This window comes from Episyrphus balteatus, chromosome X (genome assembly GCF_945859705.1).
Source record: "Episyrphus balteatus chromosome X, idEpiBalt1.1, whole genome shotgun sequence".
Lineage (NCBI taxonomy): Eukaryota > Metazoa > Arthropoda > Insecta > Diptera > Syrphidae > Episyrphus > Episyrphus balteatus.
The window spans coordinates 5,682,951-5,755,039 of record NC_079138.1 but is presented as its reverse complement, the minus strand read 5'-3'; the positions used below and the strand labels follow the sequence as shown (position 1 = coordinate 5,755,039).

At 31.8% G+C, this 72,089-nt stretch overlaps 2 protein-coding genes across 2 annotated transcripts; one reads left to right on the top strand and one right to left on the bottom strand.

Moving 5' to 3' along the window:
- Positions 1-33,517: 33,517 nt before the first annotated feature.
- Positions 33,518-41,907, top strand: LOC129920625 (CTTNBP2 N-terminal-like protein). Its single transcript, XM_056002037.1, has 7 exons — positions 33,518-33,937; positions 34,005-34,174; positions 34,240-35,057; positions 39,307-39,449; positions 39,531-39,623; positions 39,692-39,801; positions 40,758-41,907. Exons 1-7 carry the CDS (start codon positions 33,847-33,849, stop codon positions 41,205-41,207), a joined length of 1,875 nt encoding a protein of 624 aa, XP_055858012.1. The 5' UTR covers positions 33,518-33,846; the 3' UTR covers positions 41,208-41,907.
- A 7,083-nt stretch (positions 41,908-48,990) lies between these two features.
- LOC129920607 (5'-nucleotidase domain-containing protein 3) lies at positions 48,991-63,706 on the bottom strand. Its single transcript, XM_056002014.1, has 8 exons — positions 63,213-63,706; positions 52,627-52,802; positions 52,325-52,552; positions 51,931-52,226; positions 50,803-50,989; positions 50,603-50,743; positions 50,391-50,542; positions 48,991-50,331 (listed from the first exon to the last, which is right to left on the bottom strand). The coding sequence occupies exons 1-8, from the start codon at positions 63,457-63,459 to the stop codon at positions 50,127-50,129; spliced, it is 1,632 nt and encodes a 543-aa protein (XP_055857989.1). The 5' UTR covers positions 63,460-63,706; the 3' UTR covers positions 48,991-50,126.
- Between the last annotated feature and the right edge of the window lie 8,383 nt (positions 63,707-72,089).

Genomic DNA, 72,089 nt, shown 5'->3' with positions numbered 1-72,089 from the left:
CAACAAAAGTGTTTGTTTATGAATCTTTCGGATCGCTTTAATTTGTTTTTTTTTTTTCCAAACTGAGATAAGAGTTTAGTTTTAGTATACGCGAAAAAAAAACATATGATGTTTTTATTGTTTATATGTATAATTTATAGCCAATCAATTTATGTTTTGCTAGAAAGAAATTGTGAAGATGCGGATCTTTGAGGTTGAGATGTTACAGTGTGGTCACATAAAATTTTAGAGCATAAGATTTCTCTGGTTTGTGATATTATTGTTTCAACTAACCACAATTTAAAAGTAGAAACATTGTCGTTTAAATGATCAAATGAAAATGAAATGTGAAACGGAAGTGAGTTAAGTTGATTGAAATGCTTATTGTCATAGTCATAAACAAGATATTGTGTTTAATTTAATTCATATTACGGCAGATTTTGGAAAAAAAAAAAACCAGAAACATCAAATCGATACCCATCACCTATCCATCGATTTCAAGGCCGCGTATGACTTTTGGCATCTAGTTTTGGCATTCCTGCTATAAACTCGTCGTCCGCCGGTGCAGGATGATGATATGAATGCACGCTGCTCCATCAGGGTCGGCAAAGACCTCACCGATGTCATTGATGTAAAAAAAAAGTTTGAGGCAACGCGCTGTCATGCGACTTCTTTAACGACTTCATCCTAGAAAAAACTAATACAGAACTCTAAAGTCAATACAAAAGGCACCAAATTTCAAAAGTTCGTCAAACATACTTAAATATGCTAACGATACCTGTTGACCTCTTGGTACTTTTGTGAATATCGAAGCGGAAGCGGCAAAATGGGAGTCGGATGAAAACACCTTAGATTGTTTCGAGAAAAAATTTCGTGCTTGGGTTTTGGGACGCGTTCAAATTTAAAATAGTCAAGTTCTAATTTATGTTTCCATTTTGTTTTTTATCAAGTGATAATTAGAGCTAAGACTACTATTGCAATAGCTGCTTCTCATCACTTTGCTCTTCCACTGAGCATCAGTGAACAGTCACGATTGCTCTTCAATAAAGCTGCTCACTGCTCTGTTCAGTCCTCAGCCTTACAAAAATCGAATCGAACCGATGCACAGTGGGTCACCTATATAATATAATGACCTTTTTTTTTAATGAAACACCTGTATTATCATTTTATATGATTTATTATTGCAAAAAAGTTCATCAAGTGAGTTTTTTAAAATTTTGGTTATTTTCAAGAAAAATAAAAAAAGGTAAAAAAATTTTTTTTGAAAATATAAAAAAAAAAATTTTAATGCCGGAAATGGACCTGCCTGTCAGTCGAGCACTTTACCCTTACCCTCTAGTTCAGTCTTTTATAAAAATAATAGTGCCAAAAAGGAATTTTTTTAGTTTTACGTTGTAATTTTTTTTTCTCCGTGTATCGTCATTTAAACTCGTATTACTCGAAAAGGGGAAAAAAGGGGAAAAAACGGCGCTATTATTTCGAAAGGTAGGACGGTATTCTTCATTTGAGAACTTAAATTGTAGAGGGCACTCGAAGGCAAACCAACTAAATCTCTAATTTAATGAAAATTGAGCTAAATAAAAATGGTTAAAATTGCTTCGCTAACGAGCCCCATTACAATTAGCCTTAATGTTATTTAACAATATAATTTATGTTTTTAGAAAGTATTAACCTTCTCGTTTAATATCCATAACAATTTAATACTGTTCACAATTTTGAACACCCGCTATCACTATCGCAAGTTCACAACTTATAACTGCAGCGATTAAAAAACTGTACCTTTTTTTTGTACCGACTTTGAATGGCTATTAAGAAATGAAAAAAGGGTAACCGTCAAATTTTTTTTTGGTTTTGGTTCGATGGGAGATTGTAGAACGTTGTTTAATCATTGGATTTTAAAAAATTGACATTTACTTTTTTTATTTTTGACCTATGGCGGGACCCACAGTGCGATGGTATTTGGTGCGTTCTTTTTTTTTTTCTTACATTAACAATGATAAACAATCAAGTGAACAGGGAAAACAGTTAAAATGTTCTATGCTCTTAGATTTGGCTGCTTTTATAATTTTTCTATTTTTTCTAACTTTACTGCTCATTTTTAGAAAATGTTCTTGGCTTCCAAAAATTTCACTGCCTTTTTGGTTACCATTCTTTTCTTCATATCTTCCCATGATTTGATTAACGATGAGAAAAGCAAAGTCAGACAAAAATTTCAAGAGTAATTTACGGCCTTATCTGCTTTTTTTATAGCAGTTATCAATCGCTGTTTTTTTATATACTGGCTTACTGCTATTACTGCTCTCCTAATCATAATAGCCTGATTTTAGAACTCGATAGCTGTTAAATAAATACTAGGTGCGTATAATTAACTACACATTACAAACAGAGATAGGTACTTATTTCATTTAAATATATTTAAAGCCTGTTTATTCGGTATGCCCTCGTGCTAACACTTTTTTACGAATAAAAACGTTGGCAATGGTAGGTACATTGTTCAAAAATTGCTCGTAGTGTAACAAATACCTATAGACATTAAATACATTTCAGTGTTGTGCTATCCCCATACCTATGCACCGTTTTATTGAGACGTCTTCATGATCAAATTTACTATCAGAAAATATGTACCTATATTGAAACCACGACAGGTTTCTAGCTTGAAGCACGTCGTCGTTGATCGTCGTGGACTTGCGTCGACTTTTCATACATCGTCATCCGATCGATTAGTCGGTTTACTTGAGATTGCAGCGACACCTTGTCTCATTGTCTTTGGGACTCTTCTTCATTCAAGAGTTATATCTTCAATTTGTTAATGAAAAAAAGATCCACTCAGTTATTATTGTCTTAGATTAAAACTTCAGCTTTTAACAATAATAGTTCCAGAACTTCGAAATTAGCAAAAACAAATTGTAGGTAAATCAGAAAGGGTAATTATACAAAAAAAAAAAAACATGCAAAACAAATTTACACAAAATATCTAAATGTCATATAAAGTGGGAACAAAGCGAACGCAAATATGAACTAAAAGGAAATATTTATGTTTGTGGTGCAGGGAAATAAGTTCCCGTGAATTAAGTCCACTTTCACACTAAGTTGTTAATTTTTGATTCCATTTTCGAATCTTCTGTTTCGCTATGTAACTACGTTTCTCCGCTAAGGATATTTTAAGTCGCCAGGAAAACGCCAATGTCAACAGTTTTTTTTACCAAGTTATGCCTCTAGACCTGCTTTGTCCAGAACTTAACGTACATATGTTAACTCCCAAGACAGGCGCCAATGTCCATATTCTTAATTAAAAAAGAATTATCATCCCAGGGGTTTGATTCCATTTTTTTTTTAATTGGGGTTCATTTCCCGAATTTTGAAACCTGAATTCCGAAAGGACCGGTTTTTTTGCAGATTTTGGAATGATTGTGAATAGATAATAATTATTATTATAAAGCGATTATATAATCGCTTGCTTTGGTGGTTTTAACCGTTCCGTGATGTTTTTTACTTGCGATATATGTAGGTACTATAGGGCAAGTTTAGGATTCATAAAAAAAATCGTACTCGAGATAACAATTTTACATGACATTACGATGATGGAGAATGCCTGTCTGTCTGTATATACCTCGAGCTACAGCCTAAACGAGTGAAGTGATTTTCTTCAAAATTGATAGTTAGCAGTTTTTGGTGATTCCCTAGAGGGGAAATTGAAATTTTTTTTTATGACCAAAACTAACGGTACCTGCCATATAAAGGAAATAGAAAAGTTAATTTTTTTCAAAAACGGCTCTAACGATTTTGATTAAAATTTTTGTGTGTAGTATTACACATAGGTAAGAGCCAACTTTTTAAATAAAAAAAATATTTTTTGTACCGTTATTAACGGTACCTGTCATAGAACGGTTTTTTTTGGTTTCTGAATATCTAGTACAAAACTAACCCGATTTCAACGAAAATTTTTATGCAAAAGCGTTTAGATAAAGGTAATATTAAAATTTTAGAAAATTTTCAAAAAGTGCATTTTTGGATTTTTAAAAAATATTTCAAAATTTTTTTTTTGAAAAATCAATTTTTTGAAAACGGGTTGTTGAAAAATTTTGAAATTTCGTTTTTATGTGTAAATTAATTATTTCTTCAAAATAGCATACCAACTTTTTTTTTGAAAAATGTTAGAAATTTTTTATATAAAAAAAATTATTTTTTTTAAAAAACGGCTCTAACGATTTTAGAAATTTTTTTCTAAAAATACCTTTTTTTGCAAGTAATAAAATGGCATACTTGGTTTTTTGTAAATCATAATTTAAAACGGTGTTTCTTGAATAAAAAGCTTTAAAATTAGAGTTACTTTTAACATAAGAGCAAGTACGTGCGAACCCAGTCGTGCATTTTATTTTTTTTGGTTACGAATTAATACTCACAAGTTTCAAGGTATTAAAATACTTTGTAGAGCGTTTGAAATCGCCATTAATTGAATCCGAATTTTTATTGCTTTGGAGAGAGATTAAATCTTTCCACGGTTTATTATAAGACCCGAAACTTTTTTAAATTTATGTCAATGTTCTCAAGTTAATTGTCCCACAGTGCCACACAATAAAGAAATCAATTTAGATACGTACGAGTATGTACTTCTTGGTTTTTTTTTCTGTTTTTGTTTTCTTTCATTTAAAAATTGTAATGGGCAAAAATTACAAACAAACTGAGAAATTGTGCAATAAAAATGCCTCAGCGGATACAAGACTCTTTGCATTTTAATTACTTTAGGTTTGTGCTTCACACAAATTTATCATTTTGTGTGACAAACATAAAGGAGTGTTATTTTTTAAACATTTTGTTGTTAAAAAAAAAGCAAAAATAAGGAATGATTGAACTCAATGAGAAAACAAAAATATAAAATTTCGATCTGAAAAATTCCTTCCTCCCTACCTACATAGTAAATACACATAAATTCTTCCAAAATACGAAACAAATACGAAAAAGAATCAATTTTGTGATCGAATGTCGAAAGTATTAAAAAAAAAAATATCTAAGATTTTTATTTTGTCAGCAATGATGATGATGATGATGAGAAATTGGAATTTTTGTTTTCTTGAGTTTTATTTTGCCAAAAGACGTGGGATAATTTTGTTATTTTTTCTTTATTTTTTTTTTTTGATTCAATAATTTTTTACCATTTTTTGAAGAGAATGTTACAACAAAAAAAACAGGAATTTAGATGAAATATGACGGCGATTGGATGTTAAGTTTCATTATGTTTTTAACCATTTGACAAACCGTAATTTTCTCGTCTCGCAATTTTGTTCAACTTTAACGCTTTTGAGCTTCATTTTTCATCTAAATTGTTCAAATTGGAAAAGGTATTTATACAAAAAATTATTCTTAACAAAATGACGACAAAAACTAAAAATGAGGCTTTGTTCCTGAAGGCCTCAGCAATAATAATCCGTTTTTACCAAAATCGAAAAAAATTCATATCAACGCAAGGCTCGAGTACGATAACTTAGGCGCCGAGAATTGAAAACGGTTTTTTGTAGAGGTATTCAATACATTCATTTTTTGTTATGGGAGGGAGGGTCTATGCCCCCCTTTTAGGAGGGAGGGGCAATTTTATAAAAAAACTACTACAAAAATTATGAAAAAACAACGGCAACACTTACAGTTATCAGTGATACCTTTTTCAAAAGCTAGAATTGTACACTTAATTTGAGTTTTTAAATCAAGATATTTTAATCAGTAGTTTTCGAAATAATCGATTTCAAAGTCAACATTTGTGAAAAATAAGTATGAAAAAATACATTGAATACTATTTTTGTCAAGACTATGGATTTCAATACGGGATAAATCGATAAAATAAATTACCTCAATGAATTCCTTATCAAATACTGAAAACCACATCTTTCTATGCCTTCTAGTTTTTGAGAAAATTGAAAAATAGGAAAACTTCTTTCTTTATCGGGCTCACTAATGGTACCACACTGGTACCAGAAATTTTATTTTTAAGATCCAATTTTAAATGGAAATAAAGCCCAATCATGGAGTCGAAGTAGATTAAGCACAATACTTTTTAATTTTTGATTTTTGATAAATTGCCCCTCCCTCCTAAAAAGGGGGGGGGCATAGACCCTCCCTCCCATAACAAAAAATGAATGTATTGAATACCTCTACAAAAAACCGTTTTCAATTCTCGGCGCCTAAGTTATCGCACACGAGCCTTGCGTTGATATGAATTTTGTTCGAAAAAAAATCGTTTACGGGGGGTACCTCGAAAAAGGAAGCTAATCCGATTTTGGTAAAAATGGATTATTATTGCTGAGGCCTTCAGGAACAAAGCCTCATTTTTAGTTTTTGTCGTCATTTTAGGTCAACCTTAAACTTGTTCAGGCTCACTGTGGGAAGTGGGAGTACTCAAGTACTCGAAATGACAACTATTGTTAATTAAGTGTCTTTACTAAATAAGAACAAGACTTTCAATGCGTTATTTGAACTCAAAAATAAACTTACAATAAATTCATAAGCTCTATGCAAAATATTAATGTTCAATCAGTAGTTTTAATTTGAATTTAGTGAAATCGTTAAATTTAAATACATTGAATTTTCTTTAAATTTTTGTATCAAAAAATATTGAAACTAAAAAACCTTTTCATTTTGTGTATAACCTTATAAAGCATGGTACTAGACAATAATAAAACCAACAAAATATTTAATTGACAGATAACAGAAGCCTAATTATAGGGAAAGAATCAAGACAAATATAACAACTAAGCCACTTAATACTCCAATAGTTACATCAAATTTCAAAACCAAATTTTAAACATTAAGTTTACCTAACTATTTTACCATTCCAACTAAAATTTTTTATTTTCGTAAAAAATGAACAAACATCATATTTATGATGTAAGAAATATCACTGGCATAGATTTAATCTGAATACTATTTAAAAAAAAAAAGTCTAAAAACAACACATATATGAAAAAAAAATTAAAATCAGTCGAAAGGTAGGTAGGGGGAAGTGGTCACCCTTCGTACAGTTTTTACTTATTTATTTTTAGTTATTTATTTACTCACTCCAGCTTCGAGAAAATGGACTTTATTTGTAATATGTATATTATTACACTTAACAAAAAAATTTGACACTTCTAAGTCAAAGGCTTAAATAGTTATAGCCATTTTACTGGGATTACATTTTTGTACGAATCCTCCCCACCCGTGGGGTACCTTCGTACAGCACATGGGGTACATTCGTACAGGATATTTAAAACGTTAATTTGACTAACTTTTGATTTGTCAAATGCCAAATTTGAGTTTTAAAACATTTAATTACTTATTAATTTATTAATTAATTGAACTTGACTCAGAAAAAAACAAAAACAAATAAAAAACTCAATTTTTCACGATTCGACGATTCTGAAACAAATTATTATTTACATATATAAAAATACCAACCTTAATTTACTATAGAATGCGAAAAACTTATTATAGAGGTTTAAATTTCATTTCAATAAAACTGTAACTCCGTGTTTTGATTGTTATCTGCTCAAGAAAACTTACTGGCGGGCATACGTATGCGTACGAATGTGCCCCATGTTTGACTGTACGAATGCTCCCCAAGCTGTACATAATGCAGAAAAATCGATTTTTGAAAAAATGTACTGAGATTTTGCAATATTTATAATTAAAACACAAATTTAACACTTTAAACAACAATTCTTCATTACTGTTTAGCCAAAAACATACTTAACTTAAACACAACATGATATCAAATGTACATAAAAAAATTACTCAGAGCACTAAAAAACACTAAAAGTCTTGTGGCGACCGAATCCGTTGCACTTAGGATTCAAAATTTATCTAGCAGCTCGGCGCCTACTATGTCTATGCACACTAGTAAGCACGTGTTTGAATACCGTTTAGTTTTTGTTTTAAGCTCACTGTACGAAGGGTGACCGTGTACGAAGGGTGACCATTTCCCCCTACTGTTTTGATCTATTTGATACTAAAATTTTGTTCTAGTTGCTATACTTCGGATGCTATGAACATTTGTTCACTAACTCCAATTCAAAATCTAAATTTTGAGCCAAATTTCGAAATTTCATCGAAATCAACATGAATTTATAGGTGCCTATAATATACGTTTTCAGTTTGTATCGCCTAGTTGATAGTTATTATAAGAAAGATTAAACTAATCTTTTACAATTAAATAATTCAAAATTTTTCATAATTCAATGCTTTTACTTTATGACAAAGCTTCTCAATTCTATTCATTTGTGTTGTTTTAGCGGAGACACATTTTTAACACGAAATTCTGTTTTGTATAACAGTAAATAAAAAAGCCCCAGAGCTTTCACGTATTACAATCAGGCAAAAGATTCTAATTCTGTGAACAAGTAAAACAAAAAGCTTTTCGCTCCTAAATGCAATTGAAAAAAAAGAAAGAAAGCTATCTCACTGTTGGAAATGAGTATGATAAACTTCAAGTAAAGCTAAAGTGTGACTATAATTTTAAAATTTTTATTTTTGGTCGGTTTTTTTAAGATGAACATTCTCATTCAATGTTAACTGAGTTTAAGTAGAATCACCTTATTTTAAGCGGATATCACCTTGGTGGTGGATGGTGGTGAAATTTAATGTGCGCATCAGCATCATCTTATTTTAAGGTGACGCACTTTTTTCTCCGTGTTCTAACACTAAAAATTAAAAAAAAATATAAATAGATAGATAAGATATGCATTTGGGAAGCAATATGTATTATAATTAAGCAAACTAAAAAAATATAAGTTTCCCACTACAAGTTTCCCACAATTTTTTAAATTGAGCAAAAATTTTTCACTCGTTGAATAGAACTAATGTTAATTACCATTGAATAATAATTACAAATACCGTTGTTTGCATTATCTAACAGTAATACTTCAAAAACGGATAGGTACTAGTAAAAGTGTAGTAACCTTTGTTTAATATTTCTTTTTAAATTTATTAAACACTTACACAAACTACGATTTGGTTTTTATTCAATATTCAAAATGTTGAAAACGAGTACAACTTATAGTAATAAAAGATGCTCTCGTTTGACTTCAAATGATACACAAACAAGGCGTCTTCTACTACCACAATTTGACTATTCTGCAATTTTCAAAATCTTCCGGAATGCACGAATTATTTCGCTTAAACAAAAAAAACACTAACATTCTTGAAGAAAAAAACAAATATCTTTCAAAGTCCATATTGACTAGAGATTTTCAAATACCAACTCTAATCAAATATGGACCTCAAAAAAACATTGCTTGAATTATATTGGTAAATCTCGTCTTTTTTTGAAATATTTTATAGCTTAGTGATTTTGTAAATATAATGAGCAAACACTTACTTTCCAGTACCCATCTGCCATCTCAGAAATATTTTTGAATTTTTAATTTACAAAAAGCATACTGATGAATTTATAGTAAAATTATCTTGCGAATTCGGCGATAATTATGATTTCAAAGCTTCATTAATTCAACCACAATTTTCCCAGTCCAGTGGCGTAGATAGCTTTTTGCTAAGGGGGGGGATAGATCTAGTTCGCAAATTTTTGTTTATGTTTTAATAATGCTTCTTTGTATTGTTTTTATTCTCTTTAAATTGGAGAAAGTTCTTTCGGTAGTTGACGTAGAAACCAGCAGTGTAGCTAATATCTTTAATAAAATATAAATACCATAACAACTTTTTTCGGTGCAGCTTTCGAGCGCTTTCAATGAGTTCATAGAGGAAGTATTTTTCTTTCAAAATTTTTTTGTAAAAATTTCATATTTTTTCCAACTTGGCACTAGAACAAAAATTGTGACTAATATTTCTATAGTAAGTTGGAATAGGTGATCCCGTACATGATCGTATTTTTTTTATTAAAAAAACAAAACCGACTTCCATGGATCAAAACTGGGTTTTATGGTTTTTCTAATAGTACTGAACAGGCACCAGCTTTTCAATACCTACAAAAAGAATTATCAAAACTGGTTCACTCGGTCCAAAGTTATGAGGTGACAAACACAAAAAAAAGTACAGACGAATTGAATAACTCCTCCTTTTTGGAAGTCGGTAAAACAGTTAGGAAATCCCGATTGTTTAAATAATATTTCCTTCTTGGATGAAAACTATAAGGAAATCTTATTGTTTTTGTTCAATTTTATGTGGTCTAGTTTTTGGTAAAACTCAACAGTTTCATTAAATTTTTTAGCTGCTTTGTCTATTTCAGACGAAGAATCCTTAGAAGGAACCGAAAACCCTTCTAGTGTGTTTTCATGGTTTGTACATTTTTCTCCAAGGCCCATTACATAGAAATCGAGAAAAAGATTGAAAACAGTAACACGAAAATATTCTTTACTGTACTTTGAACCGAAGGGTTCGAACGATTCTTTTGTCGCTTCACTATTCTCTTATGTTTAACGCCTATGTCAAGGATTTCAGCTAATTTTTCCCATATACAAAAAACTTTCGAAAATGAGTCTGCCCGTTTAATTTTTAGTTGATCCCTTAAATCTTTAGCGAGCTCCATTGCTTGGACCAAGTCTAAATTCACTCTTTGAAACACCGACTTAATGGCAACGAAAGTTGGTAAACCATATTTATAACCTTTAAGCTAATCAAGAACTCGAAATCCATAGCGTTTTTTTTTTCAAAGTGCACTTCTTCAACTTATTTATTCATGACTGTTTATATCGATCCCAATGGGGGGGGATATATCCCCCTGATCCCCCCCCTATCTACGCCACTGTCCCAGTCAAACCACTTTTCGAAGTAACCAAACTTTGTTGAATACAAGTTATTATCTCACAAATACTCCGGATAAATGTATTTCAAATCTACTTTATAAATCCGAAGAATTTGTGAGATAATTTACTAATAATAAGTAATGTAAAAAAAGAGTTAAAACTCGCTTTTAGAATTACAAATATGATTTTGACATCAAATCGAAGTACATACATTAATTTCCCCGAATGCACTGAACTATTCATTAAACCGAGCAAATTTCCATTGTTAACACACCAAGTCCTTTTACAGAACCTTATCGATTAGCTATGTTTTCAAATGCCAACACTAATCGAAAAAGAATCCGATCAAAGACTTACTTAGTAAACTATATCGTAAATTGTCACTTTTTTAAATTTCATAACTTAAAAAATTTTTAATTTAATATAATTTATTCAACACTTACAAAAAATAGGATTTGGTTTCCATTCAATATTCAAAATGTTGAAAACGAGTACAACTTATAGTGATAGAAGATGCTCTCGTTTGACTTCAAATGATACACAAACTGAGAGTGTCGTCTAAAACTACAATTTGACTATTCTGCAATTTTCAAAATCTTCCCGAATGCACGAAATATTTCATTTAAACGAGCAATCACTTTCATTAAAACTATCACTTAAACGAGCAAACACTTGCTTTGTTAAAGCAGCAAATCCCTCAATAGCTCTTTATTGAATATGTTAGTTAAATATCCACATTTTTCTAATAAAGGGCCAATTAAAAGAAATGCTTCTTAAATTGTATCGTTAATAGTCTGCTTTTTTTAAATGTTTCGTAGCTTATTTAAGCATTTAAGAAAACTAGGATTCAAAATGTTGAAAACGAGTTCAAATTATAGTTATAGAAGATGTTCAACTATGAATTCAAGGGACGCATAAACTGACAACCTGAAAACACTAACATTCTTGAAAAGAAAAAAACAAATCTCTTTACAAGTCCATATTGATTAGAGATTTTCAAATACCAACTCTAATCAAAAATGTACTTGTAAAAAGCCATTGCTTAAATTTTATTGGTAAATCTCGTTTTTTTTTTTTTGAAATATTTTATAGCTTAGTGATTTTGTAAATATAATGAGCAAACACTTACTTTCCAGTACCCATCTGCCATCTCAGAAATATTTTTGAATTTTTAATTTACAAAAAGCATACTGATGAATTTATAGTAAAATTATCTTGCGAATTCGGCGATAATTATGATTTCAAAGCTTCTTTAATTCAACCACAATTTTCCCAGTCAAACCACTTTTCGAAGTAACCAAACTTTGTTGAATACAAGTTATTATCTCACAAATACTCCGGATAAATGTATTTCAAATCTACTTTATAAATCCGAAGAATTTGTGAGATAATTAACTAATAATAAGTAATGTAAAAAAGAGTTAAAAACTTGCTTTTAGAATTACAAATATGATTTTGACATCAAAATGAAGTATGTAATTAATTTCCCCGAATGCACTGAACTATTCATTAAACCGAGCAAATTTCCATTGTTAACACAGCAAGTCCTTTTACAGAACCTTATCGATTAGCTATGTTTTCAAATGCCAACACTAATCGAAAAAGAATCCGATCAAAGACTTACTTAGTAAACTATATCGTAAATTGTCACTTTTTTTTATTGTTTCATAACTTAAAAAATTTTAAATTTAATATAATTTATTCAAAACTTACAAAAACTGGGATTTGATTTTCATTCAATATTCACAATGTTGAAAACGAGTACAACTTATAGTGATAGAAGATGCTCTCGTTTGACTTCAAATGATACTCAAACTAAGAGTCTTCTAAAACCACAATTTGACTATTCTGCAATTTTCAAAATCTTCCCGAATGCACGAAATATTTCAGAAAACATTAACATTCTTGAAAAGAAAAAAACAAATCTCTTTACAAGTCCATATTGATTAGAGATTTTCAAATACCAACTCCAACCAAATATGGACTAATAAAAAGCAATTGCTTAAAGTATATTGTTAATTTCGTCCTGTTTTTGAAAAATTTTATAGCTTAGGGATTTTGTAAATATAATGTAACGTAAAATCTAGATTTTACGTAATGTAAAATCTAGATTTGTTCTTAAAATTACATAATTTATCGTTAATAGTGTCATTATTATTAATTCAATAATTTCTTATATTAAAGATAAAGAGCAAACACTTACTTAGCAGTTCCCATCTCAGAAATATTTTTGAATTTTTAATTTGCAAAAACAACACTGATGAATTGATAGCAAAATTATCTTGCGAGTTCGGTGATAATTATGATTTCAAAGCTTCATTAATTCAATTTTCCCAGTCAAACCACTTTTCGAAGTAACCAAACTTTGTTGAATACAAGTTATTATCTCACAAATACTCCGGATGTAAGTATTTCAAATCTACTTAATACATCCAAAGCATTTGGAAAGAGAGGGTAGTTAACTATTTAAAGATTATCAATTTTTTTAGTTCAGTGCAATTTGGATTTCAAAAAGGAAAGTCCACAGAAGATGCTCTTTTAGAATTTTGCTCTCGGATTTTTTCTAATCTTGATGAAAAAAAGTATACATGTGGTTTATTTATAGACATTACAAAAGCCTTTGACAAGATCAACCACAAGATATTATTGAGAAAACTTGAAAATGCTGGGTTTCGCAGCTTTATGTTGGAATGGTTCGGATCATATCTTCTTAATAGATCACAGAGAGTTAAAATAGACAATATAAGAAGTAGTATAGCCTCATTTAACATAGGAGTGCCACAGGGCTCGGTTTTGGGACCGATTCTATTCTTAGTTTATATAAACTCATTGTTTAGATTGGACTTTAAAAGCACACTTACTGCGTTTGCAGATGACATTGGCTGTACTTATGGCTCTAAAAGTGCATTGAATCTTGTTGCTGATATAAACTGGGATCTAGATTTATTGAGAACTTGGTTCAATGAACATAAGTTAATTATAAGCCGTAAAACTAAAATTATGTTTTTCAATCTGTCTTCGGTAAATGTTTTTGAAACTGATGTTATGTACCATGCGAACGATTGCCAAAGGTTTATGATAAATAGGTGCAAATCATGCACTAATGAATTTTCATTTTATAACAATGTAAGTTGCAGCGCTAATTGTTTTGTGGTAGAAAAGTTGATAGCTTTAAATACTTGGGCCTTCATATAGACTCGAGAATGAACTTCTCATGTCATACGGAGTATCTAAGGAAGTATTTTAACTGGACAATAAGAAATCAAGGGGCACGGTAGTGCCCAGCCAAGTTCTCTAGCAACTTTGGCACTACACCCTTATTTACAGGAAACAACTCAGGCCATTTTCGACCCCCCTCTAACTTCCACACCAAAGATGCTAGAAATTTCAAACTCACTACATTTGTTGAGCTCGTCAAAACCAAACACCTCACAAAATTTCAGCCTCCTACGATGAGTAGTTTCTGAGATATAAGGCTTCAAAAATCGTAAAAACCGTAACTGACTTACTGACAGATCATCAAAATTATGGAGAACTTCCCGATATCGTAGAAACTTGAAATTTTACACGGTGATAGGACTTGTGGTGTATACAAAGGAAAAAATCGAAAATTTGAGATTTTCAATTCAGGGGGCGTGGCATCCGCCCATTTTCGCTGAATTTTCATCATATATTATAGAGCACTTCTGATTATCGTAGAATCTTGAAATTTGGTAGAAAAGTAGAGCTGGTAGTTTATACAAAGAAAAAAATTTAAAACTTGAGAATTTCAGCCAAGGGGCGTGGCAACCGCCCATTCCCGCTGAATTTTCATCAAATATTATAGAGCACTTCTGTATGTCGTAGAATCTTGAAATTTGGTAGAAAAGTAGAGCTGGTAGTTTATACAAAGAAAAAAATTTAAAACTTGAGAATTTCAGCCAGGGGGCGTGGCAACCGCCCATTCCCGCTGAATTTTCATCAAATATTATAGAGCACTTCTGTATGTCGTAGAATCTTGAAATTTGGTAGAATGGTGGAGCTGGTATTTTACACAAAGCAAAAAATTTAAAATTTGAGAATTTCAGGCAGGGGGCGTGGCAACCACCCATTTTCACTGAATTTTCATCAAATAAAGAGATTTTATATTCTACAGCCATACCTTGCAAAAAGTAGTGAAATCACAACAAAAACATTACTGTTAAAAAAAGAGCCAAGTTATCCTATGTTGAAATTATGCTGGCACAAAAAGTACTGAGATGTAAAAGTGTACCAAGTTCTAAAGTTTGGGTTCAAATTCGTAGCAATAAAATTTTGATTGTTTACTTGGCAATTTTTGAAATAACTTTAAAAATCGATAGTTAAGAAAAATTGCCAAGTAAACAATCAAAATTTTATTGATACGAATTTGAACCCAAACTTTAGAACTTGGTACACTTTTACATCTCAGTACTTTTTGTGCCAGCATAATTTCAACATAGGATAACTTGGCTCTTTTTTTAACAGTAATGGTTTTGTTGTGATTTTTTTATCTTAGTAATGTTTGTTCTTTAAAGCTCCTCACAACAATTTATTATGGCATCTTCCATTCTAAGTTACAGTACGCAATTTCTTGTTGGGGAGGAGCTTATCAGAATAAAATTCAACCGCTTCTTATACTCCAGAAAGCTGTTATTAGAAAAATTTGTAGAAAACGCCGTCGACATCCAAGTATTGAACTTTTTGCTACTCTTAAGATACTTCCTGTTAGACATTTGTACTGTTTTAAGGTATTGAAAACATTTTTTAGGAGGTCAGGTCATCTTAATTTCAGGCTAATTTCCAACTATAATCTTCGAGGTAATTTTTTGAATGTTGTTACTGTACCAGATTTTCGCACCACGGCTTTCCGTAACTTTTGTTCTGTGTTTTCATTTCGTCTTTTTAATAAACTTCCCCAGTCTATAAGATCCATAACAATTTCTGCAATATTTTTAAAACGCATAAAACAATGGCTTTTTAATTTTGATTACCTAAATATTGAATCACTTTTCACCGATATTTTGGTTTGATAGAGAGTTTATCACTATTTCTTTTCGTTTAGCTTTTATTAAATTTTATTTGGAGAATATACAAATTTCTAAAACACTACTTTTTTTCTAGTTCTGTTAAATTAATTATAGAAATGTTAATTTTGTATGTATTTTTATAGATTTTTATTAATTGAATGTATCTTAGGGATTTTGTAAATATATTGTTATGTTCAACACTCAAGGAATCTAGGATTTAGTGTTTATTCAATATTCAAAACGTTGACGCTTTGTAGGTACATATCATTGAATTCATAGCCGGGCATCTATTATTACTATATGATGCTCGAATATGAACTCTAATGAATCTACTACAATTTAACACAATATCTTGCGGTTTCAAAATGTTCCCGAATGCACGAAACTATTCATTAAACCAAGCAAACTTGCATTGTTAACACAACAAGTAATTTTACAGAACCTTAAAAAATTTTTAATTTAATATAATTTATTCAACACTTACAAAAAATAGGATTTGGTTTCCGTTCAATATTCAAAATGCTGAAAATAAGTTCAAATTATAGTTATAGTAGATACGCGACTATGAATTCAAATGATGCATAAATCACGAATCTACATAAACCACAATTTGATTGACAATTCCGCGGTTCCAAATCTTCCGATTTCATTTAAACGAGCAAACACTTTCATTAAAACTATCACTTAAACGAGCAAACACTTGCTTTGTTAAAGCAGCAAATTCCTCAATAGCTCTTTACTGAATATATTAGTAAGATATCCACACTATTACAATAAAGGGCTATTAAGAGAAATGCTTCTTAAATTTTATCGTTAATAGTCTTCTTTTTTTTAAATGTTTCGTAGCTTATTTAAGCATTTAAGAAAACTAGGATTCAAAATGTTGAAAACGAGTTCAAATTATAGTTATAGAAGATGTTCAACTATGAATTCAAGGGACGCATAAACTGAGAACCTTCCGGAATGCACGAACTATTTCACTCAAACGAAGAAAACACTAACATTCTTGAAAAGAAAAAAACAAATCTATTTACAAGTCCATATTGACTAGAGATTTTCAAATACCAACTCTAATCAAAAATGTACTTGTAAAAAGCCATTGCTTAAATTTTATTGGTAAATCTCGTCTTTTTTTTGAAATATTTTATAGCTTAGGGATGTTGTAAATATAATGTAACGTTCAAGATTTAGGAAATCTAGATTTGTTCCTAAAATTACATCATTTCGTTAATAGTGTCATTCATCCAATAATTTCTTTTATTAAAGATAACGAGCAAACACTTACTTTCCAGTATTTATCTCAGAAAAATATTTCTTAATTTTTAATTTAGAAAAAGTATACTGATAAATTTATAGCGAGTTCGGCGATAATTATGATTTCAAAGTTTAAATAATTCAACCACAATTTTGCCAGTCAAAACACTTTTTGAAATAACCAAAATTTGTTGAATACAAATTAAATTATCTTACAACTTCTCCGGACAGAAGTATTTCAAAACTACTTAACAATCCGAAGAATTTGTAAGATAAATAACAATCAAAAAAAAGTATGTAATTAATTTTCCCGAATGCACGAAATATTTCACTTAAACGAGCAACCAGGAGGTGAAGCGAGGGTCCAGCCATGGGGGGTGAGATTCAGTGAAATGCATGAGTGTCAACTTAGCGAAACACCCATCACTGATCCAAACGGGACTAGGTGCATAATTTGCCGTTATTTAGTCGTTAATTAGTTGTGGTAATTTTGATTTTGTCGTTCATTGTTTTCATATATATTTTTGATGTTTCGCTAACTTGATATCAACTTAGCGAAACAACAACTCTTAAAAAAGGTCTTTTTGAAAACTTGAGTATGCCGGAATTTGCCGTTAATTAGTCGTTAATTAGTTGTGATAATTTCGATTTTGTCGCTCATTGATTTCATAGGAAAATATGTTGTTTCGCTAACTTGATATCAACCTAGCGAAACACCATCTCTAAAAAAAATTTTTTTTTGGAAAACTAAGTATGAGGGAATTTGCCGTTAATTAGTTGTTAATTACTTGTGCCAATTTCAATTTTGTCGTTCACTGTTTTCATTCAAATGTTTGACATTTTCCCAATTTGACATGAATTTACCAATTTTTACTTCAAAAAGTGATTAAACTTGACGCACCAAAGCGTGGCTTATACCTGAATTTGCCGTTCGGGACCCTCGAATTAGTTGTGCCATTTTCAATTTTGTCACTAACTGTTTTCATTCAAATGTTTGACATTTTCCAAATTTGAAAAAAATTTACCAATTTTCGCTTAAAAAGTGGCTTAAACTTAACGCATCAAAGCGTGGCTTATACCAAAATTTGCCGTTTGAGACCCTCGAATTAGTTGTGCCATTTTCAAAATTTTTTTTAATAATATTGTTAATCACAATTTTAGATAAAAAAAAAAAAAAAAAAGAAATAAAACTATTATTATTATTATTTATTTATTTATTAAGTAGCAATAACAGAGTTTCTTTTTACATTTGGTAGTTACAAGTTAGAGATTTAGGATAAATATTTTCCTTTTCAACTATAATTTAAACAAACATATAATGACAATAAGTTGTATAATGAAATTGATATTAATAAATAAAACTATAATTTTCACGATTAAGCATTTAATTATGTATTTAAATAATAATCTTTAAAAACAGAACAAAATAATAAACATTATGCATTCTTTAATACATAATAAAAAATATTTTTGCAAAAAGAAAATAAATTAGGTACATTTGTAGTCTTTAAAATTTGAGTCTTTGATTGGAGTCTTTAAAATTAAAGTTATTAATTTCAAAACAATTAATATAAAACATTTATACATAAAATAAAAAGTTTAGCCCTGCGATGTTTTAACAATGTCCATTATTTGACAACCTCGCTTAGTTGAATTTTATCAACTATGTATATCTTTAAAGGAATATTAGCAGCAAATAATTGAGAACTATTTTAAGTTTACTAAATGACCGCTCACAAGAAGCTGACGTCACAGGAGCGGTTAACAGGTAGCAAACTTACTTGGAAAAAGCTAACGGAATTACATGTCTTAGTTTAAATACGTAATGTCGGCAAAATTTGAGCATTCGTTGCAAGAAAAAAGAAGAATTTAAAAAAATATAGGATCCAATTCCACGACTAATTCTATTATGTGGCATTGGCTCTAGAAGCGGGTATTTTAAAAATTTTAAAAAAACGTCCTAAAATGGTGAAAATGAAATGTCATTCCTCCCCCATCAATCAACTGTGCCAGTGGCGTATTGAGGGGGGGGCTCAGGGGGCTCAAGCCCCCCCCCAAGCCTTCAAGATCATGTTTTTATTTAGCTGATTTCATCATAATTTACATGATTAACTGAAACTTGTTCGTAAATCTTAGAGATTTAGAGGCAGCATAGATGCTCGAGCCCCCTCCAAATTCTGAAACAGCTGTTTGGGTTTGTTTGAGTAAGAGCCTAAGCTGACGATGAGGGTTGGGATAATTTTTGTTTTTCGGATTTTAGTCCAATTCAGAATTCTTTAGATCATTTTTTTAGTATTTTGACTTCCAATTACATCACTGTTAAATTATTAGGGGTATTCACAATTCGATGCAAATGGTCTTGTATCGTTGTAAAAGTGCAAAAGTGTAACATTTTCTTAAAATAAAACAACCAAATATACAGACTAAAATTTTTTTTACACATTTACACTTTTGCTATACACCCCAACCCTATTGCAAAATTTGTCTATTGTAGTTGTGGTAGTAGAAAACAAAATTTTGCATTTTTACACCTTTTTGTTAAACCGGGTCGTGAATACCCCTATTGCAAAACTTCTTATTCAATCTCAAAACGCCGTATTTGATCGTCTTAAGTATATTTACATTTTTTTTTTAATAATATTTTTCTCAAAGAAATTGGAAATAGAAATTTTTGATATCTCAAAATCTAAGTGGCCAGCAGGTTTCTTTAAGTAAATTGCAGTTTGCGCTTCCGATTTGGATTGAAACAGCAACATATTACGAAAAAACATACATATATATTTAGGATTAAACATCAAAAAGAATTTCATTCAAAATTAGTTTTTGAGACTTTCACGTTCTGCATTCCACTTTTTGCGTATTCACTTGCCGAAAGTGAAATAGGCGTTCTGCATTTTTTTACTCATTTAGATTTTCTGATCGAATTCAATTCACTATGTTACTGTTCGTGAATTTGGGGGCCTTTTTCAATGAATCTGCAATTGCAGTAATTTCACTTTAGAAACAAAACAAAAATGGAAGATCCTTCAGTTTTGACAGTTAGAAGCAATTTCGAAGTTTTCGAAACCGATCGAAATGAAGAATATTGATATTTCATTTCACGTGAAATTGAAAAGTGATTTGAATTCACTGTCGATCGAATTGTGGAACATGGGCGTATATAACGAAAATATTGAAGAGTATAGCTCAAAAACTCTTGACGTGATAGGGATAAATCTGTAAACAGTTTTGGATTCAGCACATGACAAAGTTCGAACGAAATAAAGTATTTTTTTTTTAAGGATGACTCAACTCCTTGCTGTTTGTGTAAAATTTTTGGGACACGAGAGCTTTGAAAAAACACTAGGTACTCTGAATGTGAAAGGAGGAGACAGTAGTACGAATCTGTCGAGAGCAGTATAATGCTACTATACCACTTTCAGTACCGCAGCACAGCGTTTAACTCTCGATCAAAGATTAATAAAAAGAAATGAAATTTTTTTTCGCAAATTTACCCTCTAAAAAATTTTAGTAAAATTTTCCAGCCCCCTCCAAAATTTTTTCTGGATACGCCACTGAACTGTGCCCATAATTATGAAAGTGGACTAAGTCACTTTTTGCATTGTTTGAAGAAAAACTTACATAATAATTTTCTAATAACTATTTAATCATATTTCTTTTATGAAATCACTAGAGGGCAATAAAGAAGTTTATTTACTGCAATTTCGCTTTCAAATAAACTTTACCTCTTAAATAATAATTATTTTTAGGCTAGATTTGATGCCATTTTTAGCAGTGACTTAGTCCACTTTCATAAATTAAGGGCACAAAACTGTCTATCGTCAACTATATAATATACACCTAATGAGAAGCTCATTCTTTTATGGCAGCTTGTTATTATTTCAATAAAATTAGACGAAAAATAAAATGGCAAAAATCTTACTAAAATAATGGGGAAGTTCTAAGCACCATTTCAGTTTTTTCTACTAAATTTGGCGGATTTTTTTTAGCTTTGGTAGATTGGTAGGTCTAAAGTCGATCTGGCAGGTTTTTGGTCAGCTTGGGCCTGAAGCAACCAATTTTTTTAAACTGAAATTGCATTTCCCAAATTAATTTAATTTTATTAATTCATTTTCCCTCTAAATTAGGGATGGCAAACTGTTTTAAAACGAATTTAATTCATTGCATTCAAGTTTTTCTTTGGTTTTTTTTTTCATTTATATTGTAACGATGAATTACTGAACTACTTTTAAGATAAAAGTCTGAACACACTACCTACTACTGCAAAGGTAGAAATGTGAACGGACCTTTAGTAATTAAGAAAAATATCTCACTGAACACATCTAAAAATATCCCACTGAACACATCTCAAAATATCCCACACTGAACACATCTCAAAATATCCCACTAGACTGGAAGCCTTCCTGGAAAGGAAGTTTCGAGAGACAGGGACGAGAGCCTTCGAGGACGTTCTCGAGTCTCGAGATTCCGGTATAAAACGCAGCGTAGACACCGACCGGACACAGTTTAATCTTGAAAGTGAAAGAGTACAGTACAAAGTGAAATAAAGTGTTGCGAATTGTTAGTAGTAAATAAAGTGATTTAAAAGTGTGTTTGTTTGAGCGAATAATAAAAGTAAATTGAGTTGAAATAAAGTGTGTTCTTATTTGAACGGAAATATAAGTGGAAATTAAATAAGTTTTATTGTGAACCCGGAATAAAACATTACATTGGTGTCAGAAAAGTGGAATAAAACTTATTTATTTGTGCGAATCAGATAATTTCGCGAATAAAGTAAAAAGTGCGCGTGTGTTTTAAAAATAAACAAAGTTTAAAACATTTTGAAATAAGTAAAAGTGCTCGCGTTTTAAAAAGTTAAAATGGGTAAGACATTAAATCAGTTAAGTTTGACTGAGCTGAAGGCGGAATTAACTAAGCGAGGTCTTCCTACTGCTGGATCGAAAAATGACCTCATTATTCGTCTGCAGGATCACTTAACCCAGATAAACGAAAATTTGGACACATTTCAATTCGAAATTGAAATGCCAGAAGAACAAGTAAGTACTGGTTCCGCTTCCGATATGTCGTCCGTGATGTCTGCTCTCCTTGCTAAGTTCGAGAAAAATCTTCTTGAACAAATTGAAGCACAACGTAATGAACAGAAGGATGAACAGAAAAATCTTCTTGAACAAATTGAGACACAACGCAAGGAACAGAGAGAACAATTAGAAAAACAACAGAGTAGTGTTCTCGAAAAAATTGAGGCACAACGTACCGAGCAAAAGAGTGAACAACAGAATCTTCTCGAAAAATTGGAAACCCAGAAGAACCTTCTAGATGAACAGAAAAACCTCATCGAAGGTAAGCTTGATGCTATCGAGAACAAGTTCGTTGCTCTTGATGCTTCCATCAAAGGTGTTGAAAAACAATCTCAAGAAAAGTTCGAGAAAGTTGAAGAAAAACTCGAAAAAGTAGAAATAAAATTCGATGACAAATTGAAAGGAATGGAAGTGAAAATGCAAAGTTTTACCGAAGAACTTGACAAGGTTCGAAAAATTAAGGTGCGAGAAAGTTCTGGTGAGTATTTAAAGAAGAAGGAAATGCATCCACCAACCTTTGATGGACAAAGTTCTTGGTCGATCTACAAGAAACAGTTTGAGGCAGCTGCAACAACAAATGGCTGGGATGACGAAGACAAATGTATAGCGCTGACTCTTGCTCTTAGAGGTCCTGCTGCTGAGTTGTTACAAACGTTACCACCAGAAAAGAATGGTAACTTTGACGCTCTTGTCCAGGTCATTGAAAAACGCTTTGGAGATGGCCATATGCAGGAAGTCTTCCGCGTCCAACTCAATACAAGAGTCCAGAAAAGAGGAGAAACTCTGCAACAACTTCAAGCAGATATTGAAAGGTTGGCTCATCTGGCATATCCGACAGCAGGAGACGACATTATCAATCAGTTTGCGACAGAAGCCTTTGTACGTGCTGTATCTGATATAAATCTTCAGCGAGCAATTCGAACAGCTGGAAAACGTTCCCTTCCTGAAGCATTAGCGTTTGCACTGACTATGGAAGCAGCAGAACAGGCTTCTCAAGGCGTTCATCGGGTAAGAGAAGTTGCAGTGGAGGAATGCTCTTGTCAAAAACTCGCGTTCCAAAGAAACCAGCGAGACGGAGCTGCTCGATGCTGGAACTGTAACAAGACAGGACATCTCCAGCGGCAGTGCAGATTGCCACCAAGAAGAACTGCTTGCGAACACTGTGGAAACAGGAATATTGCCCAACAACAGGTAAGCGATACAACTAACACTCATGCTCATCTTGTTTCCCATTCGGGAAACGAGTAAGGACCAACTTCGAGGGGCAGAAGCTGGTTTCTGGTATCGATGGCCCCAGAACCACAATTCAAGTCTCACAGACTAAACGAGACAACAAAAGTCTGACAGTGGAGGCGACCATAAACAACAAACAACACGTGGCTACAATTGACACCGGTGCCACCGCCTCTATTGTACGAAGAGACTTGGTGAAGATGACATGGCTACATAACACCAACAGCTACCGTCTGAAGACAGCCACAGGAGAAGCAGCAAGGGTGTACGGTGAAGTTCGTCTTACGATCCGTATGGCAGAACTAGAGTTTTCACATGTGTTTTTGGTGGCAGATATATGTGACGAGTGCATCATTGGAATCGACTTCATGAAGGAGCATGGAATCATTTTGGATATAGGTAATCAAGTCCTGAAATACAGAAATGTAGAGATTCCAATGGTCTATGGCAACGAAAACTCGACAACAATTAGAACTGTCATCAAAGAAGACATGTGCCTGCCTCCTTCTTCAGAAGTTTTTGTGTGGACCAAGTTAAAGGGGAACTTTGGAAGCCATCGATACCTCATGGTTGAACCAGAAGTTGAGCAAAGTTCCCAAAACATCATCATCGGGAAGACTCTTGTGGCACCAAAGAACAACATGGTACCTGTACGGATACTTAACATCAAACCGTACCCAATCAAGCTTAAGAAAGGAGAAGTTGTTGGGCAATGTGAATCTGTGGCCGCAATAACTAAGATCAACGAGGTGGATACACAGATGACTATGAACTCGGAGAAACTAAAGAAACAAATTCTCAATTCAGACAACCTGAGTCAACATCAGCTTAATGTTGCGGGAAGGCTTCTTCATGAATATGCTGATATCTTCTCTTCACCCAGCGGGCAATACGGCCGAACACAACTGGTGCAGCATCGAATCGATACAGGAGATGCTAGGCCGATTCGTCAACCAGCAAGACGTCTCCCCTTGGCCAAACAAGGTGAAGTTGAAGAAATGATAACAACAATGAAGAAAGACGGGCTAATCGAAAATTCCAAAAGCCCTTGGGCATCACCGGTAGTTCTCGTCAAAAAGAAGGATGGAAGCACTCGATTTTGTGTCGACTATCGCAGGCTGAATGATGTGACGAAGAAAGACAGCTACCCACTGCCAAGAATCAGTGATACTCTAGATGCAATGGAAGGAGCACAATGGTTTTCGACTTTGGATTTGAAGAGTGGCTACTGGCAGGTGGAAATTCATCCAGAAGATCGGGAGAAGACGGCTTTCTCCACAGGAAATGGTCTGTGGCAGTTTAATGTCATGCCGTTTGGGCTATGCAATGCCCCAGCTACTTTTGAGCGCTTAATGGAGTGCGTTTTAAATGGATTAACCTGGAAATCTTGCCTAGTCTATTTGGATGATGTCATCGTTTACGGGAAAACATTTGATGACCATTGTGAAAACCTAAAGGCTGTATTCCAAAGGCTACGAGAAGCACATCTTAAGTTGAATCCAAAGAAATGTGCACTTTTCAAGACCGAGGTTAAATATTTGGGGCATATCATCTCATCCCAAGGAGTGAAGACTGATCCTGAAAAGGTTGACACTGTGAAGAACTGGCCAACCCCTCAGGACAAGCATCAACTTCGGAGTTTCCTCGGTCTGGCAACGTACTATCGACGATTTGTGAAGGATTTTGCGAGAATCGCCAAAAGCTTGCACCAACTTACGGAGAAGGGTAAACCCTTTAAATGGTCAGGTGAGTGTGAGAAAAGCTTTCAGGAACTGAAGCTGCGGTTATGTGAAGCTCCTGTGCTGGCCTATCCGACTCCAGGCAAACAATTCATCATTGACGCAGATGCAAGTAATGTTGGAGTTGGTGCTGTTTTATCGCAAGTTCATGACGGAGAAGAAAAGGTCGTTGCCTATTTCAGCAAGGTACTCTCGAAACAAGAAAGAAACTATTGCGTGACCAGAAGGGAACTTCTAGCTCTAGTATTGGCAACAAAGCACTTCCATAAGTACATCTATGGACAGAAGTTCCTTCTTCGCACAGATCATGGTGCACTAAATTGGCTTTTGAACTTCAAAAATCCAGAGGGTCAAGTAGCAAGATGGATCGAGATACTTCAGACGTATCAATGTCAGATTCAACATCGAAGAGGAAAACTGCATTCAAATGCAGACGCATTATCTCGACGCCCGTGCAAGCAAGACTGCAAACATTGCACACGACTAGAAGAAAAGGAAGTTGTCGCTGTTAGAAGAACGAGAGCTGATCCCATTTGCGGCTGGAGTAATGAAGAACTCAGAATGGCCCAACAGGAAGATTCGGACATCGAACCCATCCTTGCATGGAAGGAACATCAAGAGAAACCAGAATGGGCCGACATCTCCGACCGAAGCCCCACTCTAAAAGCATATTGGGCACAATGGGACTCACTTCATGTGCAAGAAGGGCTACTCAGGCGTAAGTGGGAATCCGCAGATGGTAAATCCTATGTAATGCAGCTAGTCGTACCTCAGTCAAAGGTAAATGATGTTCTCCGAGAGATGCACGGTGGAACTTCTGGAGGCCATTTAGGCATCAACAAGACGCTGGAAAAGCTACGACAGCAATTCTACTGGTTACGTATGAGAGAAGACGTTGAAAAGTGGTGCCGAAAATGTGATACTTGTGCCGCTAGCAAAGGACCAGCTAGAAAAATCCAAAGCAAGATGCAGCAGTACAATGTGGGTGCACCTTTTGAGAGAATTGCAATAGACGTAGCAGGTCCTTTTCCCGAAACCAACAACGGAAATCGATACATCCTTGTAGTGATGGACTACTTCAGCAAATGGCCTGAGGCATTTGCCATTCCAAACCAGGAAACCAAAACAGTTGTGGATAAGATTGTCTTTCATTGGGTGAGCAGGTTCGGAGTACCCATGGAACTTCATTCCGACCAAGGAAGGAACTTCGAATCTAAGATTTTTCAAGAGGTTTGCTCACTCCTTGGCATCAAGAAGACGCGAACAACACCGCTTCATCCACAATCTGATGGGATGGTTGAGCGATTTAACAGGACACTTAAGGAACACCTGTCAAAAGTAGTCAATGATAATCAACGAGACTGGGACCGACATATTCCATTATTCTTGATGGCTTATAGAAGTGCAACACATAGTTCTACTGGACATACACCATCGGAAGTCCTATTTGGCTCAACAATACGTCTGCCAAGTGAGATAAAATTTGGAAGTGTTCCAAACGAGCCACATGAAATGGATGAGTACGTAGATAAACTGAAAGGAACACTGGCTGACATTCACCAACGGACAAGGACAAATATAAAAGCGTCTAGTGACAGGATGAAAACAAGATATGACGCACGAGCGACAGCAACAGGGTTTCAAGAAGGAGAACTTGTGTGGTTTTACAATCCCCACCGACAAAAGGGACTATCACCGAAGCTACAACAAAACTGGGAAGGCCCTTACACAGTAATAACCAGAATTAACGACGTGGTTTACCGTATACAAAGAGGGGTAAGAGGCAAACTAAAGGTAGTTCATTGTGACCGTTTACATCGTTATAATGGTGATAGAAGCAATGGAGTTGTTCGGGACGAACAATCCTAAGAGGGGGGCAATGTAACGATGAATTACTGAACTACTTTTAAGATAAAAGTCTGAACACACTACCTACTACTGCAAAGGTAGAAATGTGAACGGACCTTTAGTAATTAAGAAAAATATCTCACTGAACACATCTAAAAATATCCCACTGAACATATCTCACTGAACACATCTCAAAATATCCCACACTGAACACATCTCAAAATATCCCACTAGACTGGAAGCCTTCCTGGAAAGGAAGTTTCGAGAGACAGGGACGAGAGCCTTCGAGGACGTTCTCGAGTCTCGAGATTCCGGTATAAAACGCAGCGTAGACACCGACCGGACACAGTTTAATCTTGAAAGTGAAAGAGTACAGTACAAAGTGAAATAAAGTGTTGCGAATTGTTAGTAGTAAATAAAGTGATTTAAAAGTGTGTTTGTTTGAGCGAATAATAAAAGTAAATTGAGTTGAAATAAAGTGTGTTCTTATTTGAACGGAAATATAAGTGGAAATTAAATAAGTTTTATTGTGAACCCGGAATAAAACATTACAATATTTTGAGCGATAAATAATGCAAATAAAAAAATAAAAATTATAGTTGAAAACAAAAATGGAAACCGAAATCTACATCCTTTTTGTAGATTTTACTTAAAACATTTTTAAAATTTCTTTTTATAATGTAAATTGTAAATGTTGTTACAGCTTTCCAATTTCAAAATTCAATAGATAACATAAAAATTAGTTGCGATGAAAAAAAAAATTATTTTTTATAAAAACTGATTGCTAAATCCTGACTAAACCCCTGGTCCTAGAAAAATGGTTTATACCTTTTTGAAAACGTTGTTTAATGTAGACAAGAACCCCATCAAAACATTTTGATTGAAGTCTATATCTTAAAAAATGGCCTCATAAGTCAACACATACCTATTTCAAATGGTTAAAAAACTTTAACCCTCTAATGGAGTGCCATCTAGTGTCAAAATAAATTTCTGACAAAATTAGAGGATTTTTTTTCTATTTTTTAGAAACAATTTTTCTACTTAGCAACTTCATTCAAAAATAACGAACGCCCCTAGAGTACACGTAACATACACGTGATTGAAGTTATACTTCTCAATCACAGAAATTCGCTTGGTAGGTTCATACCATAATAAAACTATTTTACAATTATATACAATTAAAAGCACTAGATGGTGCAACTTGACATTTCTTTTCAAAAAGTAAATTTTCATACTTCAACGCCTCATGAAGTGTATAACTTAAAAAATGTTCGAATGTAGCATACTTCTAGGAAAAATGCCAGCATCCCTGTAGAATATTGCTCATGTAAGCCCACTGTAATGGATGATTTTAGTTTTTTACTTTGCCAATTAAGGGTATTCACGCAACGATGCATGTAAGCTTTGGGTAAACCTGGTACTTTGTATATAAAATTTTATATACAAAGACCTGGTAAAATGGTAAATTTGGTAAGCAAACTGTCAAACACATACAAAATGTTGACACAAGGGGTATTCATGAAACAGACATAAATCTGGTAATGTGTCAAAATTTTATATAGGGTAGACCTGTTTGTTTACCATATTTACCATTTTACCAGTTTTACCTAGAGTTTTTACCGTTTCATCAATTTGCTAACTATATGCATGCAGCATGATAATGTCAAAATTCTTTTAGAACAGGTTTTTCTGTTCTTGCTTTTGAGTAGAACGGATTCGTGAGAACAACTGTCAAAAGCAGGGCTGTAATTTTTTTGTTTAAGCCTGGTACGCAGTTCGACATAAATTTTAGCTCCCATTCAAATATCGATAATTTTAAGCCGAGCTAAAATGTATCCCATACAAATGATCGATAACTTGTATGGGAATTTTATCTCGACTAAAATTTAGCTCGATCTGGGTACCAGGCTTTATGCTTTGATTTGGTTGTGCGAATATTTTTCTTGTTTCGTGGATTTACACCTTATAATTAAAAAAAAAAATTATTTTTTAAGAATATTTTTTACAGTAAAAACACAAACAAAAAGAAACCAAAAATTCACACAATTTACAATTTTTTTTTTTTTTTTAATTATATCTTGACAACTGAATTTTAACTTGTTCTGACGTTTCTCACGAAACTTTGCTGTCCTGTTCTGATCTAGAAGAATCCTCGTTGAACACAACTATATTACTATCATATAGGTCGCGAGCGGGTGCTAAGGTCGATTTTCAATACATGGTATAAGAAAAGAAGGTTTTGATCACTCTAAGAAAGTCTGTATCGAGAACTGTCAGATGAAAGAAAAAAAAAGATGGCTTCCTAAGTTTTTGGCAGCTGTCCTATTGAAATTGTTGTTGTTGTTAACAAATTTGTCTTGGAAATTGTTGTTGCGTTTGACTTTGCCAAACTAAAACTTGACAGATTTTTTAGTTCGTTTGTTAGATTACTATGTATTTTGGGGGGCGCTATTTTGTCGTCATGAGAGTTATGCAAGGACCCATACCATAAGTATAAATTGAAATTCCATACTTCATACTTAAGGCAAGGGCTATTATTTTTTACTGTTTTTTAAGCTTGACGCACACATTCTTATTAATCGCAAGCCAAAAAGAATAGTTTTCAATATGCAATACTTAAATTTTATTTCAATTTTCTCCCCATTTCGTAAAATATTCCAAACTTTTCCCATTAAATAAATTAAATAGTTTACACAGCTGAAAAATACAACTACAATGAACAAAAAGAAAATAAGTTGCACGTACTTGCTCTTATGTCAAACGTATTTAAAGCTTTTTATTGAACAAAATTAGGTTTTCTTTTACATAAAACCAAATATGCCATTTTATTTCTTGTATATAAGAGAATTTTTAGAAAAAAAAATTTCAAAAATCGTTAAAGGCGCTTTTTAAAAAAATTATTTTTTATATATAAAAATTGTCCAACATTTTTCAAAATAAAAGTTGGAATACCATTTTTAAGAATATATTATTCCACACATAAAAACGAAGTTTCAATAAAATTCATCGACCCGTGTTCAAAAATTTGATTTTTCACAAAAAAAATTTGAAATATTTTTTTAAAAATCCAAAAATGTGTTTTTTTGAATAAAATAATATTAATAAAAATTTTGGTTGAAATCTGCTTTGTCGTTTACGAGAAATTCATAACTCAAAAAAACCGTTCTATGCAGGTACGTTGAGGACGGTAAAAAAAATATTTTTCTTATTTCAAAAGGAGGCTCTTAGTGTAACAAACAGAAAAAATTTGACCTCTAGGCAATTATCCAAACTTTTGTTTAAGTTTGAAACAAATCGCTCCAGTAGTTTAAGCCTGGTACGCTGTTCGCGCTAAATTTTAGCCGAGATAAAATTCCCATACAAGTTATCGATAATTTGTATGGGATCCATTTTAGCTCAGATAAAATTTTTCGATAATTTGTATGGGAGCTAAAATTTAGCGCGAGCTGCGTACCATAGAGGAAGGAATACCTAGAGACGCGACTTCGGTTGGTTTTTCTCTTCCACCCTACAACCTGCAATGAGAGGAAAAACTCCACAGTGCTTATATGTGGTAGTTTTCCCGTGCATTTTAAATGGCACCAACACATTCAACTGTGGAGTTGTGCTCAAAACAATTAAAAACAATTTAAGTGCTCAGTAGAGGAATTAATTCATAAAAAAATAATATAATAAATTCAAAACACGAACCTTTTTTTTTATTTCTGTACATATTTATTGAAAGGTGGGTGTCTGGAGCAGAGTTGGGAAGTAATGATTCGAAAAATTTTTAATTACAATTACATGTAATGGAAATGTGCAACATTTTTTTCAATTACATGTAATGGGTAATTGAATGTTTTCAATTACCCATTACATGTAATTGAAAATTGTCGATTACTTGTAATTCAATTACTTTTATGTAATTAAAAACAAAAGTAATTATCAAAAAAACAGTAATGATTACTTTTTTAAGTAATCACTACACGAATATGTTTTTTTCAATTACATTTTACGAGATAACTTGTAAATGGTACGGAATTAATCAATTTTGTTATAAGATTCCATGAATAGTGTTAGAGTAACTTCAAAATATCTTCAAGAGGTTATTACTTACTACTTGGGGCCTATTTCAGAGCTTACTTCATTGTTTACATCAGCTACATCAATGACTTTAAACATTAATTGCGGCGGCCTGTTGGACTTTTCGAAGCAATTTTTCGTACATTTGCACTATTTATACAATTACAAATATTTCCCGACCGGACTCAATTAATGATTTTTGAGGTTGCTGCCATGTAGTAAATGTAATTGAGGTAGTAAGCTCTAAAACACGTCCCTGGTAAGTGCTGAAGATCAATACAAAATTGCACTGAAAGAAGATTCGAAGAATATTTTACAAGACCTTCAAAACTTAATTCTGGTATGAAATGACGACTCCAAATTGTCATATCGTCGCGCGTCTCCCGAGAATTGTTTTTTCTTAATGGTCAATTTTGGAATTCTGGAAAAGCTCATTTTAAGGTTTTCGTTACTAAAAAAACACAGCGAAGAAGTTTTTCCAATTTATTATAGAATTTTTTGAGAGATATGTATATCTTATTATTTATTTTTATTGTCAAAACTCTCTTATTTGTTTTGGTTTTCAAATTATCTTGGTTTTCATTCAAAATGAGTTTGTCGTAAGAAAACTCATTTTTTACGACAAATCAATACTCCCTCAAAATGTGAAAAATCAAAATATATCTCAAAAATTAGAGCTCTTAGAAATGAAACCAATGCTAATTTTAAGCTTACTGAGCCCAAATACTTTAGGTTTGATATACATTTTTCTGGAAAATTTGTATAAACGCCTAAAAAACAAGAAACTTAAAAAACACGAATGAACATGTCACCAAATGTGAAAAATTAAGTATTTCAACTGCTGGAAGAAAACCAATGCGAATTTTGGGAATTGTGAACCCAAATTCATAAAATTTTATATAAATCTATGAGCAAAATAAAAAAAAATTTAAAATTTTTGGCCAGTGTAATTAATAGAAACATGTAATGAATTACAATTTAAGTAATCAATTACAGAAAAATGTAATTAAAACTGTTTTTCATTTCAATTACTTTCGAATCCATTACTTTTTTCAATTACATCTGTATAGTAATTGAACTTTTTCGATTACAATTACAAGTAATGGAAGTATGTTTTTTTTCAATTACAATTACCTGTAATTGTAATTGAAAAAAGTTCAATTACTAATTACATGTAATTGAAATGAAATCTGTAATTAATTACAAAAAGAAATCATTATTTCCCAACTCTGGTCTGGAGTGAGCTATTTGAGCTATTCAAGTTATTGTACAAACCAAAATCATGTTTAAATTCAAAGTTTGTGAGGACATCTACTGGTGAAAGGAAGGTATTAAACGCATTATAGCTTTCACACGTATTCACAGATAGGAAAACAAGAGAAAAATAAGAGAGATGTATACCAATTATCTGAAATTAAAATTGCGGGAGTTTTAGGCAAGGGGGGTACGAGTCGGCTCTCTAGGTATTCCTTCCTCTATGCTGCGTACCAGGCTTTAGGCCGTACCTCGAGGGACAGACAGACAGACTTGCCGGACCCACTTTTTTGGCATCCTCCATCATCGTAATGTCCTGTAAAATTGTTATCTCGAGTTCGATTTCTTTTACGAATCATAAACTATGGTATCGCAAGTTAAAAAAAAAATGTTCCGAATTTTGCATACTTCTAGGAAAAAAAAAATATGACAACATCCCATGCAAGTATTGCTCATGCAAACCCCTTGTTAAAGGTGATGTTTGTTTTTCTACATTTTTTCTTTCTTCTTTTTATTCCACTCGAATTTTGCTGCCACTGCTGCTGTCTCCCATTTCGCCATTCTCAACGAACGTCAAACTCATTAATTTCTAGGGTTTGTCTCTTCAGGTCTGTTTGTGTGTGTGGTTGATGTTCCGAAAAAAAAAAAAAAAAAATGATTTACTTTTTTTGTTCATTAATTATATTTCACGCAAAAAAGCCGAGTGCGGATATTTTTTAAAATTTTTATGTTATCAGTAAAACAATTTTCCCTTAGTGAAATAAACAAAATTATACATCATAACAAAAAAAGAAATCTGTGAGTCTAATTGATCCAAGCTCTAAACAATCGCAGAGCTCGAAAGGAGCAAAAGCAAAAGAATCATGAAAAAATCTTGAAATCATGAAGCTAGCGAGTATAGAAATCTCGTTTTGAGGTTTCCTTTTTTTTTTTTTATTATTATAATTTACAACCGAATTTAATCGAAATACGAAAAAAAACATAGGCACACTTTGCATTCATTCGGGTGTCCTCTTAAGAAGCTACTTTTTGCAAAAGACAAATGCATCATGTTTCTCCCTTAAACATATTCAATTTTCCCTTAAATAATGAACATAAAAAAAAAAAAAAAAACAAAACAAAAATTGTTCCTAATTAATAAATTTTATGTGTAAAAATTGAATGTTCCCTCCTCTTTTTTTTTTTAACTAAAGTTTTGATTCAAGAGATAGATTAGGAAAGAAGGAAAAGTTTTCTTTTCATTTTTTTTTTTTTTTTTTTGCTTTTTTGTTGTATATCAAGAAACTTACATCACAAAAAAAGAATAAGAAACAAAAAAAAAAAAAAAAATCAAAAAGGAACTTAATTTCTTTCTTTTCTTTTGTTTTTTGTTATTATTTCTCTGGCATATGGAATGTGTTCTTGCTTTTCTTCCTAGAAAAACAACAGCACATCATCTCGCCTTGACTCGGCTCGAGAATTACAATTTACACAAAAGTTGGTAGTGCCCACAGACAAAATAGATACTAAAAGGGTTAGTCTGTGCATATACGATTGAGGTCTATGGCAAAGGATCTTCCAACCTGCGCGATTTGTGGGGCGGTAGGAAGATAAATTAGGAAGGATTTTTTTAAAAATTGCTTAAAAAAGAAAAAAAAAACTAAAAATCATGGCAGGAGCACAAAACAGTAGTGACTGCATGAAGGCGGAAAGGGAATTGAGTAATAATTCGGCGTGCGATAGTAGTTTGCATGCTTATGGTGAGTTGTTTAACTCAATTGGGAATTTAACCTTATTGCTACAATTTTTGTAATATCGTTAATTAAGATTCGGATAGAAATGATCCATTTGGAAGTGATAGTACCCATGGAACAGCTCGATATGTTGGTGTTGGAAGTAGTTCGGCGGATTTGAGTGAAGTTGAGGCTGCATTGGGCGTTTCTGGTAGCCAAAGTAGCAAATTTGACTTTCAAACTATGAAAGCTGCAAATAATCAGGTTACAAAAGACAAAACCGAAAGAAAATCAAACAAACATTTAATTAATTTATTTTGTTTTTCTAGAAATCCTCTCGAACAGATATGCCTCGGAGTGAGTTAATCAAAATGCTCGTCTACCTCGAAGGAGAGCTACAAGCTCGAGAAGTTGTGATAGCAGCATTGCGAAACGAACGAGTCAAACACTTTATAACTCATCTTCGTTCCAATCCTATTCAACACAGTGATCCGCATGCAGCATTGTTTCGTGATAAGATAGCTTTGGGTGGTAATTTGATTAGTCGGCAATCTTCGACGGCAGCTGTACAAGCTGACATGGAAGTTCGTGTTATAATTGAACAGCAAATGGAATCGCTGTATCAAATGGTGCATAAGCAACGCGCCACGCATGTTCGCATGGTTAGCATATTGACTGATTCGTTGGATAATAATCAGCGAATGTTGCAAGAATTGGAAGAGGAGAAGAGGAAACATGAGCATGATACAGCTCAGGGTGATGATATAACTTATGGATTGGAGATGGAAAGAACTAAACTGAAACAAGAATTGGAAGCTGAACGTACGCAAACTAAGAAGCTGGAGAAGGATATTAAAAAGCTGCAAGAGACTTTAGACTTTGAGAGGGGTCGACAAAAGCAAATTGTATTGCTGTTGATTGCCGAACGTAAGAAGATATTAATGAAGTATACGGAAGAGGGTAAACGTTCGGAGGATTTGGCTCAGATATTGAGTGAGGAGAAACAACGTTCGGATTCGTTAGCTGAGGGGTTGGAGGAGGAGAGTAAGAAGTCATTGCGCATGGAAGCTGAATTGGAGAAACAAACAAAAACATTTGAAAACGAACGTAAAACGTTGAGGCTGGCACTCGCTAAGGAGGAAAAAAGGTTTGTGTTATTTTGTTTTTGTTTTTTTTTACTAGAGCTTAAATTTTGAAAAAAAAAGAGTGCGTTGTATTAACACAAACTCATTTGGTTTTTGATATGTTCACACTATCATAACAAACAAAAGTGTTTAAATTATGAGAAGTAGATTGCTTTGATATTCTTGTCAAAATAGACATTCAACACAGAAATAATTCGCATCTTATTTGTTAAATTTGATCAATTTTTTAGTGTAAATATTCCACTGTTGTCAAAATAGACATTCAACACAGAAATAATTCGCATCTTATTTGTTAAATTTGATCAATTTTTTAGTGTAAATATTCCACTGTTGTCAAAATAGACATTCAACACAGAAATAATTCGCATCTTATTTGTTAAATTTGATCAATTTTTTAGTGTAAATATTCCACTGTTGTCAAAATAGACATTCAACACAGAAATAATTCGCATCTTATTTGTTAAATTTGACCAATTTTTTAGTGTAAATATTCCACTGTTGTCAAAATAGACATTCAACACAGAAATAATTCGCATCTTATTTGTTAAATTTGATCAATTTTTTAGTGTAAATATTCCACTGTTGTCAAAATAGACATTCAACACAGAAATAATTCGCATCTTATTTGTTAAATTTGATCAATTTTTTAGTGTAAATATTCACTGTTATTAGGCTGTTTTGGTCTACATCAGTTCTATACCATTATTTTCAACAACTCAACGTTTCGCAAGTGTTTCTTACTTCATCAGGGGTATTTATTCAATTTTATTTGCTTCCCCCCTTCTGCTCCTATTGCATATTTCACGGAGACGGCAAAACTCAAGTAATGATAATTAACACTTACATATATCACAGCTGGGTATCAGGTACTTTAATTATATTCATATATTTATATAAATAAAGTACCTGATACCCAGCTTTCAAGTAATTGTTTAAGATGTTAGCACAATCAAAGAAAAAAAAAATTTCAAAACGTGTGGTTTTTCTATGGCAAATTGAATAACTTTTTATGCAAATAATGTAATTTTTAATGACTTTTGAAATTTAACTTTTTCCAATGCTCTGTAGCGATTTTCAGGTCTATGAGAATTATTTACAAGTTTTACGAAAGCCTTAACCATTTACGTGTAAATAGCAAAATACGCGATTTTATCGAATAGTATTCTCTTTGAAACCAAATATCTTCTAAACAATATCATATGCAAAAAAAATAGTAATATGCAAAAAAACGAGACTTGACACAAATTTTGAAATCACTATATCTTCTAAACGATTGCTCGTAGAAAAAAAAAGTTTCTTCTTATTTTTTTTTGTTTGGGAATTATAAAACCTACAAGTCGTCCATACATATTTTTACTTGCTCATAGGCTTTGAGATTTTAATCAAAATCAACATTACGATTCGAAAAAGTGGGTCTCGCTATTCCGTCTGTGCGTCTATTTGCCCATCTGTACACATTTTCACATCCTTAACGGGTGGACGGATTTTCTTCAAATTTGGTACAGATGATTTTTATGGAATTCTGAAAGTTGGTTTGGTTCTTACTTAGAAAGTTTACCTCCCATACAAATTTTTCAAGTTATACCCAATAGCTCAAAAACGGCTGTAACGATTTTGACTAAACTTTGCAGACGTAATACTCAAAGCAATTGCAATAAAACTGCATTTTTATTTTTTCCAAAAAGCCAAAAAAGAATTTTTTTTCATTTAACAAAATTGGGCGCTAAAAATTTACAAGTAAACTTAAATAAAATTGTTTTGAACTGCACGAACTTGCTCTTAGGGTTCAAGTTGTTAGAATTTTTAGGACTTTTTTTATAGAAATTTAGCATATTATTGTAGGTACCTATATAAAAAAAATTTTAAAAACACATAAAAATCGTTTTTTTTTTTTCAAAAGAATAAAACAATATCTTAAATCAAATTGCCCTTCAATACAAGTATGCATTTCATTTGTTTTATTAAGATGCACTTAAAAAAAAAAAACATTAGAGCAGTTTAAAAAAAATATTTTTTTTTTCATTAAAACTTAAAACTTACATTTGAATTTTTTTAACAAAATCGTTGGAGTCGTTTTTGAGAAACTTCAACATTCTCTATCATCGTAATGTCATGACTGATTGTTATCTCAACTTTTTTTGTACGAATGCATAACTTGATATATTATAGTACCTACCAATATCGCAAGTAAAAATAAAATGTGTGTATATTTAACCAGACCCACCTACCGTTACGTATTTCGATGCGCCTAATTTATTTTCTTTTCCTAAAACTAATCATTCTTAAATAATAAAATAACAAAAAAGATTATTCAATTTGTCTGTGCAAAACATTATGCAACTTTGCCTCCTATTGACTTAAGTCAAACGTTCAACTCGCGAGGTCGTATTATGACTCGCAAGATTTGTAAAATGTTTCTTTGTCGAAATATTACGAAATAAGGACCATTAGAACTTTGACTAAACAAAATTAATAGATATAGCGGAAACTATACTCTGTCCGATAAAAATTGGCAGTACAGGCCTTATGGGAGAGCTTTTTTAAAATCAGTGGGACCTAACAGTTGCCCAAAAGCAATTCACGAAAAATATGCCCCTGAAAGACTCAAGAAAACCACAGACACGCCATGGCAATGTTGTTGTAATTTCTTTACCAAGCGACGCACATCTCCCTATGACCGATCTGCCACACGATCGGTGGCAGAATGAAACTTAATTATAATAGACATATCCAGGAGACGTGAAGCAGAATGAGATGCAAATGTCCCATCTTCCCTGTACTGCCAATTTTTATCGGACACAGTATAGTCTCCTACAGAGAATGTCCCACTTTTATCGGAAAAAAAAACCGTTATATAGTTCAAAAGTGTCAAATGATTAGAACTTAATTAGGATGCATCCACAATTTGTAGACATGCATTTGACAATTAACTAAAAAAAATATAGGTCATGCTCCTTACAAAAAACATAATTAAAAAAAAGGAATAATTCAAATGTAAATTCTTCACAGAATATCTCGAAATGCCAACATTTCAAGATAAAACGATTGGCATCCGTGAAACATTGCTGTAACTCAAGCCATAAAGACATGGTGGTAACTCCTTCAAGATGTTGTTGTTCAACGATTTATAATGATTTATGGTTCTGTTTCATTATTTTCAGATTATTTATTTACTAATTTATATGTTGGTGAATTTTTGTTTAAAATAGATATGCAGTTTGTCTTTGAATTTCACCTACAGGTTCACCTACAATTCTTACAGTAATGATGTTTATAGCTATAGAAAAGTTCTGCGTTAATAAAAACAGGAATGAAAGAACTCAACAGCAGTCACGACATTCATAAATACATACTTACATTTCTTTTTTAATCACTCTTAACTCTCTGTTGTCACAAGTGTGTTAAAATAACCCAAGACGATCGCCTCACTCACTTCTCAAAAGATCCATTCACGGATTTGAGTGGAAAAAAGGTTAGCATTGTGTCTATACAAAGAGTTCAAAGTAGTTTTTTTTAGACAACGTAACGCATAAACTTCTTGGCATCCTCTAAGTTATGCCCATTCTACTCATGTGGATTTTGAAGATAAGCTACAAATTTAAGAAAAATTAGAAGAAGCATTTTTAGTTTTGAGATAAATTTATTATGAATTAAACAATGAGTGCAATAATAATAAAATTATTGTGTGTTTAAACTTTTCAAAAATATTTGTATAATAAATAGTATCGTATTAAAAACGCAACAAGCAATAAAAATGTTTGTTCATTATGTATCTGTGTCATTCATATAAGACGGTAATCTAATACTATATAAATAAGATTTAAAACTTTTACTGAGTAAACATTTTATGGTGTAAGCAACAACAAACGATTACTTTTATTTATTATTAATAATCCTTTATTGTTGAAGAGTGAAAAATGTATACGTTTAGAAAAAATATTTCTCTGTAAACCAGCAAAAAAAAAACTTTTGTATACCCTTAGCAATTTGTTGTTGTTGCCCGTGCAAAATTTTTTCTGAGCTTGGTACTGAGTTACCAAAAAAACACGGTTACCATTGACACAAACCATTTACCTTGTGAGCTCCAGATTAAGGGCCTATGACCTAACCATTTCACCGTAGTCTATACTTGCGTTTAGTCTAATTTGTCAGAAAATTTTTCGTCATGATTTCAATGACAAAATCTTAAACTATATACGATGCATTTAAAATATTTCTTGATGATTTTTGTTTTAATTTAATTTATTTTAGAATTAAAGAACTTGAAACGGAGGTGGCTCTTTTGAAGAGTGAAAATGATACGCTTAAGAAGACAAACATTTTGCCGCAACGCATCCAAGCTATACAAAGTGTTCCTGTCCCAACGATTCCTGTTAAATCAAGGCCACTAGGAGGTAATTATTGTGTTTTTTAGTCTTTACCTTTAATAAAATATTTTTCTTCTATCATATAAAAACAAACAAAAAAATGAAAAGATGACTCTTGTGGAACTCCATCATCTCTTGTCAATATAGCAAAAGTAGTTCAACCAACGGCAACAGTATCCAGTGTTCCAGTTTCTGGTCCAAGTACATTTGTCCATTATACCTTTATATTACTCAAAATATAATTTTGATTTTCTTTTTTTAATTAATAGCAACTGGAATTGCAAGATCTATATCTTCTAGTCAGACTCTACGTGCGGCCAATATTATTGTAATTGAAGATTCCACTTCTGGTTCTGCTTCTACGCAGTCACCAGTTAAGGTAAAATATTAACATTTTTTTTTTATTATTTTGCTATTTCTTCTAAATTGTCCTCCTATTTCCGCTTTATTTTGAATTGAATTGATTTTTTTTTCTACTGTCATATTATTTTCAACCTTCCGAAAATTTTGTAAAAAAAAAAAATTAAAATAAAAAACAACGTGAAATTAAACCTTTATCAGTGTATTCAATCGTCACAAATAGCCAAATCTAACATCACTTACAGACACATCTGCCTAAAAGAACATTGTTAATATTTTCGAGTGTCTCGTTTGACATTATTCCTATCGATTGTATATTTCAAAGACATCATTTATCTTTGGCGAGCGTACAAAATTGAATTCCTCTTGCGTGACAGTCTATCGCGCTAATTATTTCCCACATCCAACTCTCATATCTGTGAGTCAGATATTAAAGATCGAAATACGATAAAAAATGAAGATGAAATTTTACAAATTTTAAACTATTACCCCCAGTTTCATATTGAAATGATTTCACCCGAACTTAAAACTAAACTGAAAGTTAAAGGACAGAGTACTGTCGTTTGATTAATACTACAATACTGAAATAGCTTTTTAGATTTAGCGATGGCTTTAATAAATCTTCGTTAAATTTTTTCCCCCATTTCTTTCAACAATGCATCGAACATTACCTACTACAAAAAAAACTCGAAAGATTTTCAACCATATTTAGCAATGTTAATTCCTCCGTATCCTAGGTTCTTTGAGAGAAGACTTAACTAATTAAATGCCTTTCGCTGACAAATTCTTAATTAAATCTATACATTGTAATTTTCTTTTTCGAATCGACGCACAGTGATCAACATCTAAAACCTATTTTCGCCACCCCTATTTTTCAACTAGCTATTGTTTTTTTTATTTTTGTCATATCACAAAAAACTTTCTATAATTTCTAATTATAAGAAAAACCTAAACTTGAAACCGTTTCATAAATAGCAAGGAACAACGACAAATGTCCTAGGAGTTTCACCAGCTGTCAGTCATCGCACTCCTCTAGCATCTGTCACTTCCTCTCCACAATCTATTCAGCAACAGCAGCAATCACCGCAACTTCAACAACAATTGCAAACCATCACATCACCTATTCTTGCAGCAGCTATGGCCAATGCAACTTCTTGTTCGATTCAAGCAACTACCCTACCAGGAGCTTCATCAGCACCAGGACCACTAACTGGGCAATCAGCATCACAAAATATTGTTGCTGTTCCCATAAATAATATTATAGCCAGCGTGACAGTAGCACCATTACCATCATTATCTACTAGTGCAATAGTGGGAACAAGAGGTGTTCCACCACCTATTCCGCCAAATAAACCTGTTGTCCCACCAAAACGGGAACCATCAATATCTCGAATTGGTTCCTTGGCAGCTAATAACAGTAAATAATTTTTTTTAATTTAACTAATAAAAACAAAACATAACAACATACTTAAGAAAAAATTAAATAGAACAAAAAAAAAGAGAAAACAATGTAAACATTTAAGTCAGATTTTGCATATATAAAGCTATATATAAACATGATGATATAAAATACTGAAAAATAAAATTTTAAACACACAAATATTGATTCTTTTCGCGCTTTAATGTAAGTTTTTTTTTCTCATAAATACAAAAAAAAAACAACAAAAACTAGTAGCTGGCTAAAAACCATTTAATCTCAATGTTTCTTATTTTAATTTTTTTTTTGTTTTTGTTGCTAAAACTTAAAAACAGCAAGGCAAAGAACTAATAACACGTGCCTAAAATAAGTACTAAATAAATACAAACAATTAATTCATGTGTAAGTCATAAATGCAAATCTCACAATTATATACAAAAATTAAAGAAACAATAATAAAATACAAGTTTAAACAAAAAGAAAAGTGCTTAAAAAATCAATTTTTAGCAATAAAAACAAAAAAAAAAATATAATTAAAAACATGAATATATGCAGTTGCTCTAGTCTTAAATAAAGTTTGCAATTGCTATAATTTTTTTAAAATTTTATTTCCTTATTTTTTGCTTTTGCTTTTTTTTTTTTATAAATATGAAGCTTCTAAAGCCATCTAACTGTGTCGTCAGCTTGAGATTTTTTTTTTTATTTTTATGTTCAAGATATTCAATAATTTATTTTCAAATTGAAATATTTTTATTGTTTTAATAATACTTTATGCCATTTTTGTTTAATAAAAGCAAAAACACATATATATAAAACTATTATTAGTGTAATTATGAAATTTTAAGAAAAATAATTCAATTCATTTAAAATATAATTCAAAAATTGTTATTATTGTGTTAACAATAATATTAATATTTTATGAAATATTATTTTTAAAGTAAATTATTTTAAAAATAATTACACAATATATATATAAATAATATATATATAATATAAATTAAAAATAAATATTTAATAAAATAAGTATAATAAATGTATATGTAAACAGCCGTAAATGTTACTAAAAATATAATATTAAAAACAAAAAACATTACACATAATGAAATATGAAAAAAATGAAGAAAAACAAACAAATAAAATAAATTAAGAAAAACAATAAATACTACGTTACATACTAGAAAAAAATAGCATTTTGAAAATATCGCCGTCCTTAAATGAAAACTCCCTAAGTCCATTTCAACTTAAAAATCAACAAAGGTTTGGTTAGTAAATAGTGATTATGTGTTTTCATAAACATAAGACCTGCGCTAGACGTGTTCATTAAGTCAGCCCAACTGCAGTACCTGCTGTTCACAAACGTCATTATGTCATCAACATCAGGCAGATTGCGGAGCCAAAATTTAAGGGCTGCAGAACTCGCGAAGAAATTTATTTTACTTTTGATTCGATGCTTTTATTGTCAATAAATGTAAATATTGTAAAAACAAAATTTTTAGTTAGGGTGGTTTCGAAAAAATCTGGATTTTATTGACACTGAAAATTTCTAAATAATGGTTTTTGAGATAAAGAGTTTAAATTGCAATTAGGGTGGCTCTTAAAAATGTTTTATTCAATAGTTTCTTGTGAAATTCCAAAAACTCCAACGTGGATATTATTTTAACCAAATTATCGAGGAAAAAAAATTTGCCATTAAGGTGGTTCCATTTTTTTTTAAATTAACAAACTTTCTGTGCACTAAAACTCATTTTTTTGTCTAAACGCAAAAAAAAAACTTTTTTGAAGACCTTACAAATATTTTGTTTTAATTGTGAAGAACGTGTTTTTTTTTTTATTTCACTATTAAAGAAGGTATTTTTTTTGCGCCACCCTAATGTACAACGTTTTACAAATATTCTGGGCCTTACTAATAATCAAATTTAAAGCTCGCTTTAATTTTTACCTTAATTCTAAATATTTCACAGTACCAAAAACCAATTAAATAGTCAGGTTAAAGGCTAACTCTTGGTTAAATTTTATAGTTGAGTTTCCCAACTATAAATTTTAATCGAGCATTAGCCTTTAACTTGACAATTAAATTGGTTTTTGGAATTGTGAAAAATGTAGAATTAAGGTTAAAATTAAAGTCAGCTTTAAATTTGATTATTGGTAGGGCCCTCTGTGTTGTTAAAAACAGTATTTTAGGGAACTGAAAAAGGAAATATGTTTTTGTTCAACCCTTATTCGACAAACTCATTCCGAGGTCATTTTTAATTTTTTTTTTTTACATTTATGAACATTCAGTGACTACTAAAAATTGTACTTACGCAGGCCTGCAAACATTCTACAGGTGTGTTCAATTAATGCAAAAAGACAATTGTACTAACGCAGATTTCCGAGGTTTTACGAAAACAAATTTTCTTTAATTCAAGGTTTTTCTAAATGTCGTAGGTGATTCTATGCACTTTATCAATCATCGAGTACTTGGAAGAGGAAGAAGCACAATGGACGATTTCTTTTTATTTGCTCAATTTAATGGAATGTTTTAACCCGACGTTTTTACAAGACTTTGTAGTCCTAAAAATCTATGGTGATATTATTTCTTAGCAACTTTTTTATGTAACAATTAAAAAAAAAAATTTACAACGACAAAATTCATTTGGTGGTTGGATCCTCCATCTGCGTCACAGGCTATGAAAATATAGTAGGTATGTATAAGTGAACAGATCCCATTGTAACCATGTATGCCTTTCTAATACTAAAAAAAACCATTCACAACAAATATTATGTAGATTAAATATTACTCACCTATTCTTCTTTAGATGAAGGAACTTGCATTTTGTTTCACTTGTATTTTTTTGATTTTTGGACTTATTTTTAGCAAGGTTTGTTTTTCTGCTCAAAAAATGCACCACCAAAGTTTTGAAAAAAAAAAGAACATGATTGAAGGCCCAACTATAACAGACAAGAGCGAACATGGGCTCATGAGTATGAGCATGATTGAGTACTCATTCAATTCTTATGGGATGCCCATACTGCGCATATGCGCTAGTCGTCAAACTTTCGTTAAGTCTATGACGTACGCTCTGAACTAGACATGCATATTCGGTATTCGACTTATTCGGCCTTTTTGTTTTTATTTTCGATATTCTGTCGAATAGCTCATCACATTCGAGCGAATACCGAATATTCGAAAATATCTGCTTTCGAAAGTAAGAAAAACACAAATATTTCGATTGCAAATAATTCAGCAACCAGACCTCCTAGAATTTTTTAGTTTTCACTTATGAATAGAGCTTAAAAAGACCTTTCATTTGATGTCTCACTCGATAGATTTGTAAGAATTTTTTTTACATGTATTTTTTTAACATGCTCCGAAAATATCTTCCTCGGAATGTAAGAAAAAGACAAATATTTCGATTGTAAAAAATTCAGCAACCAGACCTCCTGGAATTATTTGGTTTTCTACCTCACTCGATAGATTTGTAAGAATTTTTTTGACATGTATTTTTTTAACATGCTCCGAAAATATCTTCCTCGGAATGTAAGAAAAAGACAAATATTTCGATTGTAAATAATTCAGCAACCAGACCTCCTGGAATTATTTGGTTTTCAGTTATAATCAGAGCTTACAGACCCTTTTTTTTTATGTATCACTCGATGGATTTGGAGGACTTTTATAAAAATGCCGTTTACAAGTTAAGTTCACAATGAACAGGCCAGGCCAATTTATGTACAAACAAAAATGTTACAAAAATTCTTAATAATCATTGTTAGCAAAAAAACAAAACCGACTTCCATGGATCAAAACTGGGTTTTATGGTTTTTAAAATAGTTCCTATGGCAAAAAGTGAACGAAATTGAAATGGGACCACACTGCAGCCACCAGCTATCCAATACAAAAAGAATTATCAAAATTGGTTCACTCAGTCCAAAGTTATGCGGTAACAAACAAAAAAAAAAAAAAAAAAAAAAAAAAAAAAATACAGACGAATTGAATACCTCCTCCTTTTTGGAAGTCGGTAAAAAATCTATCGAGTGAGACATCAAATGAAAGGTCTCTCTAAGCTCTATTCATAGTTGAAAACCACAAAATTCCATGAGGTCTAGTTGCTGAATTATTTGCAGTCAAAATATTTTTTATTTTTTTTTTCTTACATTTTCGGAGCATGTAAAAAATACATGTAAAAAAAATTCATCAAATTAACCCGACGTTTTTACAAGACTGTAGTCCTAAAAAATCCATGGTGATAGTTTTTCTAATGAACTTTTTTATGTAACAATTTAAAAAAAATGAAAACAACCATTTGCATCACAGTTTATGAAAATATTGTAGGTATGTATGTAAGTGAACGGATCCCACTGTGACCATTTATGCCTTTTTTATTTACTAAAAAAAACACCATTCACAACAAATATTATGTAGATTAAATATTACTCACCTATTCTTCTTGAGATGAAGGAACTTGCATTTTGTTTCACTTGTATTTTTTTGATTTTGGGACTTATTTTCACCAAGGTTTGTTTTACTGCTCAAAAAATGCACCACCAAAGTTTTGAAAAAAAAAAGAACATGAGTGAAGGCCCGCTCATGGGCCCATGAGAATGAGTATGGGCATACCCATACTGCGCATATACGCTAGTCGTCAAACTTTCGTCAAGTCTATGTCGTACGCTCTGAACTGGAAATGTCGCAAACATTCGACCACTTTTCGATATTCGACTTATTCAGACTTTTTGTTTTGATATTCGGTATTCTGCTAAATAGCTGGCCACATTCGGCCGAATACCGATTATTTAAAATATCTGCTTTCAAAATTAAGCAACAAAATATTTCGATTGTAAATAATTCAGCAACCAGACCTCCTGGAATGTTTGGTTTTCAGTTATAATTAGAGCTTAGATTAGAGACCTTTCTTTTGATGTATGTACTTTTATGAAAATGCCTTTTTACCAGTACAAGTTCACAATAAACAGCCCAGGCCAATTTATGTACAAAAAATACATGTTCAAAAAATTCTTAGAAATCTATCGAGTGAGACATTAAATTTAAGGTCTCTGTAAGCTCTATTCATAATTGAAAACCAAAATATTCTAGGAGGTCTGGTTGCTGAATTATTTGCAATCAAAATATTTTTTGTTTTTTCCTTACATTCCGAGGCAGATATTTTTGGAGCATGTAAAAAAACGCATGTTAAAAAAATTCTTACAAATCTATCGAGTGACACATCAAATTAACCCGACGTTTTTACAAGACTTTGTAGTCCTAAAAAAATCCATGGTGATATTATTTCTAAGGAACTTTTTTATGTAACAATTAAAAAAAAAATTACAACAACCCAATTCATTTGGTAAAGGAAGAAATTTGATCCTCCATGCGCATCACAGTTTATGAAAATATTGTAGGTATGTATAAGTGAACGGATCCCACTGTGGCCATTTATGCCTTTTGTATGTACTAAAAAAAAACACCATTCACAACAAATATTATGTAGATTAAATATTACTCACCTATTCTTCTTTAGATGAAGGAACTTGCATTTTGTTTCACTTGTATTTTTTTGATTTTCGGAGTTATTTTTACCAAGGTTTGTTTTCTGCTTAAAAAATGCACCACCAAAATATTGAAAAAAAAAGAACATGAGTGAAGGCCCAACTATAACAGACAAGAGCGAGCATGGGCTCATGAGTATGAGCATGATTGAGTACTCATTCAATTCTTATGGGATGCCCATACTGCGCATATGCGCTATTCGTCCAACTTTCGTCAAGTCTATGTCGTACGCTCTGAACTGGGAATGTCGCAAACATTCGGCCACTTTTCGATATTCGACTTATTCAGCCTTTTTGTTTTGATATTCCGTACTCTGCTAAATAGCTCGCCACATTCGGCCGAATACCGAATATTAAAAATATCTGCTTTCAAAATTAAGCAAAAAAATATTTCGATTGTAAATAATTCAGCAACCAGACCTCCTGGAATTTTTGGTTTTCAGTTATAATTAGAGCTTAGAGAGACCTTTCTTTTGATGTATCACTCGATAGATTTGGAGGAATTTTATGAAAATGCCTTTTTACCAGTACAAGTTCACAACCAGACCAATTTATGTACAGATGTTACAAAAATTCTTACAAATCTATCGAGTGATACATCAAACAAAAGGTCTCTCTAAGCTCTATTCATATTTGAAAACTTACAAATTCTAGGATTTCTGGTTGCTGAATTATTTGCAATCGAAATATTTTCTGTTTTTTTTTAATTCCTTGCCATACAAAAATAAATTTTAAAACATTTTCTCCAAATCCATCGAGTGAGATATCGAATGAAAAGTCTCTTTAAGCTCTATTCATATTTGAAAACCAAAAAATTCTGGGAGGTCTGGTTGCTGAATTATTTGCAATCGAAATATTTTCTGTTTTTTTTTTAATTCCTTGCCATAAAAAAATAAATTTTAAAACATTTCCTCCAAATCCATCGAGTGAGATATCGAATGAAAGGTCTCTTTAAGCTCTATTCAAATTTGAAAACCAAAAAATTCTGGGAGGTCTGGTTGCTGAATTATTTGCAATCGAAATATTTTCTGTTTTTTTTTTTTTAATTCCTTTTTTTTTATTTCCTTGCCATAAAAAAAATTAAAACATTTCCTCCAAATCCATGGAATGAGATATCGAATTAAAGGTCTCTTTAAGCTCTATTCATAACTGAAAACCAAAAAATTCTGGGAGGTCTGGTTGCTGAATTATTTGCAATCGAAATATTTTCTGTTTTTTTTTTTTAATTCCTTGCCATACAAAAATAAATTTTAAAACATTTTCTCCAAATCCATCGAGTGAGATATCGAATGAAAGGTCTCTTTAAACTCTATTCATATTTGAAAACCAAAAAATTCTGGGAGGTCTGGTTGCTGAATTATTTGCAATCGATATATTTTCTGTTTTTTTTTTTTTTAATTCCTTTTTTTTTATTTCCTTGCCATAAAAAAAATTAAAACATTTCCTCCAAATCCATGGAATGAGATATCGAATTAAAGGTCTCTTTAAGCTCTATTCATAACTGAAAACCAAAAAATTCTAGGAGGTCTGGTTGCTGAATTATTTGCAATCGAAATATTTTCTGTTTTTTTTTTTTAATTCCTTGCCATACAAAAATAAATTTTAAAACATTTCCTCCAAATCCATCGAGTGGGATATCGAATGAAAGGTCTTTTTAATCTCTATTCATATTTGAAAACCAAAAAATTCTGGGAGGTCTGGTTGCTGAATTATTTGCAATCGAAATATTTTCTGTTTTTTTTTTTTTTAATTGCTTGCCATTAAAAAAATAAATTTTAAAACATTTCCTCCAAATCCATCGAGTGAGATATCGAATGAAAGGTCTCTTTAAGCTCTATTCAAATTTGAAAACCAAAAAATTCTGGGAGGTCTGGTTGCTGAATTATTTGCAATCGAAATATTTTTTGTTTTTTTTTTTTTTTCATTCCTTGCCATAAAAAAATAAATTTTGAAACATTTCCTCCAAATCCATCGAGTGAGATATCAAATGAAGGGTCTCTGTAAGTTCTTTTCATATCTGAAAACCAAAAAATTCCAGAAGGTATGGTTGCTGAATTATTTGCAATCGACAAAATGAACTGAAAATGAATTTGGTTTAATCGAAACTTCTGATGACTTTTCTTGTGATGGACTGCTGCATGTGATTTCTTGGATTGATCCTGGTCACAACGACCTCATTTTAGACTACAAGTTAAAACTCGTACATTTGTAGATAGCACACATTTTTTAATAAAATAAAATATGTAGATTAATTCAAATATTTATGCGTTCATGTTTTTTTTTTATTAATTATTAAAATAAAATAGATTACATTAATTTGAGTATATAATAAATATCCATATTTTCTATACTTTTACTATCACACGTACATTTCAACTCTATTTACAAAATTTTGTTGAACAATTTTATTGCAAAAGACACTTGGATGCCCAAATGGTAACATACTTTTATTCTCTTCCTTGCATGTTTTTAATATTCATTAAAATAAATAAAGCAAATATTGAGTAGTGCTTTTAAAATCGACTATGTGTTATAGTTTTATAAGTTTCGTCCAACTTTTAGAGGTGCCCAAGGCTATGCCGAGTTTTAAAATTTCATATTCATTTTTTTTTTTTCAAATCTTGTTTTGTGTTCATTGAATTACTAAAACAAAAAAAAAAACATTCTAAATTCCAAAAACAAAAGCAACTAATAAAGGCCCTTATTGAGAGTGTCGTCTGTCTATCTATAGACGACTTTTGTTTATAGTCGATCATGATATTGTGAATCCCTGTTGTGAAATATATTTTTTGTTTTATCGTTTGATCTTTTTCGTATACAATTATTTTGCTACCGACTCAAATCAAGTTCATAATTCACAATAGCAAATATCTTTGTCCAAAGAAATACAATCGCACAACAGATATTCATCGATTTTGTAGCATCGAAAGTTGAACGACACTCGCAATAAGGACCAAAAACAATTTCAAAGTCTATGGATTTATAGACTTATGTGAGCACCTTAAAATGTTGTCACAAATTTATAGTAAACTAAAATCACAAAGCCACCTATTTCACACTATGACTAAGTGTTATAAATTATTCATTACAGTCTGCCATTCAGAGTGGCGCTCAATTCAGCTATGTTTGAGTTCTCTCTCCCCCAAAAATGTATCTACACAATTCAAAAACCTATTTAAAAATTTATTAATCAGTATGTACATGTAACATCGATTTTACATTAATTCAATTTAATTATGCACGGACTTCTACTTTTTAAAGAATTCAGAAAATTCAGAATAATCGCCACTCGAATTAATGATTTTTTTTTTTAAATAAAATAAAAAGGTGGGACTTAAAAAAAAATATTGACTTCAGATTCAATTCGAATAGTTAGTTAACTATTATAATTCTTAAATTTACATAAAATATGATATATATTCATGTGGCATAACTCCTCTTCTAGGATAAAATGTATGTGATACAGAATAATTGAGCAAATTTGTAATATCACTCGTATAAATATCAGCAAATCGGAATAAACGTCTTGAGAAATATGTAGGATTATGATATGTGCGGAACACACTTCCGAATTGCGTATTAAATACTTTCTTCGTCTCGTTTCTAAACAAAATAGAAATATTCTATAAAAAACCATTTATAAAGAAATATTTCTGACTAACCTCAATACATCCCTTTCGTTCATCCAGTTTTTTAAACTTATTTGAGCTGCTTCGCATTCGTTATCTTGATGATCTTCAATCAATTGGGTTAGCATTTGCAACCAGTTGGCGTTTTTCTTGAACTCTTCGTTGTTCAAAGTGTTGATTTCATGCTGAAAGAACCAAAAAAAAAATTGAATATTGACACATTTGCAAGTATTATTTCAACCCACAGTCAATTCACTGATTATGGCACCAGTTCTCCAGCCATGTTCCAATGTTACGTCTGCCAAATCACTGTATGGATGATCACCAAAATACAACACCGAATGCCCATGCCATCCTGTCAATTCTTGTAATTGTTTAACTGTACCCTGATAATAAACAAATATTTTTATAAAACAAAAAACAAAACTCATTATAAATTTTATACCTCATAGTAAATTTTGCCTCGTTCAAGCTTAGAGACTCTATCCCAGACATGTGTGTTTGACGATTCATCATATAATCTAATTGGTCGAGATTCATCGGTGAAAAATTTAGGTTTTCGAGCTTGAACTATTATAACATCGAAATAGTTCCTCCAATTCGATCCTGCCAGTAAAGTCATACCTCGATTTCTGCAAACAAAATTCAATCACCCATTATTTGAATGCAACTAAATAAGTCAAGGTTTTTCTAATAGATTGTCATAAATTTCACTTCTATTTGAATTTCACACATCATGGGTTCCAAGACCAGCATTTTATCTTCGCAATAAATATTTGTGGCATTTAAGGTTATAAGAGGGGAGTTGTCGATTAAAAGATTATTTTAAAAAAATGTTATATCAAAAAAAAAAAAAAGTTGCTAAATACAGAAATGGGCAACTTTCAGATTAGCGCCCCGTGCCACGTTAAAATTGTATGCTAAAATGTTTACACTTCAATTAGGGGGAATACCTGCCGGATACTTAAGAATTTAATAATATAGCTTTAATAGTTTGGTTAGCTACCAAAGCAATAGACGGATGTTTAACTAACTCTAAAATAGTCAATAAAAAAAAATAATAGCCTTAGCGATCAAGAACAAGCCATCTTTGTATCTCCTCAAACAAAAGTATCAAAGAATTTTTACTTTTTCTAAATCAAAACTCAAAAGACAAATTCACAAAAACTTTTTTTCCGACCAATTTTAAAATTCTATGAGACTTCTTGAGGCTTCGCTGTTCAAATGGTTCTAGTTTGATTCTGATAGCAGTGGCAAACTTAGAGCAAAACGCCAAGATAGAGTTATTTGAAGGCTTTGTAACTGAATTTCAATTAAACTTTCCACAAACATTGAGGGTCACATGAGTTATGGTAACAAAATTGTGCTGAGCAGCAATGATTGGACGTTCGATATTGTTTTTCCTTCTACATCACCTACATCAATCGCCAAATAATTTGAAGAAAGCAGTTGATAGAAATTATTTACATCAAATACTTAATTGTATCAATTTGTCTGACAGATCAGTACACGAAATCGAATGTAACAGACAGTTAACTCACAAAAATACATAATAGGAAAATTTCTTACTTACACAAAAGGAAATGGGCTGTTAGTGACTAGAAACAATTTCTTTTCAGCTTTGATTAATCGATCAAAAAATCCGGGCAGTAATGGATTTTTCTCAATGAAATTTTTAGCGTCTTTTAAAACAATTCCATGCATAATTGGATGACAACGTTGCACAGAACTCTTAACGTCATGAAATAATATCTCCGGATGGTAATCAATGTGATTTTTTTCAAAATATTCGGCAACATTGCAGAGTAAACACATTTCTGGAACGGAGAACAAATCCGCTAGCTGCACCATTTTAGCTTTAGCATCCGGCTAAGAAAAAAAAAAGCAAATGAAAGAAATAATAAAAAAAAATTAAAGGAAAAGGAAACGAAGAAAAATAAATAAAAAATAAACAAAGCATTTTTTACCTGATAGCTTTTGGAGTGTCCTTCAACATAAGCAATTGGTATTATTCGGTTTTTGTAGATTTTCAAAACTTCTGAATCGGGAATTTTTGTCAAACCCCGATAGACTGAACCCAATTGAATTTGTAGAAATGAATCTAATTTTAAAAGAAGACCCTTTTCAATGTCATAATGAAGACCACGTACTGCAAATCCAGGTTTATATTCAAGTTGTGAAATTTCTTCAGGATACTGAAATAAGAAATTTGATGAGAAATGTATTTTTTTAATTATTGTTTTTTTTTTTTTTTATAACAAAATACAACCTTAAACTTTTTGATCAGCATATCACGTCCTAGATTGTAGAGCAAATCATGCAAACATGATTTGTAACAAGCCAACGTGTAATCGTAATCAAAACCATAAACATCAACTTCTTTCAAGTCTAATTCATTACAAGCGAATACTCCTTGGAGGTTAACGTTTTTGGGTAGTTTTTTGGCTGAAAATTAATTAAATTAAACAACAAAACAAATTAATTTTATACAAAGAAGGGCCTCACTGAACTCTACTATAATAATAAAAAAAAAATGAAAGCAAAGTTAGCAAAAAATATTTAAAACTAGGACTTTTTTTTTCAAATTTGAAATTTAAGAGAAGTACTTCCTGCGTGCATTTTTTTTAATTCAACTTCATATGTGAAAATAAAAGTGGGTTATGCAAGCTTTTTTTTATAGCGATAGACTGTCACACCATAGATTCTAGGTTGAAATCCATGCTCCATTTGAGAGAAATTAACAAATCTTGAAAAAGTAACTTGGTCATAATAGACCAGTGCCAATCCGGTTTTCAGAAGGCAAAAGTTAAACAAATTATTAGCAGCATGATGGTGGTGGGTATATGAAAGGGGAAAAACAAATTGCCCACAAAAAAAATTGGGGAAAAGGGGGTGGGTGGGCGAAAAAGTGGGGTGGGTGTCAAAAATCATGACATCCTATCGAAAACTTTGCATGTTAGAGCTATTCTAGTACTTGATTCAAATTAAAAATGTCAATGACCATTATAAAAGTATAATTTGGTTTCTATGGAAAATTATTTCTCGCCAATATTACTGTCATTTACGGAAAAATCAATCTTAAAAATGGTTTTTTTGTTTTTTTTTTCAATTTTTCTCAATATTTTCTAAAAGTATAGTTTTTCCACACAATCTTTAAAAAACGGTTTTAAGCTAAATAATTGCATTCCAAACTTTTCCAAAATCAAAAATTTTTTCGGTAACTTTTTTGATTGAAAAATAGGCTATTTTTTCAAATTAAATTCGTCAAAAATCCAAAAATTAACTTTTTGCTCAAAAAACATTTTTAATAGATAGAAAACATAACAAAGTAATTTTTAACCAAGGTTTGTTAAAATCCAACTATTTTTGTAAAAGATAAAAAACCAAAAAATCGTGTTTTTGCATTTTTTTAAAATATTTTTGAGGTTATAGAAAAAAATTGTTTGAGTAAAAGTTGTAGGCATTTATACTACCTACAACTTTTGCATTTGACTTTTTTCGATAGGACGTATAATTTTGACAGAAATCGTTAAAAACCATGATTTTTTACACCCACCCCACTTTTTCGCCCACTCACCCCCTTTCCCCCAATTTTTTTGTGGGCAATTTTTTTTCCCCCTTTCATAAACCATTTATCCTAAATTTTCCCACCACCCATATGCTGCTAATAATTTTTTTATATTCAAAAATTATTGGCAACTGGTCTATAAACAACAAAGCCTATCTAAATGTAGGCAAGGTTAGGTTGAAATGTCTAGCAGGAAAACAAATGACACACTTAGACCACTTAATGTTTCGTTCTTACTAATTAAACCAGTTGGACCAGTGTTGATTAAGTCAAGTGAATCTTCTTAGGAGACCTATTACGAAGCTAATATGCAATTCGCTCAGAGACAGCGATTTTTTTAACTTTTTGGATCCAGCCTAGGCCAGATCTGCTTGGTCGTTTGGTATCGGTATGTTATAATGTTTGACCATCTCTTGTTTGTTGCTTTTTCTTTACCAAGAGTTTATTAGTTTTCAGTGGTACTACACTGAATAAGCCAAATATGAACAATGGGAATTTTTGTTTGAAGATTTTTTTACGGCTGTATAAAAAAAAGCGACTTCATGCCCATTATATTTGGGCCTATACCCGTATTTGAAATATCTTTTTTAAAGACGAAAAGCTATCCAGATTGCTTGCCAAAGAGGCTTTTATAGTTGTGAGTCTTGGGGCTTACAAGTAAATACCCAAAAAACTAAGATCGTCATATTTGAAAAGAGACAGTCAAGAAGACGTCCAGAAGAAAACTGGTTGCTAAACAATGTACGCATTGACGTTGTACAGGAGTTCAAATATTTGGGAGTCCTTTTGACCTACAATTTAAGCTTTTTAAAGCATGCCAAAGAAAAAAGCGACGAAGCGAAATTAGCATTAAATATTATGTGGCCAAAGTTTTTCTCTAACCAAAATGTTGATTTATCGTCAAAATACAAAGTTTTTAATGCGACGGTTAATGCTTGCATGACGTACGGAGTTCAGGTGTTCGGATACACGTACCTTGAGGCCTTTGAAACCGTACAAAGAAACTTTTTTAAGAGATTATTCCGTTTGCCAAACTCAACACCTAACTATGCGATATATGTGGAGTCTGGTATAGCCCCTATATACATACAAAGCTTAAAAGCAAGCGCAGACTTCATCACTAAAGTAATGAAAAGAAGTGAATCATGTCTCCATAAAATAATTTTAAAGAAATTACTAAGAGTAAATGCTTCCCCGTTCAAAGACTGGAACGAACTAGCTGTTTATTACGAAACATCTTTAAACTTATCTGAAAGTAACGTGGCTGATTGGCAGGCTCAGTTTGCTGATGTGATTGCTAAGGTTGATCACAAAATGTTTCTGGATAATCTTTCCAAAGCATCTTCTACAAGATCTAGAGCAATTTACAGTAATTTAAATCATCAACTACTGTCGGACGTAACATACTTTCGTAACGGTTATTCAGCCTCTGTTATAGGTATCATCTTTAGAACTAGAGTTGAAATTTTAAATTTAAACTTCATACCTCACCGTCCGGATCTGCCTCAACTTTGCGATCTATGTAACGGAAGAGTAAACGAAGATATTTACCATTTCGTTGCGGCTTGCCCAATTTTGCAAGAAATCCGTCGGCTACATTTTCAGGAGAGTTTTCTATCCTTACAAAAACTTTACGAAATCTTAAATGGAGCAAGGGGCTGGATCAGCCTCTATAATTATTGCCAACATGCTCTTTCGTACCGTAATAGTTTCTTATATTAAAACGAAGTCCTATACCCACTTCTTGCAGTTTCTAAAGTAAATAAACTCTGTCAAATTACTTTTAACTTTTGATTGATATGTTGCTGATATTAAACTGATATTAAACTTAATACTTTTTCTTTTGTGTTTCAAATCACGATAAAATTGTTAGTAATTTTTTAATAATGCCTAATCAAACAAACGAAAATGTGTAAAATTTTGTGTTTCAAATCACGGCAAAATTGATAACATTGTTAAAAATTTGTACAAATACCTATTTATTTAAAGCAAATTGTGTAATATATTTTTTGTGTTTCAAATCACGGCAAAATTGATAACATTGCCAAACTAAAAATATTTGTTTGCAGTTTTATATATAAAAGTGAAAAAAATCTTTTATTCAAATTTTCTAATTTTATTTTTGCATTTTATTTCTTTTATTTTTTAAATCATATTATGAAATGTCATATCAGGCAGACGGCAGTATTGCCATGTCCTTATTCTTAACTATAAAAATTGTAAAATTTTATGATGAAAAAATAAAGAATATTATCTATCTATCTATCTAGTTGCAGAGTACACAATCCATTCAACTATTTCTTGCAAATTAATTTTATTTTCCAGCTGAATAATAGAGCGAAAAGCAATCAAAATAAAAGAGACCATAAATGTTTATCAGCTGACCAGTCGGTAGCGATGGGACTTTTGAAAAAAAAAAAAATTTCGAAGCAGAAGGTAGATTCATTTTTATCGCAGCAGATTTAATATAATATAATTTAAAAAAAAAATCCTTTTTAATGCATTTGCTTTCCATTACAATGTAAAAAAAAACTTTATTGCATACAAATATTTTGGATTAAAAAATATTGTTATTGCAAATGAAAAAATTTCTGCCTTGAAATAAAATTCTATGAAAAATGCGTGCAGTGTACAATTTTGGCTATCTGACTATACACTAGCTAGGAAACTCCCATCCCTGATGTCGAATACCTGAGCATAGCCGTATTTAGGGGGGGATTACAGGGTTCTTAGACTTAGTATATGCACCCGAAATTGAAGATATTTGTACTATTAGAAAAAGTTTAAGGTAGCAGAAAAATGTTAGAATTTAATATTGTAATTGTTGAAAAAATTTCATTTATGGAAAAAGTTACATACCGATTTTATTTACTGATTTTGATTTCACTCGAAGATTTTTAAAAGAGCCGAGCCGTTTAAAGTATTTTATTAAGAAGGATTTTCGTGAAAATTGACAACCAGTTTTTGTTTTTTTTTTTGTGATTTCTTTTTTTGCTCTTTTCTCAAAAGCGTAGTTTTTCGACAATTTCACTTTGCCTTACAAACGACTTTGTTTAAAATGAGTATAATCAATTTTTTTTTTATAATTTTCCAATAAAATAGCTTTAATTTCAAATAACGTAACACAAACAAACTACATTGAAATGTATTTTATCTTTATTTTTTTAAAAAGAATTAAGTAATTTTAAGACACGAAAGGAAGGCCTTTAATTAAGAAACCAGTTTTATCTTATTTTGCAAAATTTGAGAAAATAGTCTTTTAAGATACAAAAGTTACAGATTTTTGAGACGTTCTAGACTAGTCAAAATCGTATTTTTTTAGCTTTGACTAAACGTTTAATACTTAAATAAAAATATTAGCTAAAAAAACAGTGTGTCAAATAATTTATTAAACATTTCAGGTAATATATTCCTAATTTGAGTTAATTATTTTCAGACTCGAAGAAATGACAGATTTTTGGAACGCCATAGTCGAGCCAAAATTGTACTTTTTGAATTTTGCCTAGCTTTTCAAAGCTCAAAAATAATTTGAATTTAAAAAAAAACTACGCTCAATGATTTCTGATACATTTAAGATTATATGTTTCAAATTTGGTTTAATTATTTCAGGAGACAAAAAAGTTACAGATATTTTTAAATACCCAAATCAAGCGAAAATCGTACTTTTTGAACTTTGACTAATTTTTAAAAGATTAAAAACAATTTTAATTTCAAAAAAAAAGTAAATTGACTGATTCGTTATAAAGGCATTATATTCCAAATTTGAAGCAATAATCACAAAAGACAACAAAGTTACAGATTTTTGAGACGCCTAAGGCCATATGGGCCCACTGTGCATCGTTCTGAAGAAGTGTTCTTCCACGCTGGCAAAACCATTGCGTAAGCTTTTTCATCTGTCCTATTCTACTGGTCTCTTCATGAGTGGATGGAAAACAGCATTTGTCCAGCCTGTCCCTAAAAAAGGTGAATCTTCCTCACCCTCAAATTACCGACCAATTGCACTTACATCCCTTTCCAAGGTCATGGAAACGTTGATTAATTTTCAACTTAAGAAATATCTCGAACAACGAAAGCTTCTTAATGACCGGCAGTACGGCTTCCGTAGCAACAGGTCCACTGATGATTTGATAGTTTATCTCACCGAGCAGTGGAACAAATCTTTACATCGTTTCGGAGAAAGTAAGATTGTTGCACTTGATATTTCAAAGGCATTTGATAGAGTTTGGCATCAAGCTCTTCTTTCGAAAATGCGTGCTTTTGGCGTCGATGAGTCTCTTCTTCGTTGGATTAGAAATTACCTTTTGCACCCTTTAATACAGGTCGTATTGGATGGATTCAAGGCTGAAACCCACAAAATAAATGCTGGTTTGCCACAGGGCTCCGTTCTGTCTCCGACTCTCTTTCTCATTTTTACTTGCGATATAGGTACTATATATCAAGTTATGCATTCGTACAAAAAAAAAAAGTTGAGATAACATTTTTCCATGACATTACGATGGTAGACAATGCCAAAAAAGTGGGTCCCGGAAGTCCGTCTGTCTGTCTGTCAGTCTGTCTGTCTGTCAGTCTGTCAGTCTGTCAGTCTGTCAGTCTGTCAGTCTGTCAGTCTGTCAGTCTGTCAGTCTGTCAGTCTGTCAGTCTGTCAGTCTGTCAGTCTGTCAGTCTGTCAGTCTGTCAGTCTGTCAGTCTGTCAGTCTGTCAGTCTGTCAGTCTGTCAGTCTGTCTGTCTGTTTTTGGATTTTTAAAAAAATTTTGAAAATTTTTTTTTGAAAAATCAGATTCTCGAAAACGGGACATTGAATTTTTTTGAAATTTTGTTTTTAGATGTTGATTAGTGATTTCTACAAAATGGCATACCAATTTTATTTTAAAACTTTTTTTCCAAAAACTTATTTATAAAAAATTAGTTTTTTAAAAAACGGCTCTAACGATTTTGAAAATTTTTTTTCTAAAAATGCATGTTAATATATCAATCAAAACTGCATACTTGTTTTGGAGGGCAATTTAATTTCAGATTTTATTTTATTTTTTTTTTTTAAACGAATTTTATTTTTTTTTCCAAATTTCTATACATATAAAAAGTCTTAAAAATTTAAGCAACTTTAACTCTAAGAGCAAGTACGTGCGACCCCAGTCGTGCAATTTATTATAAATGATCTCCTGTCTGAAACTTCTAATCCACTCAATTGTTTTGCTGATGATAGTACCCTCAGTTTTTTATATTCGTTTCCTGATTCTCGCCCAAGTTCTTCGAAAGTGGATCTTGAACGGCTAAATATGATAAGCTCATTAAATTCTGATCTTAATAGCATTGTCCAATGGGGACTCGTTGAGTTTCTTGGATAGAATACAAAATAGAGCTATAAAAATGGTAGGTGATAGATCAATAACTGATACAATTACGTCTCTTGAGCACCGTCGTAACGTATCATGTCTCACGTTGTTCTATCGTTATTTTTATAAGCAGTGCTCCGACGCAATAGCTAGTTGCATTCCTCCCCTGAAACAATTCAACCGTAATACTCGCGCTTCAAGGAATGCTCATCAGTTTACCCTAGAGTCCAACTTCGGACGTACCGTCAAATACAGAAATTCTTTCTTCAGCCGCACTACACGAATGTGGAACGCGTAACCCGCCTCTGTTTTCCCATCCCATTTCAAATTTCAGAACTTCAAAACTAATGCTCATCGGTATCTTCTATCAAACCCCTCCCTATTTTCCTAATGCTCGTACTGTGTTCACCATATTAAGTGTACATTAATCCCTTTAGTGCGTGCTTATTATAAAAAAAAATATATTTATAAAAGTGTATATATATTTAAAAACAAAATATTATATAAAGAAAATTTGTATAAGTTGCATAGTTCCACACAGTTTAAAATAGGAATAAGTATATACAATTAAAAAAAAAATTAATTACTTATCTTCTAAACTAATACATAAAATTATAAAATTTAGCTTAAAATATATTTTCATTCAAATAAACACTATTTCATGTGACCACTGTCACTATTTTTTTTACAAAAAAAAAAAAAAATACGATAATTTTACGCATCTGATCCTTCCGACAAACTAAAAGCTATTTGAATAAGAAAATATAGATTTATGAGCGAGATATCGCAAGGAGTGATCGAATATGGCATATAGATTTTAGTTTAACCGGGTTTTTACGTCTAACGGGACAAAACAGTTTGTTTTTACACATTTAAGTGAAAAGTGTTCGGCTACTGGAGCTGTTCGGAAATACAGCTATGGACAAAGAAATAGCACACTATTGATTTTTCTTACAAAAATTGGATTTATTTGGGACCTTTTAACTTATATATTATAATTTTTATATCAGGGCATGCATTAGCTTATGGGGATTCATAAAATTAATAATTATAAATTATTTTATTTCAATTGAATTTTTAAAAATTATAATTTGTAGAGAATAGCCTTTTTTCTTGTGGACAAAGAAATAGCACACATTCCGAAAATCATAAAAATAATCATTTCTAAGCAAAAATTCTTACAATTTCCAATAAATTCAATACTACTTAGTTAGTAACTTGTTAGTAGATCACAGTTTTTCAAAGTTCCTTCGCACCTTTTTGGTAAACTTTCAACTAACGTCTGGTATCCACTTTATGGAGTACGGTACCACGTTTCTTTGATTCTGGCCCAAAGATCGTTTGAATTTTCTTTTCCCACGCTTAACATTGACATCAGTTTATAAATTTTCTATGGGGCTAAGATTGTAAATTTGAGATGGCTAGGTGCAAATATCGATTTTTTCGTCCGAAAACCTATCTTAACCTATCTTGTACTATTTCTGATGCATGTTTGGGTCATTGTCATGTATGAATATCTAATTAACTGGCGAGAAATATGGTTCCTCGGTATTCTAATGTAATATAAAGACAAAAGAATTTATCAATTCTACCATCCACCTAACCAATGGGTCCTTACCATGCCAGGAAAATGCGCCCCAGACCATCAAATCCTATCCTCTTAGATTCATCGTCTTGAGATAATAATTTGGTTTGTCCTTTTAACATTTTAGGCGATGGACAAAAGTTTTGTCATCGCTTCTAATGCGGTTAACCTTTATTTCATCACTCCAAAAGATTCTCATTCAAAACTGCATGTTTTTATTCAGATGTTTTTTAGCTAATGTTAGGTGATCTTTCATGTGTCTTTTTATATCATTGGATTTTTCTTGCTTACCTGTCTGTACAACTCAGCATTATTAAGAAGTATCCTTCTTAAAAGTCTGCTTGACACTTTTTTCGCCGAATTCTATATTTAATTCGGCAAAATCGTGCAAGATGACTTAAAAAGCCCACATTTGCGTTTCTCTGTGATCGCTCTATCCACTCGTATGGAAGTTTTGCGGGGAAGAAGTTAACGCAATTTAATTTCAGAGTTTAAATTTCTATTGGCTCTTTCTAAATAAATGGCTTTATCCATCATTTATTCGAAAAATTTAGAGTTTAAGCTAATTGAAAAGGATTTTTCCCTTGACTATGAAGATCAAAAGTAATACTCCCTTTTTCGCAGTTTAATCATTTTTTCTGCTTATTTTTTTTTTTTCAAAAATACTTGTTAATTAAATAGTAGCAATAAAATAAATGCATTTTCGTCTACAACTTTTGAACGCGGAATAAAAACTTAACGGTTAAACAAATGTGTGCTATTTCTGTGTCCACTAGCGAAAGAGACAGAAAAAGCATTATATTTCTAGTGCAAATAAATATAGAAAATAACGGTACTTTTAAGATATTTTTGTCTCCATCATTTCGACAATATACCTACCAAAAGAAAAAAAATTATAAAAAATTCCTAATATCTAAAATTCGATTCGCATGATTTTTCTCAATAGTGTGCTATTTCTCTGTCCATGGCTCTAGGTACATCTACCCTATAACCATAGACAATTTTTTTTTAGACTTAAGCCAGAACTATAATTGTCGGATGCGTCGGATGAAACGGAGGGGAACAGCGCTCGCAACCGCACTCGACGGATGAGAACTTATCGAGAATACAAAGAAAACAACAACAATTGACAGAAGCTTCCGACTCCATCCGCCAATTATGGTTCTGGCTTTACATATATCATCCAAATCAAATCGTGACAGGATTTGCTCTAACAATTCTATACAAATTTTTAATATTCAAACAAATTGAATTTCAGCTAGATTTCTAAACATTTTCAAGAGCTTGCATTCGAAAGGATAAAAATCTACCAAACTGAACTTTAGTCTACCAATCGACCAGAACAATTCAAATCTACCAAATTTGTTAGAATTCTACCAAAACGGTAACCGTGCCTCCTGTTTCTTTTATTTTAAAGAGTTTCAAAATGTCATACTTTTGTTGTTATTCCACCAAACAAACAAAACAAACAAGCAAACATTTGCGCTTCAATTTACTTTTTCTCTTATTTTAAACAAAGCTGAAAACAAATACAGTAAAACCCGGATAAGTATCTCACCTTAAATGCCCCATTTTGATAGGCACTAAAGCGGGTAAGGTACTTACAAGAACCCGCTTAAGTGCTCATAGGCAGTTATGTCTATATTTATTTAATAATAAAAAAAAAACATGTTGGATTACTAAAAACATAATCTTCACAGTACAAAATTACTTTGAAAGTTTAAAATAGCTAACTAGTTAATTTCTACCTATAGTAGAATTTTAAAGCGGTTTAGGAAACGAAGTTTTTCAAAGTTTTTCAAACTTGTTTCAAATGTGTACTTAAAAGAATTGTTTGCAAGTTAATTCAATTATAAGTATTTGAAAAGCCAGGCAATTAAGCGGGGAAGGCAGTTAAGCGAAAGGTACTTAAAAGATGAATTTTATGTGAAAAAATCCTTCAAATTTTGGTTCTAAAAAAACAAAGGTACTTATGCGGGTTAGGCACTTAAGCGAGAGGCACTTATCCGGGTTTTACTGTAATATAAACAAATCCGCTATATGGAAAATGAAATAGAAATGGAGTCAACTCTCAAATTTTGCCAAGCACATGCGAATTTCTAATCAACTTCGCATAACTTCATTCTTAACAATTGTTTGGTGTGTAAATAAATAAACAAACGATATAACAACACAAATGATGGATGAAGACGGATGACAATTAAGGGGTAGGGGGCGACGAAATGTCAGCAGAATGAATCTATAAGATTAGTGTTACATTATGCATTCAAAATTTTACACAAAAATATTAGCAGGCATGCAATTGGTGATTTTAACCTAATAATAACACAAGACGAAGGGAGGAAGTAAATAATTCGATTCAACTTACATTCAAATGTATGTCTGCTTTGCTCATAAATCAACTTGAAATCTTCCAGTGTTGATGGTTTATTTGGCGTTCTGGTGGCGGCGGCGGTTGAAAATGGAGCACTAGAAATAGGATGACAACCACCTCCACCACCAATAATCTCCTTGATTGGTCTTAACAATGATAACCATGGACGGTATTTGGTTACAATTTTGCGGTTATAAACAATTGATGGCAAATGAATACGAATTGATTTAGGCAGAATCATTTTGCACAATTTTGTAATTTATATAAAAAAAAGAGTCAAAAAATATTTGTTCAACTTGACACTTTTTTTTTTGTTATTTACCTATCTCAGAAAATAAAATAGTTTTTTTCAATAAAATTAAAGCTAAAAAAATTAATCAAAAACAGGTACTGAACATTGTCTAGAGGCCATCTTCAATGGCAAAATTAATAAATACTAAACTAGGAGACAAAATTGAATTTAATTCAAACTACAGCTACACCGCACAAGCACATGGACAACAACAAGACAACAAGAATATAAAATAGGTCTGTTCAGATTCAGTTTCTCTAGTTGTGTTCTGTTTCTGGTGCTGATTCTGGCATAACTCGATCCAGGAATATGTGTGCATTTACACTAAGGTGCAAACCGCGAGACGCACATAAGAGCAAGGGAGAAAATATGTTCGAAAAGATGAAAAGGAAAATTTTCTACCCTCCTGTTACCCCGTTTGTTTGTCCGATTTAGTGCCAGTTGTACAAACGTGGATCAGCCTTGGTTCAGGAATTTAACTCGCCGATTTCAGCGGATTAGCTGCGGGTCAACTTCGGTTCAAGCATGTATGTGGCTATTTTTACATGTACAACTGGCCCTTAAAGATCGAATTGAATCTGAATTGAAATTTCGATGCAGGTATATGACTATACCAGATCGAGGAATCGAATTGAAATAGAATCGAAAACACAAATTTTCTTTAAAAAATATAGACAGTAAAATAGAAAAAACTAACAAAAAGCAAGAGAAACTAGATAACGTAATACATACATCATTGACTTAAAGAGTGTGTTCCCTTCAAGCAAGAAAACTGAGTTCAGAAAAGACACTCCGACCTCCGACCGAGAAAAACGGGGTTGCACTCAAACACTTGCAACTTTTTGTGTATGAACACAAAGTCGAAGGAGAAATCGTGGTGAAAAAACCAATACATATAAAATCGGCTCCGCGGTGATTATAATTTCCATACTAATTTGAGCCGCCTTCGGACCCGTTTCGTAGTCAAAGTCGGACTCAGCTCCGCCTGAGGCAGAGAGGATTCGGACCGAGGTCGGACTCGTTTGCTTAAAAGGTTACTTTATTTTTTCCGGATAAGTAATAGAATAGACCGGCGAGACAAAATAGTTTATCAAGAATATCCGTAACGCAAAAATAAAGAAACAGAAATAGCTTAAAAAGAATGTCAATCAGCTGTTCAACCGCATTTTTTAGTTAAAAAAACAAACACATATAAAATCATTTTGTATTATTTTTTATATTTCTTTATTTTCATGAATAAGATGGAGAAATAAAAACAATTAGAATTAAAATTTTTCTATAAATAAATTATTTTTTCCCACAATTTTTATTTAATTATGTGCAAGAATTGCTTCAGAGCGAATTTTAATTTTGTTGAAAAATTGACAACCTACACACAACTGCGCATGTGAAAGAATATTCCATACATTCCAGGTCTGATTTGGAATAAAAAGAATGCATCCCAAATATTCCAGAATGGATAAAAAAAAAACAATCAAATAGTTTATCCAGAATATTCCGAGGAATAAAGAAACGAAATAGGCGTGTTTCACATTTTGGAATATTCGGAAAAAATAAAGAAACACACTCATTTATATGAACTACTAAAAGTCAGCTAAGGTTGGTTCCACTTGTTTCTTGCCGATACTAGTGCACTAAACAAAAGCGGTGAGTAAGTGAAACATTTTTGGCAATCGATATTCACGCTTAAAAATTTCTACAAAAAAAAAAAAACAACAAACAAACGAAAAATATAAAAACAATTTTTTTCCAAATACTTTTTTTTTTTTATTTTTTCTTCAAATATTAATATATTTTAAGCACTACAACGAAATTATTTAAATTAAAAAAAGCCACACTGCCATGTTTGTAGTTTCTTTTGTTTATGTTGTGCGAAGTGCGAAAGGAACAAATAAAGAAAAACAGAGAAAGCACTACCTTTTGACAACAGATATCATTCATCAAAACTTTCCTCTTTTCGCCGTCTAAAGTTAGACCGCTAGTAGAGCTAGAAAGCAGTGGAATCATGTTTTTTAAATTTTTCTATGGAAAAGTCCATTGACTTAATATATATGGACTGCTAGAAGCATATTCAGGTTGGTTCCACTTGTTTCTTCGCGATACTAGCACCCTAAAAAAAAGCGGAGAATAAGTGCAACATTTTTGACGAAGTGCGAAAGGAACAAATATAGAAAACCAGAGAAAGCACTACCTTTTAACGACAGATGTCATTCACTAAAAGTTTCCTCTTTTCGCCGTCTAAGATTATACCGCTAGTAGAGCTAGAAAGATGTGGAATCATTTTTTTTCAATTTTTGTATGGAAAAGTCAAACGACTAGCAGCATTGACTTAATATATATGGACTGCTAGAAGCATATTCAGGTTGGTTCCACTTGTTTCTTCGCGATACTAGCGCCCTAAAAAAAAGCGGAGAATAAGTGCAACATTTTTTACGAAGTGCGAAAGGAACAAATATAGAAAAACAGAGAAAGCACTACCTTTTAACGACAGATGTCATTCACTAAAAGTTTCCTCTTTTCGCCGTCTAAGGTTATACCGCTAGTAGAGCTAGAAAGATGTGGAATCATTTTTTTTCAATTTTTGTATGGAAAAGTCAAACGACTAGCAGTCCATATATAGTAGGTCAATGACTAGCAGTCCATATATAGTAGGTCAATGGAAAAGTCAAACGATTAGCAGTCCATATATAATAGGTCAATGCTAGCACCCTAACCAAAAGCGGAGAATAGGTGCAACATTTTTGACAATCGATATTCGCGCTTAAAAATTTATACAAAAAAAAAAAAAAATAAAGAAACGAAAAATATCAAAACACTTTTTTTATTATTTTTTCTTTATTTAGATATTTATATATTTTAAGCACTAAAACAAAATAATATAAATTAAAAACACAAAAAAAAAAACCACACCGCCATGTTTGTATTTGTTTTGTTCATCAAAAAATGTAAACACAAATTGAATATAAAAAAAAAATCAAGGAACGAAAAATATAAAAATTACTTTTTATTGTTTTTAAAACACTTTTTTTTATTATTTTGTGCATAAAATATTAATTTATTTTGAGTATTACACCACTAAGACGCAATTAATAAAAAAAAAAACAAGCCACACCGCCATATTTGTAGTTTGTTTTGTTTATTTTTACATATAAAGAAAAACAGAGAAAGCACTATCTTTTGACAAATTTCAGATTTTTATTTTTTCTTCACAATTCTAGATGTCACTACTTTCTATGTCTATGAAAAAGCTTGTCGCACTGACAACAGATGTCATTCATAAAAACTCGCTAAACTGGGGGAATAGACCTACCCTACCTACCCATAATGATGATTTTTTCCTTGTCTCGACCCAACCAGCTTTTTGGAACATTACTCCTGAATCACCCTGTATTATGCATGTTTTCGATTCGATTCAGCTCCCCAAGTAGGATCGGATCGACAAATCTGGATTCAATTCGATCCAGGTATATATAGACTTAAATCCAGATTCAGGTCGGATTAAGATCGCCTTATAAACGGGGTAACTTTTTTTATTTTATTAAAAAATGCTTTCGTTGCAAATAGAGCCCACATTGGAGTTGTTTTTTTAAAATATATTTTGGTGCTTTTTTTTTAAATAAAAATACATACGAAAACGAGAATAAAATAAAACATACAAAATTATCTGTCAAATTTACGTCTTCTAAGAAATACCACGTGTAAAAGCGCGCGACCTAAGAATAAGAACTACAGGAATAGGTGTGTGTGTGTATTATGTCGTTTTCTATTGACTTTTGAGATTTTTGTGTAAAATTCTCAGATTTTCTACTGCAAATAGAATATGAAATCTAGTTTTGTAATTGTGTACGAAATCTGAGCGTATAAAAAAAAATAAAACAACAACAAATGTTCAAACAAATGTCAAACAGAGGAGTGTGTGTGTGTGTGAAAGTGCGTGTGTTTGTATGCGTGAATCTTGATAAAAATCCAGATTCAGATTTCTGATTCTCAGATTCCTTTTTTTGTCATTTTTTTGAATCTCGAGACGCAAATAGATCATGAAATCTAAGATTTTTCCACTATTTCCCCTTCTTCCCCCCCCCCCCCCCCTTCAGCTGTCAAATTCACAAATCTCATTCTGAGATTCGTCAATAGAAAACGACATTACATTTACGGTGTTTGGTTGTGCGGCATAAAACTGTCAAAAGGGGGGTTTACATTAGGGGGGTTCACATTGACTAACTAACCAAACAGACCAGCCGCCATTTGGTCTGATCTGATGCTGTTTTGATAGTGTGAATACCCATCCGACGGCCTATCCGGTTTGCCGGATGGTTTTCAAAAAATTTTGATTTGGTGGTCGGATGGACATATTAGTCAATTTAACGACATGATAATCAATTCTCTTTAATTTGAGAGCAGGGTAGGGTAAAGATATATTAAAAATAAGCTGAAAAATTGGTTTTGATGAAAATTGTCTGATGAGTGTGAACAAAAAATATAATTAGGCCATCAGGCCAAATGACAATCGGTAAGTTGGTCAATGTGAACCTCCCTAAAATTAGAGCGAGAACTGTCATTCTACTTGTGGATGTGCATATGTATATGTTTACACATACCGTGTGCATGTATGGGTAATTACAACTAGAGCTGTCAAATTAGAAATCGCACAAACAAGAGCGCATTTATTTTTCTCTGAAGGTAAGGCGCTGTAACCTGTTGGCGCTCTTTTTGTGTGGTTATTTTTTTTAATTTGTTAATAATGATTTTGCACAAAATATTCTTCGGTATACAAGTTGCATTTGAATAAGTCAGTCGTGTCAAAGAGAGAATCTTCTGTGAAGGCGAACTCTACCTAAATTGAAATTAAGTTACCTTTTGCTGGGCCTCTTGCAAGTTACCACGAATCCTTAGTCCGAATCTGTTTCAATGCATAAGTATGTGTTTATGTAGCTAACACTATTTTGTACAAAAGCCGCACTTTGGCCCGTTCTTTAATTAAATAAAGTTAACTTTGGTTGTTGTGTGTAGAAAATTTCAACTTTTATTTAGGAACAAATAATGTTACATTTTGTTAATCTGCTGTCAAAACAAAATTTTTTAAGATAAATTTTATGAATGAATGAACAAGAAACAAGAATTAATTTGGTACTGAAATAATTCTTTCAAATTGAATCCTAAGTAAATTGAAACAAAAACTATGCATTAAATAATTTCAAATATGAAAACAAACAAAAACTTCTCTTCTCACATCATCCCCTCTCTGACCATTTATATGTGTTTGACAGATTAACATTGAAACTCAAGTCCAGAAGCTGAGTTTGAAAAAGTTACAAGATTTAACTATTTGACACTTTAACATTGCATTTAGGAACGATGTTGTGATGTCACAATGTTACATTTCGTAACTTTTTTCTCATTTAGGCCGTGTGTGAATTGCGTTAATTAATTAACCCCGTGTAAAATTTTTGAAACTATTGAGGTTAATAAAAAAAATTTTAGATGTATGGATTATTGTTTAAAATTTTGTCTGCCTTTTTTCTGCCATGATACTCATTTTTAATAAAATAATAAACAAAACGAAACCATCTGCAAAAAAAAAATTAACCCAGATTTACCCAGGTCCCAGAGCTCAATAAATTTTTAACAGCTGAAAATTTTGTATTCACCTCAATAGTGTCAAAAATTTTACACAGTGTTAACTATAACGCAATTCACACACGGCCTTAGAAACTGTTTTTCCACTAAGGAACTTGATTCAAAAATAACGAACGCACTAGTGGACAGGTCTATGCATTCAGGTAAAAATTACAAATCTAGTTTTTTAAGATTTTCGAGAAAAAACAAAGACTAGCCCCTTTCCAAAAAAAGCTAGGTATTGTCAAAAAAGTCCTCCGAATCCTTCGAGTGATGCATCAAAAGAAATGCCTCTTTAAACTCTGGGGATTCTCATAACTAAAAACTTGCAGGTCTAGTTGCTGAATTGTTTGAAATCGAAATGTTTTGTTCTTGCATTCGGAAGCAGCTATTTTCGGATCAGTCTCGAAATAAGTTTTGGTTCCAAGTTAAACTTTAAAATATGAAAATACTTACAGAATGCCAAACAAAAAAGTTTGAAGTTGTTTAACCACAGTAATCTTGTAAGCTCTGGCTTTCCATAATGGTTCTATAAATTATCATCAGAAAAATATAACAAAATACAAAAATCGAATATATTTTTTATTAATGTCCTGTTCTTTTTTTTATACAAATGGGTTGTGTGTATTTTTTTTGCAATTCTTTTTGTTGCAAGTGTTTTTTTTTTTTTTTTTAATAGTAGTTCGAGCATTATTTTTGATTTATTTCTTATTTTTTTTTTTGAACTACTTCTTTTCTTATATTGTAAAACCTAAAATAAAATATCATCGTTTTATTAACATTCCTTACAATATAGTTTTTTTTTTTTTATACTTATGTTATAATTATATCAGGACAAACCCGGAAAACGACTAAAGTTTGTTGTGGAAATTGGTGAAAGTCACAACTTGTAAAATTTGTGCTGTTGATTTGCCAAAAATTAAAAAAACGATCACGTGTTTTAGTTATGACCAACAAAAATGTTTTGTAGATAAAAATGGAAGGGAAAAGCTGAGACACTTCATTCATTTTTGTAGTACTGTTAAAGGAACATCTCTGTATTTTGTAATCGATTAGAAAGACTACAAGCGCAGGATACCACCAGACCACCCTCAGAGGGCCCACCACCAGATCTAAATGTCAGAAGTGCCGTAACTAATGTGCTCGATTTAACTGGGTGACCAAACCCAAAACTCCTGGTTCGACGAAAAATGCGAGCGCTTACAGCTAACGGTGAGATTATAAATCCATGCTTTTGGTAAGGACTAGAACTGCTGAAGAGAGCAGTCCGTGAGGTCTTAAACCAAAAAAGGAGAGATAAGAACACAATTTTATCATTTGATGAAACAGCACCGGTCCGGTGCGTGCGGTGTTGTACATCACCGGAGAATGGAGAAAAAGATACATAGTCCAGTGCATTTATGATGTTTGTTCATATTATGTGGGCGACCCAGCAGTTTGTACCACCCCCAATTTTTTTTTGCTCATTCGATAGAGAATTAGGTGAACCCTGATTTTTCGCACTCGTGAAATTCACCTTTTGGCCGCCAGATTGTATATTGGTTTTTATTAAGTATCTCGACTTCTGGTTTTTTTCGATATTCTGAATATTAAAAAAGTTACAAGTCAAAAAAGTAAAAAATAAAGAAAAAATGAAAATTTAAATCTTGCGCCTTTTATGTTGAGAACATTTCTTCCATATTCTGAATATTAAAAAAGTTACAAGCCAAAAAAGTAAAAAAAAAAAACCGAAAAAAAAAGAAAGTTTTTAAGTTTTGAGCACTTTTTATCAAAATTATGAAAAAACCTTTCAAAAAAATATTGTTCACCTTAAAATTCTCTACAACTCTACTATACAATTTTTTTTTGTATCTCTATAAATACAAAAGTTATTTACTTGTTTGTTAAAAAATGCCCTTTTTTGTCTGTGTTTTTTATCTTTACCTTTTTCTTAAATTTTTTTTTTCAAACAAATCTTGAATTTTAAATGATTATTGAGATTTTATAGCCTTGTCTCAAAAGAGAAAATTCAAGACGTGCAATTTTTTTTTAAAAGGTGTAGGTATTTTTTAACAAAAAAGTATCTATTAATAAATTTTTGTATTTATAGTACAGCGATACAAAAAAAGTTGTATAGCATATTGTAAAGAATTTTAAGTTGAACAATCTTTTCTCGGAAGGTTTTTTCATAATTTTAATAGAAAGTGCTCAAAACTTAAAAACTTTCTTTTTTTTTTCGGTTTTTTTTTTTTACTTTTTTGGCTTGTAACTTTTTTAATATTCAGAATATGGAAGAAATGTTCTCAACATAAAAGGCGCAAGATTTAACCAACTTTTACCTAGGATGTACAGATATTTAATAAATACTAAAATCCAAAATTGAGGCCAAAAGGTGAATTTCACGCTTGCGAAAAATCAGGGTTATATAATAACCTAATCACCTAACACTCTATCGAACGAGCAAACAAAAAAAATTGGGGGTGGTACAAACTGCTGGGTCAAATTATAAATGACTGGACTAACAACCACGAGCTCTTCGAGCTTTATGTCATAGGAATAATTTTTTTTGCCAATTTTTTCCTTATAAAGTACCTATTTGAAATGGGACTAAAATTTATCGGTCAAACGTGATACGATTTAGTGTTTTTTTTTCAGTCAAAACTAAGGTTTCCGATTTGTATTCACAAAACATGGCAACAGCAAAAATAATTAAAATATTGTAGTATAATACTATTGCACCATCCCATACTCATGATTTTGAAGGAATCGATTTCCGTTTTCGGAGCTTGATTTTGACATTTATGAAAAATAAAAAAAAAAAAAAAAACATTACTGAGACTTAACATTTTTTGACACATTATGTGAACAGAATTGTATTTGTTTTAATTTAATTTAAAATTATTGATTATGTTCAATTGTTTTTTTCTGTTTTCTTTTGATTTTTTTTTTGTTGTATTGAATTTTATAAGCATTTATTTTTGTAT

Bases quoted from the DNA above. Each gene is read 5' to 3' on its own strand.
- LOC129920607 (XM_056002014.1), bottom strand. From the start codon at position 63,459: ATGATTCTGCCTAAATCAATTCGTATTCATTTGCCATCAATTGTTTAT. The intron at 52,227-52,324 runs GTAAAAAATGCT...TTTTTTTCTTAG, and splicing joins GACACTCCAAAAGCTATCAG to CCGGATGCTAAAGCTAAAAT. The intron at 50,543-50,602 runs GTGGGTTGAAAT...TGGTTCTTTCAG, and splicing joins CCATAATCAGTGAATTGACT to CATGAAATCAACACTTTGAA.
- LOC129920625 (XM_056002037.1), top strand. From the start codon at position 33,847: ATGGCAGGAGCACAAAACAGTAGTGACTGCATGAAGGCGGAAAGGGAA. The intron at 35,058-39,306 runs GTTTGTGTTATT...AATTTATTTTAG, and splicing joins CTCGCTAAGGAGGAAAAAAG to AATTAAAGAACTTGAAACGG. The intron at 39,450-39,530 runs GTAATTATTGTG...AAAAATGAAAAG, and splicing joins TAAATCAAGGCCACTAGGAG to ATGACTCTTGTGGAACTCCA.